At 35.4% G+C, this 70,324-nt stretch overlaps 4 protein-coding genes and 1 long non-coding RNA gene across 7 annotated transcripts; 2 read left to right on the top strand and 3 right to left on the bottom strand.

The window, feature by feature from the left end:
- Positions 1-4,159: 4,159 nt before the first annotated feature.
- On the bottom strand, positions 4,160-6,225 carry LOC114537506. The gene is made up of 2 exons (XM_028558546.1): positions 6,205-6,225; positions 4,160-4,960 (listed from the first exon to the last, which is right to left on the bottom strand). The coding sequence occupies exons 1-2, from the start codon at positions 6,223-6,225 to the stop codon at positions 4,160-4,162; spliced, it is 822 nt and encodes a 273-aa protein (XP_028414347.1).
- Positions 6,226-20,680: 14,455 nt separating this feature from the next.
- Positions 20,681-21,692, top strand: LOC114537507 (5-hydroxytryptamine receptor 7-like). The gene is made up of 2 exons (XM_028558547.1): positions 20,681-21,327; positions 21,431-21,692. Exons 1-2 carry the CDS (start codon positions 20,681-20,683, stop codon positions 21,690-21,692), a joined length of 909 nt encoding a protein of 302 aa, XP_028414348.1.
- A 2,686-nt stretch (positions 21,693-24,378) lies between these two features.
- On the bottom strand, positions 24,379-24,817 carry LOC114537484. The gene is made up of 3 exons (XR_003688596.1): positions 24,787-24,817; positions 24,510-24,617; positions 24,379-24,429 (listed from the first exon to the last, which is right to left on the bottom strand). It is a non-coding gene; the product is annotated as an uncharacterized LOC114537484 (long non-coding RNA).
- A 4,741-nt stretch (positions 24,818-29,558) lies between these two features.
- LOC114537509 (trace amine-associated receptor 6-like) lies at positions 29,559-34,491 on the top strand. The gene is made up of 2 exons (XM_028558548.1): positions 29,559-29,940; positions 33,470-34,491. The coding sequence occupies exons 1-2, from the start codon at positions 29,559-29,561 to the stop codon at positions 34,489-34,491; spliced, it is 1,404 nt and encodes a 467-aa protein (XP_028414349.1).
- Positions 34,492-38,702: 4,211 nt separating this feature from the next.
- LOC114537515 (DNA repair protein RAD51 homolog 1-like) lies at positions 38,703-47,270 on the bottom strand. Of its 3 annotated transcripts, none has more exons than XM_028558559.1 (9): positions 47,030-47,270; positions 45,067-45,322; positions 44,123-44,214; positions 43,483-43,577; positions 42,412-42,525; positions 42,097-42,226; positions 40,402-40,523; positions 39,723-39,874; positions 38,703-39,562 (listed from the first exon to the last, which is right to left on the bottom strand). In XM_028558559.1, exons 1-8 carry the CDS (start codon positions 47,117-47,119, stop codon positions 39,751-39,753), a joined length of 1,023 nt encoding a protein of 340 aa, XP_028414360.1. In that variant the 5' UTR covers positions 47,120-47,270; the 3' UTR covers positions 38,703-39,562; positions 39,723-39,750. The 3 variants fall into 3 exon arrangements, with proteins under 3 accessions (XP_028414360.1, XP_028414359.1, XP_028414358.1); XM_028558558.1 differs by having other exon boundaries at positions 38,703-39,604; XM_028558557.1 differs by lacking the exon at positions 38,703-39,562 and having other exon boundaries at positions 39,654-39,874.
- Positions 47,271-70,324: the final 23,054 nt, after the last annotated feature.

Raw genomic sequence — 70,324 nt, forward strand, 5'->3', positions numbered from 1 at the left:
AAAGTGTGTTTTGTCATGCATATGAAATAATAAATATTAATGATTGTGTGTTCGCTTAAATGAATATCCCATCGTTTTATTGGTCCATCAAAGAATGGTAGTAAGTATTTCTTTCGGCTAAATGCACTGCAAAAGTTGTACGTGTTAATTCAAAACAGGGCGTAATCAGATAAAGATAAGAGGCGTTTATATATTTAGGTGAAACGAATTTTTTTTTTACGTTTGCTGTGGACGCAGAGCTTAATAACTCTCTATATACACCTACATGCTCCGTCCTACAAAGAGAAAAGTAAGTTCACAAAGTAATTCATATATATAAGGGTCAATCCATGCATAAAATGTTTTATACAACTATCTATATATATTGCTATAGCGTATCTTGTTGAGTCGTCTTTATAGATATACAGCAGGTGATACTTTATGACCTTCCACGGGAAAACATACGCTAACGCTATTTCGTTTGTTAAAAAGTTCGTTAGTTACCCGTTCCTTTGCTTCAACCGTTCGCTGAAACGATTTTAGAGATCGCTCATAGTTCGAAATCGTCCGTTCGAAGGCTTAGCAAAAAATAGGTCCAAAAGCCGGACATGCGCACGCTGCTTTTATTAATAACAGAATGGACAACTTGGCTGGGTCAACTTAAGCAGAGGTTAAATGACATCAGTTGTTTATCACGATGTGAAAAACTGTTAAATACAAATGGAGATGCCTAACTCAACAAGCAAAAAAATTCTGTTGATGTGCCTACTATACAAAAATTTTTGTAGCGTTATACCTGAAAAAAGTAAATACATTATAAATACATCATCAGCAAATGACTGACTATATTGTAAACGGTATATTACTTCATTAAGAGAAACCAATTCACGATATTCACCTCGGCGAATACTTGTTAATCATTATTTATTTAAAAGAATTGAATTGAATTCGGTTTTCACATGATATGAAGAACTATGAAGCCGCTTCGGTTGATAACCACAAACTTGGCTTAATTTTTCATATCATGTTCAACAATTGTTAAATATTGCACGAGTATTTTTCAGGACGTATGTTTAACGTGCTGGGTAAAAGTACACTTACGATTAAGTGTAGCCTAAGCATGCATGATTTATTTAACTAGATCAGATGTAATTATAAGACGAGATGACGGAGAAGTCTCCGAGAAATTTTAGACGATAGATAGAAAGAGTCAAAGAGGCAATAAAATAATTATATTAATAATAATGCATGACAATACGCAGTTTAGCAGTTCTTCTAGAACAGACAAACATTTACAGACACAGTTCAAATTATAGACGAAGAAAGATTTATATTAAAGTGTATCAAAATGAAATGTGCTTCCCAAATCATAAGGCGTGTACCAAACACTTCCAAAGAATGTGAAGTTGTTATAAGTTATGCAATTTATTTGGAGGAGGGGCGTAACCACACGTAGATTTAGTTATAGATTTAGTTATGTTTTCTTCATAGTGGAGTCTACTTTATATGAAGCAACTGTCTCTTCAGAAGCAACAATAGTGATAATTATCACGATATTCGCAACCATGGGAAACAGTTTAGTCTTGATTGCCACCTGGAAGGAGAGAAGCCTTCATAAGCCAAGCAAATATTTTGTTGCTTGCCTAGCTGTTGCTGATCTTTTAGTCGGCTTATCGTGCTCCGATCGGTCCTATCAGAATTTATATGATGAAGAGAAGAGCGAAGGAATCAACGCTATTCAACTTTGCCGTTTTCTCATTTGGGTCGATGCATTTGCTGCGACGGCATCTATTTACACGCTGACGTTCATCATGGCTTCGACCGATATCTAAAAATCAGCAGGCCACTTCAGTACAGAACAAGAATGACAAATTCAAAGTCACGAACGATCACCGGAAGCATCTGGTTCATTGCAACGACATATGCGACATTATCTATGTTTCCCTACGAAGAATACTCCGGTATCTTTACATCATTTCACGGATGTTTGTTAATAAATAAGGGTTTTCATACATTCATCGCGGTTAGTGCGTTTTTTGTTCCAACCATAATCATATTGGTCATGCAATCCCTCATTTTTTTTGCTGCACACAATCGACGCAAGAGGGTGCGAAATGGTGAACTGGGCCAGATTTACAGCAAGGACAGAGTGAAACAAAAGGATTTTCATCAAGATCTTCGAGTCATCCGCATGTTGTTAGTTGTCGCGGTTGCATTTATAATTTGTTGGGGTCCTTTTTTTTCTATGTTGATGATATATTATTACTTCCCATCAGTTTATTATAATTGCAACGTACGTGTTTGCTTCATTATTTTGCAAACATTTTAATAACACGTACACTTCCGATATTTAACTCCCTTTTAAACCCAATCATATATGCGTGTCTTGATGTAACGTACAAAAAAGCATTCAAAAGCCTGCTTCGGAGGATATGTCGACCATGCTCAAAAAAAATCAGAACCACGAAACCTTCGAAGCGATTTATCCTCAGAAACTCAATACCCCAAAACAAAGTTGAAAGGCATGAAGAAAAGAATTGCTGTGAAACAACCGCACAATTTATGATCTCATTCCATCGACTCTGTGTGGACTTTAGCAAATTAATTCGTCTGTTTCTTTATCCCATATTGTAAAAGTTTAATTACTGTCGTTTGTCCAGTCGCAGTTTTCATTTTTAAAGGAATTTAATTAGGCAATTCCCTAGTTGTATAAAGCGGGAAGATCGAGCCTATAAAACGATAACTATAAATTATGTTTGCATATTCATAAGCCATTTATAATAATTTAAACCATTTATTTTTCGAGCCAACGATCTAACTCATATCTTACTGCATGTACTGCAATATGCACTTTAAATGTAAGGTTAAATTTAATTGTAGCATAGAATAGATAATTTTAGTGTTTAATAAATGTTCTTCGCATACACCATCTGACGAAACTCGAAGTGCTTGTGCTTTTCAGGGACGCCGGACAAGCGTTAGGGCAACGGGGGGCAACGTCAGCGTAAAGAGCAATCAAAATTCGAAAGATAATTTTTTTCGAATACATTAATTGATCAAGGGACTTCAAGGGAATATTTTCTCATCATTGTCATCTATTTTCCTATAACAAATAACAAATGTACAAACTACAAACACGTCAAACAATGCACTTTTTTTTTGTGTGCTTTAACACAGTGCTAAACTTATCGTACATGAAGTTGTAGAATACTTTATACTTGCACTTAATTGCTAATCATGCATCAGCAGTTACTAAACGTCAACAAAAACACATTTAATCTTTATGTTTCAATAAAACTTTGGAAAAAGTGTTATAAATGATGAGCTATAAACAAAACTCCTTTAATTAAGAAACTGCCAAACTGGCAAGGCGACATCGACATATGCCTGCATATTTCAACATCTATTTAAATGAATTTTCCAAAGTAGGCTCTTCTTTTATCATTCCTTTCTGTAAATTCTTGGGCAACCGATTTGATATCAACTTTGTCCATATCACTTTTCTGAATGTTTGCAAACATAATGCAGTTCAAATGATTTCTTCCGGTATTTCCTCGCAGCAATGTTTTCAGTCGGTGCATAGCACTGAATGTGCGTTCACACGACGCTGAGGTAAGAGGGATGGTGTAGTACAGCTTAATCATCTTGTGTACTTCGGAGCACCGTATCTTTGCAGCAGGCATTTCGTTGAATATATTGGCGATGGTTGAAATGCGAGAGATAGATGTGATTTTCTTTTTCCTCTCTGCGTTATAGAGACCAACAAGTGTTGGCATATCACCAAGTTGCATCCTCAGCGTGTCTTCGTCGATCAATTCGCTTGCCTAGTTAGGCTATCTAACGGACATTCTCTTTCAAACTCAGATCTTAACAGGATTTGCTCTATGCTTTTTACAAGGGAAAGGTCTTCTTGGTCGAACCTCATTTTGATACCTTCAGCAATGGCATCGATTGCTTCGTTGTAAGATCGGCGCATATTATCTGTGCCTTCGTTATCTACAGTGCCTGTTGAGTGAAGTCTTTCTGTCAGCAAAGCTTCTCCACTTTCCATCCATCTTGGGATTTTCCTTTGTCTACGAGCATCTGCATTTTTCTCAACTCCAGGTATGTTCCTTGCTTCTTTAAGGATGCGCTCAAATTCTTCCCTACTCCGCATTTCGCTCAACCTTTGCACAATACATCATAGGGAAAACAAAGCATAATCAGCAGATATTTCAACTGCCTGCAGTTCTTTCGAGAATTTTTCCAACAGAACAAGTAGCTTACGTGAGACATTCAAATTGAAGAGAACCGGGAGCGAAGACAGCTGTTTCTTTAAAACTCCCTTGATCCTCGTTTTCGTGTCAGCAGAGAGATTGACGTCGGTTTTCATCTCTTCAAGGGTTGCGCGCAGCTCACTGGTCTTCTCGAAAATAACATCAGCTGCCTTCACTCTTGTCGTCCATCGTGTTGCGGATAGGCTCTGGAGTCGAAGGACTTTGTATTCCTCTCCATTACTTTCTTGTTTAAACTCTTCTCGAATTTTTTTGAACCAACCAACGATTGCGTACAGACTTTGGCACAGATCCAACGATGTTGATAACAAGGGACATCGCGAGATTGCATCCTTAACAATTAGCTCATTGCAATGGGCGAAACAATGAACATACATGGCGTTTTTTGCAACTGAAGCTTTAAGCTTTCTTGCTAAAGATTTCATTGCCGCTGCTCCATCGAAACCCATCGCTACCATCTTGGCGCCTTCTAAGCTGGACCTGAGAAGGATATCTTCTGTGTACTTTAAAAGGGCATCAGCTGATAGACCCTCACTGCATTCAAAAATGCCAACAAAATCTTCAAAAACTTTGTAGTCATCATCACACGTTCTCACAGAGAATGAGAGTTGTTCTTTCTTGGAGACGTCAGATGATTCGTCGGCAAGAATCGAGGAGAAGTCTTTTTCTCTCACATTTTCCAACAAGTTTCGACTTGCTAATTTGAACTGCAACAGAAACAAATAAACCGTACTTGACGAACAAAAATACTAGAAATAACATACAATGAGAAAACAAATTACAACTTTCCTACCTTCTTGGTATCTATGTGACTATGTCTTATTCCAATTCTTCACTGATTCTACTCTACGAATGGCGAATGCCCGAATGGCGTGTTTATAAACAAGTTCTATTAGCTGTTAGTATACACCCGACTATTGTCTATTACAAATCCTACATTCTGATTGGCTACTCAACCATTGTCTATTCGTGATGGTGCACGTTTGGGAAAATTTCGCTCGCGCGACCGTATAAAATTGAATTATTTTTCGGTGTATCGATTATTTTCTCGAAATTAATATATCTAGGTACAGGGTGTATACTAAAACAATTAGACAACTCGCCTTCGTTGTCTATGAGCGAGTAGTCAACTCAGGCTTCACCTTCGTTGACTATTCGCTCATAGACAACTCGGACACGTTGTCTAATTGTTAATTATAGTTATTAAACATTGCTTGTAATCGGTTTCAAGTCGTTTGTCCGTTTTCAATCAATATTAAGTAAATGTGACGCTTATTTTCACTAATGGGAAAAAGTCACTACTACAATTCAGACAGTATTCTTATGGGCATCGTCGGCCTCCCTTGCTCCCCTTAAGAAAGGGCAAGGGGGGCGAATGCCCCCCCCCCTTGCCCCCCCTCTCCGGCGTCCCTGTGCTTTTGAATACGAAATTGAATCATACTTGCAAATTCTTTCTTGGAAGCTCAACGAGTACGAGTTTTGGCTGATGGCGTAAAGCAAATAACACGTGAGAATGACCTCACAGAAAAAAAATGGACAAATGTCCATCTGAGTAATAAAAATGTCCAAAGACAGCCAATTTGCTGGCAAGTGTTTTTTGCGTAATAGCCAACAAATACGTACAAATCACTACTAAAACGGTAGAAATAGTCAAAAATTCACAGGCGGCCACTAGTCCAACAAGTGTGCATGGCGTGTGCATGAAGTTTACATTTTGGGAAAATTTGAGGACACGAAAATAATCTCTAGCTATAGTTACATCATTGGGGCCTGTTGAATAAAACTCTTAACTACATTTTGCATATAACCAAAAATGTAGTTAAGGAGTTTTATACAACTGGCCCCAATGATGAATTTGAAGTGTGTATAATTCCACTCGAAAATTAGGACCCTTTCAACCTATTGAATTTACCTACTTCGAGTGAAGTGCCAAAAATCATAATTGAGTCACCTTTGCACCTATTCCCGGCATTATCATCATATAAACATAAACCACGCTTGCTCTTGTCAGCTACCTCTGTAGCTCAGTGGCAAGAGCATTGCGCCGGCATCGCAAAAACGTATAGGTTCGATTCCTGCCGGAGGACCGATAGCTTACTCATTTTCCCATCGACTGTTCCTGGTTTGAATTTGAAGTGGGTATGATTCAACTCGAAAATTAAGACCCTTTCAACCTCAAGAACTTGCAAAGTTATATCTATAGCTAACTCTAATATCTAAGGAAATACACATGCAACTCTGGTTGGCCATGCAATTCTGTGCATAGCTATACATATTCAGTTAAAAGTTAACTAATCTTTTGCATGCAACTGGTGTTCTGTGATTGTATTCGTTGCCGTACTCCTAGTCACTGCTAAACCTAATAGGGACTTTAAGCATATTGGACGGCAACACGACGACGATGCGGCTGAAATTCTCCTTTAAAAAAATGCTATGGCAAAGTGGTTGTTGTATATTACTAATTGTACCGATTTAGTGAGATATAAGGCGTTAAAAACATTGTGTTTATGTTTAAGGACAATTCTATATAGAGCCTATTAATATTGGGGTAGGGCTCGCTGGTCCTGAAATGCAACCGTTCTAGGCACGACGATCGACGGAACGAAAACGACCAACATTTAATTATTCATTTCTTTTCAATAACCCATTGTATTGATAGCCGTCGCCGTCGCATTCGCGTCCTACATGCTTATAAGGTCCCTACTGTTGAGTGCACTGCCGACGTACGTGGAGCCCACCTGTGGTTGTTTTTCTAAGTTTAAAATGATCACAAACTGATTTTTAGAGCACTTTTAAAACTGGGACAAGTTTTAGGCCATGCCGTGTGCCAATTATAATTTAGTGAAGTGTAAAAACGGGGCTTATATCTATCAAAACTAGCGCCAAAAAGAGAAAAAATAAAATCTTAAGGCCCACACAGACAGGACGCAATTTGGGAACGCGGCGCGATCTTTTAAAGTTTCTTATTTTTCAAAAGGAAACAAATTCTTTCCTATGTCATAATATTCTTGTACATTACTTAACAATGATACATTTTGACTGCTCTGGCGTCCATATGTTTCTGAAAACTGAAAATTCGCGTCGAAGAACCGTGTCCATGGATCCCCGTGGATATAGATAAATTACCGCCTACGACACATGCAAACTTAATTTAAATAAATTTTATTAAAACTACTGCATTTAATAATAATATAGACTACCGCAAAAATGCGATTGACTTAATGACAGATCATTAGAACTGACATTAATATATGAAGAAATATATTCATGCGTGCATCTTAGAGGCAAATATAGCAGCGGGATGAGAAATTAAAATCTGCTTTTGATGCATGCAGCAATGAATTTCTTGAAACTGTGGCTGCTTCTTTCCTATGTTTCAAGTGAATTTCCAAAGAAGTGTTTTCAACAAAATGCTTTCTTTCATCGGCAACAAGGAAGATATTTAACGGGTAGCATTATTCGCACAAAACATGCAACTACGGAGTTTGAGTGCGCCATATATTGTGTAAGAGATAAAGATTGCGTTTCGGTAAACTATAAGACAAAGGGAGCTGATGTTGGTCTTTGTGAACTCAACAATGAAATTCTTCCAGATGGATTCAATTGTCCTGCTGTCAAAAGCGAATTCAACTACCTTCAAATGCTTCAAACCAAAAAAGTAAGAAGATTCTAACATTCTCATCTTCTATGAAAATATCGCTATATATAGTCTGATCGTTACCAAAGGATTTTGAGATCTATGGAAATTAAAAAATAGCGAGTGCATGCATTAAAAATTTTGTTGTCTTTTGTGGTTCTAAATTGGTTTATGCAACATGCAACTTATAAGAAATTGTAAATAATTTCTGTTGCACGCGTTTGGTTCATATAATAACAACATCATGCATTTCAATCGAATAATTTATTTTTATTGGGCATAAAATGTTTGCATGAACGTCGCCTAAATATACAGATGAAGTAAATTAGCAAACGCATGCAGAATGTTCAATTTCGCACTGCATGATTCTATTTTTTTATATCAACTGTTTGTAATATCCAGTCTTGATTAGAGTTGACAGTTTCTAATCTTCCGAGAATTGTCAGTAAATCAGGTATTTGAGAGAAGAGTTTCATAGAGTTATATGGCTTGAGAGATGAGATTTACATTTTGTTATTTTTAATTATATTTCATTTTGTTATTTGTCATTATAATAACATTTATAATACGTGCGTGTTCTTGATTGGTCGAGAAGCGCGTTTCTATAACTGTATAGAAACAAGACAGGCGAAGTAATTAATTAAATCGAATTATTTTGTGTTCTCCCAACTCCCACCCGTGTTTCTATAACCTAATGTTTTTAATAAGATATTGTAGGGAAACGTTTTTGATAGTTACTGGGACTGGGAATTGTAAAAGGCAGATTTGTGTGTTCGTAATTCAGAAATACATTCTTACTGTCTAAACCCGCTGGGATTGATTTATATTTTTCAGCCTCAAAAAAAGAAGCCAAAAAGTTGCAGAGATATTTTGACAGAATTGCCAAGTTCTGAGAGTGGTGTGTATGAGATCTGGATCGACAATACTATGATAAAAGTGTACTGTGATATGGTTCGTCATGGGGGAGGTTTCACGTTCATCCCAAAGTCAGCTATAAAAGCGGGAACTCTACCAAACCTTGTGAAAGAAATTTTCACAAACCGTACGGAAGTTCTTCTTCATATTCAAATGAGAGATGGAAGTCAGGCGTACACTTACATTCAACAACTTGCAGAGGAATCAAATACTCCTTTAGTTCTTCTACAGAATACAAATTCAGGTATGTCTTTCTAAATAATATATATGTAATGCAAAAATGGTGATGCACTGTTCTGGAACGTCATAGGAAGTTTCTATAACTTCTACGATTTTACTTCTTGATGTTTGGGCCTATATTTAAGTATACCTTCATCAAAAAACTAAACTAACCCTGATTAACACTAAGCTAAAAGTCGAAAGGTGTTTTGTTTATTTTACACAGTTATTAGCTAAGTGTTTAATTATATAAAATAACCGATTCAGCTATATCATCACAGATTTGATGAGATCACCGGTTTGGTGAAACTGAGCTTCAGCAATTTTGTTACAGAATAGTCGCAACTCTTCTGGCACAACAACGCGAAAACTAATGATTACTTTATTAAAACTAATAGTCGCTTCCTTATCTCTTTTGCTTATTATAGGACCTGATCTTACCTACAATGGTCCTGTTAATCGCGCAATGCTAGATTACCTCTACCTAAGCACATCCATTAACATAAACGGATTTCTTTCCAACAATATAATGGTGACGTATAACTATCGTGGTTCTTATCCTATCAGAAGTTACTTCGCGTTCTTCCCCAACCATCGTAGGCAGACACCAAATGCGTACCATGCTGACAATCTTTCTTACGAACGTCGTGGGGTTTCGGTAGATTGGAGAAAAACAAATAAGTTGTCGCAAGAAAAAATACCAAATAATTTCTTTTTCTTAACTGAGATGCATTACGGAGGAGGCGGTTGTTATACATCCAGTGATCGTTGGACAGAGGCAAACGCAACGGCGATTGGACTGCGATGAAATACACAACACCTTTGAACATCAACCTACGTGAATAATGACTTGTGGAAGTACATGAGAGAGTTTCCATGAGAATTCGGAACGGATTAATACAAAAACTCATATAGTTCCTAGATGTGCAATCGTAGTGTTTTTTTTTAGATAAAACCATGCATTAAAGCTAGAGGCGTATAATTTCTGCTTCAGAAGGAATGCATGACAAATTTAGTAGTGCCAAACTACTGAAGTTGTAGTCGTACTCGTAGTTGTATTTGTAGTCGTACTCCTAACAATAACTTTGCCGCCATCTTTGAAGCCAAATTGAAAGTGCCACATCAAGGCCAACAGTTGAAATTACACCACCAAAAACACGCCGGATTTTATACATATAAACCCATCTCATCTATGAGCAAGAATAAAAGCTTAATCAGCAAATTTTATTCCCTGTCTTTAAGTTTTATTCTATCTATATACCGTATAGGATTGGTAATAGACGACACGGTTTCTTTCGACCATTAATTTTAAGCTTAAGGAGTTTATTTCATCCGAACATGCTTAATCGAACATTTAGTGCATGTATAAATCATGTACAGAGCTATCCTATCTATCTATAAATATACTAATATCATGTGCAGGGCTATCTGTTCATATCTATCATTTTTGGCTTTTTTAAAAGCAGAGGACCCATGCAGCTGGAACTCTTTCGCATCATCTGTACGTTCTATAATTCGTCTGCTGCATGTGAAAAGGCCGTATATATGGAATGACGAGGTAATTTATTATTGCAACAAAAATGCATGGGTAAAATGAAATGTTTGGTCATTCGCAAATATCAGTTACTTTTCCTTCCATGCAAGACAGTTTAAGTGAAGAATTATAGTGTAGTAATGGTTTTAAAATCCATAACAAATTTACTCTATACCTGTAAAAAAAACAATTGTAAATCCTACTATACCTCGTGTATTAGAGAGAAAAGAAAAACAATTAGACTATAACAGAAATAAAAAACACAAGCTAGTTAAACGATCGTCGTGCATGTAGCTCTGTGCGAATGTACCCCAGTTTTAAATCATAGTACTTGTTTGAATATATTAGCAAAATATTTCTTTTGCCGAAAGTACTGAATATTTTGGTTGTTTAAATCTGAACGTGAATCAAATGATATTATACTAGACTGTACATGTAGCGATAACAAATCGATATTTCACAGGGGGTTAAAGTATAAAACGAGTTTTATATATCTTGATAGAAAGGGATCGCTAGAAAGTTTTATTGCTCTTTATTACGTTGTTGGGGCTGCACAAATAACTAATGTTATTATGCATTACTAATGCAATCTCGATTGTGATTGCCACCTACAAGACATTGAAAATTATCCGTAGGTGACGTAATTTTTTGCCCCTATTTTGTTGTGAATAACGGCGCAGGCTTCCTCTCTAAAAAGGAAATACATAATAAAACAATTATTGAATTCGGTTTTCGCATGATATCGAGAATTATCAAGCCTCAGTTAGTTATTCGCTTGAGATTCTTGTGGCTTTGCCTAGAAACGTTTCATATATTTAAAACTCTGCACGATTATGAACAACTTGATATGTACGACACGATATGTTAGGAAATGAATAGATTAGGCGTGTACATGCAGGTACCGACATAGCCTCGTTCGATCCGAAATTGATATTAGCTAATTGAAGCACAATAAATTCTTCAGAATTTGTACATTCTACAGTATAAACGATAGGTGCATATAAACATTTACATATATTACAAATGCTGCCAGTCAGAATTCAACTTCATACGTTAGAAATTTACATAACTGAATTTACGTTCGTTTAACGCCTTCGGTGAATGTTAACTATTTATACAATACGCATGCACGCAAGTCCTAAATTTACGAATATGTATGTTAGGCCCGCTTCAGACGTCGAACTTTTAATATGCCTAACTTGATTTTAATGAGCTGAAGTTTTTATTTTAGTTTTTTTCATTCGATTCGGCACATGGAAATTTCGACGTCTGACACAAACTATTATTATTATAACAGGCCTTAATTATTAAACAGCCTTAGCAATATGATAGCACGTAGTGAAAAAATAAAAAAAGTGTGTCCTAAATGCATTTGTTGCAGGAAAATCATAGGCTACAAAGGTGATAATCTCAAGTTTTGGTAGTGTAGCAAGCCTATAGATAAAGCTGCGCTCAGACGGGACCGGAAAAATTTCGTACCGTGCTCGAAGTCCTGTTTTCTCGTGTGATAAGGAAAAACCGGTCAAATTTTTATCGATTTTTGCTATATAAAGACACCTCAACCGGACAAACAAGGTGCCAAATTCGCCTGGCACATGTAAACGTAGCCTAAAAAGGCTAGTTTAAAACTACATAAGCTGCTTCTCATGTGCCATTTAAAACAATAGTCAATTATTTAAGATGCTTTATTACTTAGTATTCGTTCAGCACATGAGAAGCACGAAGTTTGGGTGAGGCTTATATAAAGCTTCTTTTACACTACATGCATGCATTCAATTATTGGCACGGATAAAATTTCGTCCGCCTTGCTCGCGGGCTTTGTATTTGTAGCCTGATTTAGCTGTATGTCTGATTTACTGCAAGATTTATATAGGCTTGTATTTGAGTGTAGGCTTAAGATATGGTAATATTTTGGTGTTTATGACTGCGAAAAGAATAAATTTTTAAAGAAATCAACGATGATAATAACTTAAAATGTATTGTTATATAGGTGTTGTGTACTTTAAATGTGATTGGTTCATTCGTAGTCACATGACTTTAAATAAATGCAATGTTTCCCGCCAGGGAAACAAGTGAAAAATTGTTGCCTGCTTCTTGTCATAACAAAGTAAAGTGGGTTTCTTTTCGTGTTACATGTATGTTTTCGTTCCTATATAACAAAACACTTAATGTACTCTACCTAGACAAATAGTGAGTTTTGTTTTCCCTCGAGTCTCAACGTTTCAAACATTCAGACTCTTAGGAAAACAAAACTCACTATTTCCTTCGGGAGAATACATTAAGTGCATAATACTCTTGTATGTTTTCATTGTGACATCAATGAGTAATTTAGCTTGTAGGTAAACCACGTAATTTAGGTATTTGATACTGCAAAGCTTTCGGCCCGTTAACAAGTGTATTGTCACGAACGATTTTAAAACAGAGTTTCGCAAACTTCCTTGAAAACAGAACGCAACAAAACAGCGACCTTTATCGAGAACGTCACGAATGGACATTTTTTTGTGAATTAACGTATCTAATTTGGAAAACATTACGAGGTTAGTCTATATGCACGAGTGATAGCTATAAATATTGTTTTCAAAATCTTCGACCTCGTATAAAAATGAGTTACTGCAAAGCTTTCGGTCCGTTAACCCGGGCTTTAATAAAATAATTAATTTCTATATAAAATTAAATTTTCTATATCAGGACTATATATATCGTCGGGCTGGCTACACCACTAATTTAAATAAACACTTTCCAGCACACATGTTAGATAACAATCGAGAGATGAGTTCAAGAGATAACAAAACGTTTACCTAAACTCTAATCTTAATTTCTCTCCAATTTACACATGCATGCATCTGTGACCACATAAATACGAGTGTATTGTCACGAACGATTTTAAAACAGAGGTTAGCAAACTCCTTTGAGAACAGAACGCAACAAAACAGCGACCTTTATCGAGAACGTCACGCATCGACATTTTTTTGTGAATTAACGTATCCAATTTGGAAAACATTACGAGGTTAGTCTATATGCCCGAGTGATATGTTTAAAAAAATTGTTTTCAAAATCTTCGACCTTGTATAAAAATAAGTTATGTATAATTTGCTCAAAAGATCATAATTTATATTTCTTAACTTTAGTGTTATATATATAGATTTCATGTGTGTGTGTAAATTACTCGACAATTGCTTGTACTGAAGGCGTACGTATTGCACCGAATTGTTGTGAAAACACAAATAAAATTTATAGGAAAATTAAAAGACAATTTACAAATAGTTTTAACCAACAGTATAGCGAACGTAAATACTTCTAGGGATATGAAGTATTTTTATAAGCACGTATGTTTTTTTAAGAAAAGTTTTTTGCCAATCAATATTGGTAGTTATGCTAAAGCGATCGACATGCATTTAAAATTTTAGGTAATAATTCTATATTAATGCTATATTAATTTCTTATTCATGGAAACTATAGGAAAGTCAGTCAAAAAGACCACAATGAGCAACGGTACATATCCAACAGAAATCTCGCATAGTCTTTTTGCAATGGATAATGAAACACATTTTGGCCCGGGCAAAACAGGTGATATAATTACTTCCCGCCAAAAAAAAAAAAAAAAAAAAAAAATATATATATATATATATATATATATATATATATATATATATATATATATATATATATATATATATATATATCCGTTTGCAAAAACGCTGGCCGTAGATAGATATATAGATAGATACCCGAAATCTAATTAGAATTGCATATGGTGTGTAATATGATTGAAATCCCATGCAAATGTCATTATAATTATGCAATTCTAATTAGACTTCGAGTATCTATCTATGTATCCATCTGCGGCCAACGGTTTTCCCATGCATATAGCCATGCATGCAGTTATATATGGAATCAATATGTTATGAGAAATCATAATAATTTTCTTGGTAGTTTCAGCAAATACAGAATAAACATCGGTATCTACAATTACTGGGTTTAAGTTGTAGCAACCCCTTGTCGGTGTGGCAATTTTCCCCTTCGTAAACGGACGTTGCCATTTGAAACAGTCGTAAAATTTTAAAACAGTGGTTCAGAAGACATTAAATAAAACACTTTATTATATATAGTCGAAAATTTATAGTCTTAATCTGTGTCTTGTTTGAATTATATTTTGATTCTCAAGACGTCTTGTCTATTCGGAATTTGCTTTTTACTATAGGAAGATAAGCTTAAAAAGATTTTAAAACTATCGTAGTTTGATCGATGAAATTCGACTACCTTAATATATCTTTACCTTAGATAAGTTGGATAAGTCAAGTAAATGGCATAAGGCTTTTTCAATACGTATAAATTATTAACTTATTGGAGAGGGTATGATACCAGCTTGGCCAAAAACTAGATAACAGAAAAGCTTTATATAGCTTCTGGAAGTATATAATAACCTAATTATTAGCTCGTTTTCATTTATCGCAAGAGTCACAAATAACTACTACCCGCTAAAATGTCTGCGTATTGCAGATATGCAGTAATGAAGTCATTACGCTAGCTGCATGCATGGGTAGTTCCTAATTAAACTGAGTTAATTTTATAGCTATGAATATTCTATTATTAGTAGGCCTTATATGGAAAGAGCATCCCAAAACTAAAAGTGGCAAGTTTATGATTGGTTGTAAAATTGCAAAAATTATCGCCATGCGGAGTTTTTATAGCTCAGAATTTATATATAGATTATAGGGAATAACCGGTTGAATGCTACTTTTAAGTTCGTACATTTGTTTATATTTTCGTATATTCGTTAAGCATTAATCAAACTAAGGAGTGGAAACTCTTTGACGATATTATAGCCTGTCTCACCTCAAACCCCTATAGGAAGCCATGTTCTGATACGCATTATTGAAACGGGAAATGAAAAAAAAATTATTTAAGAGGCCCCACAACAATGCAAATTTTAAATTTCGGGCAGAAATACAATTGTCCGTATACACCCTGGATATCATGATGAGCCTTTTTGTTATTTTCTAAATTGAATGTGTTCATTTATACCACAGAATAAACAATAGATACAGAGCTGGAACTAGGCAGCGTATAGTAATTGAATATGGCCGCTTTTTGTAGTGCATGTGCTTGAGCGTAAAGTGACCAACAGTGCATGCTCGGCAAGTGTCTAAAACGTTCAAAATGGCTTGGATTTCTTGCTCAAACATTTTCGATTAATTGAAGCTTTACAACATCGTCAAGTATATAGCATTTTAACCACTTAAGATAAATTGCAGAGTTGTTTATACCTCAAATCTCATGCCGGGGACACTATAGTTCCAGTCCTGTATCTATTATCTACTCTGTGTATATATCTAACTACTTTAAATTTCTTCTCAATTTTGAAAGTTAGCTGCGGAGAGCTAATTCTACACCTGCAAGTTCTGTTCTATAAACACAGAGGAAAGCAAGTTCGTAAATATATATTTATAAGGTTTAATCCATGCAAGCATAAAAAGTTTTATACAACTATATATATATATATATATATATATATATATATATATATATATATATATATATATATATATATATATATATATTATAGATATATAGATAGATACTCGAAATCTAATTAGAATTGCATATGTTGTGTAATTGCATATTACAAAACATATGCAATTCTAATTAGATTTCGAGTATCTATCTATCTATCTATTTGCGGACAACGTTTTGGCAAATGGGTGCATGGGTGTATATATATATATATATATATATATATATATATATATATATATATATATACATGGGTGTATATATATATATATATATATATATATATATATATATATATACATTTATAGATATATAGATATATAAATATATATATATATATATAATATATATATATATATATATATATATATATATATATATATATATATATATATATATATATATATATATATACACCCGTTTGCAAAAACGTTGGCCGCAGATAGATATATAGATAGATAGATACCCGAAATCTAATTAGAATTGCATATGTTGTGTAATATGATTGAAATCCCATGCAAATGTAATCATATGCAATTCTAGTTAGTCTTCGAGTATATATATATATATATATATATATATATATATATATATATATATATATATATATATATATATATATATATATATATATATATATATGTGTGTAGGTTGATAACACAAGTAGCTGTATATAGCTATATAACTTGCACATTTTCTGTAAAATGGTCTTGCTTCATATAATATTATATTCCATTTGTTTTTAGAAATTATCGCTCAGCCATCGCGGAGACGCGTACAACTATTATTATTATTATTAAACTTTATTTACACACGGTATTCTCAATCACGATTTTCATACTGACAAATGGACGAAACAAGATTATGAATTACAAAATAGGACTACAAAAATATTTACAATGATAAATCAAACTAATAATTAATATACCTGCTTTTCATGAGAGCCGTGTATATAGGGAATATATACAAAAAATATAATATAATACAATTGTGCATATATAGATTAAAATAATTTGGAACAGCCCGCTTTAAAATTTGATAGGTTATTTGCTAGCTGTAGCCCAATCGGTAGGCTGTTCCATCGCACCACTATAACTAAAACTATTCTTGAGATAGTTTGACATTATGACTTACATGCATCGAATCAATCCAAAACTGAATTTATGCTAATTGGCTCACGACAAAGAAAAGCTACTTTCCAATCAGACCCATGTTTTGAAATAGACGGAATTCCTATAGACAAGGTTTCACATACAAAATCTCTAGGAGTTCACCTTGATGAAAATCTATCTTGGAATATACAGATTAAGGAATTAACAAAAAATTGCTTCTGGTATTGGCGCTTTAAAACTCGTTCGTTCATTTTTCCCAGTTGCAACATTGTATTTAATTTTTAATTCCCTTGTCCAGCCATATTTCAATTATCGCTGCACAGTTTGGGACAATTGCAATAAAACCTTGGCAGATAAACTTCAAAAACTACAAAATCGCGCAGCGAAAGTGCTGACCTTTTCAAGCTATGACACTAATGCCGACATCTTACTCGATAGACTTGGCTGGAAAAGTTATCTTCCCAAGACTTAGTTTTCTTTCTCTTCTTTTTACTCTTTTTTGTAAGACTTTCTTTGGCGTTGAGCTGTCTATAGATTACAGGCTGATCAGATTCATGATTCAGTTGAGTGACTTCATTATTATGTATGATTTCACAGGCCGGTTCAATGTTAATTTCTCCGTCTTTTGAAATCACAGTGGTAGTCATGGACGTTTGTTGAGAGTCATTTTGAAAAAGCTTAAGAGCAGTCAAAAGGCTGCTCTTTTCGTTTTTTAAATTCTTATTTGCCATTTTCATATCAGATATAGAACAGGACATGTTCATATTTTGTGCCCTAAGGTCATCATTCATTCTGATTAGCTCAAGATTGTCTTCCGTTTTCCAAAACCAGAATAGAGTAGGGTTTACTTTCTTTAATATTGTTTATCTCAACTGTAATATCCTGTAGTTTGTTTGCCACGTTTTCGGAAAATCTCTCAATTTTCGAATTCAATCTTGCTATTGACTCGGAGTCGCAGTCATAGCTGGAGTTGCTTCCCAAGTGATTAGCCAATTTGTTAAGTTTGTATGCATACCGATTGATTTCAGAAGCACTGTCCAGATCTTGATTTAAAAGCGAATGTATTCTTGCCGTTATGTCACTACCTTTCTCACCATCAAAGTTTATATTTTGGCTTTTTGTTAGCCAAGTAACCGATAACAGCTTACTTTCAAATAACCATTTACCGCCACTGGGGGAACGCCATGTTGTTGCTTCGGCAGTCTCCTCATCAATTTCGGTTAGTACAAGCGCTTTCAGGGTTTCAAGAGATCCCGTCTAAATCAATTTATATTTCTTAATGTTGAAATAACGGTAAATAACACATTTAAAACAGTTGAGGAATTCATTTAAACTCAACAGAACTTGAGAAACAACAGAGCTCCAAAATACACGTCCGCCTCGGTCAGTGTACACACCTATTGTAGGATAGATATGACTTCTATAGCCAGGATGAGCTTAGATGTTTTTAAAATTGCATGAGCATTTTTCTGGACGTATATATGTTTAATGAGCTGGGTAAAAGTACACCTATATGCTTAAGTATATAGACTAAGCATGCATGACTTATTCAACAAGATCTAATTATAAGACGAGATGACGGAGAAGTCTCTAATCTTAGCCGATAGACAGGAAGAGAAAGAGGCAATAAAATAATTATTATAATAAATGCACGACAACACGCAGTTTTAGGAATTCTCCAGAAGAGTCAAAGATTTACAGAATCAGTTTATACTAAATTATAGACGAAGAGATCTGCAGTACTACCAATATTCCCCGAGCCGGCGCCGTGTGAGGGTACTAATCCCGCCCGGAGATTAGGAATTACACCCGGGTATTCTGGCGAATCCAAAGTTGCCCCAGTGAACTCTAATAAAACTGGAACGATAACTTGGCCGCCATCTTTGAAGCCAGCACTGATGGCCGCCATGAAGGCCAAGAGTTGAAATCACACCACCAAAACAACGCCGGTTTTTATACACAAATCCATCTCATCTGATCATGAATAAAAGCTTAAAACAAGCATTGACACTTAGATTTTACTAAAAAACACGTTTTATGAACGTGAAAGATGGAAACCTATTTTTTTTTGCGAGTTAAAGGCGAAGTTTTTTTTCGGCCTGTTCAAATTCTTTAAATATTTCAAGTACAAAGCTGGTACCTCGCCGGTTTTTACAGTAAGATGATGCAGATTACTTAGGTCTATCCAAAAAGGGTAAATTCGTTGTTTAAAGTTGAGGTGGTCACATAAAAATTGCACTTTTCTGGCAATTTTTTGCAAAAAAATACGATTTTTACGGAATTCTCACTCTCTCCAGTTCTTTTGAAGGCTTGATTTGCTTGCGCGGCTCCCGCCTTAATCAGCAAATTATATTCAAATCGGCTTCATCCAATGACTAGTCTTTATTGTTGGGTTATCGTTCCAGTCTTATTAGAGTTCACTGAGTTGCCCAAATGTCATGGACGTTGAATGGTTATGGTAGTTGTGCGCATACGCGAAATTTTAAGGAAGAAAGAACGGTCGTCTACAACTTGTTGATTGGCTAAGACAAAAAGAGAGTATGCATTAGAGCGTCAGCATTTTAACCGTCATTTTGCAAACTGTTTGCAAATATTAAAACAATAATAAAAGATTTAAAGATCATCACAGCACAGAAACATTTGGTGAAATAGAAACAACTCGTAGTTTATAATCTTTGAAGTGGTAGGTGTCTATATTTTGCTTATTCAGTGTTTGCTGTAAGAATGCATTGTTATTTTATTACAAGTACTAGCTTGGTATGTCGTTTTACAAGGAACTAACCGACCGTTTAAGGCTTTACATCATCGCTTAAACTTTAAAAAGAGTTCTCAAAAGTGTATTTCAGAGTTTTGATAAAACAAATATCACTTTGCAGCTTATATAGTCGCTAAAATCATTGAATAAAATAAATAATCGAAAAACAACATTCGACGTTTAGTGCTTGTATGGTTATTATAATTATTTGTGTTGTTTTGATGTTTTGAAGGTTTAGTTATAGAAAAGTTTAAAACTCACTTAAACTGCAACGTAATGCAGCATGCAGGCAAACAGGTGATTTCTGTTCACATTTAGGACTGTCTTTGTTTCCGAAAAATTTGCACGCGTTATTTCATGATATTAGCGTAGAAAGTTAGGTCTGGGTAGTGCACGAAATATTTTGCTTCATTTAAAATTGCGAGAGGTTGCTGCCTGCATGTATTTCTAGTAATATAAATGAAATGTGTTTCCCACATCATAAGGGCGTGTACAAAACCCCTCCTCAGAGTTCGCATCTGAGTAAATGCCATGCACGAGTAAATTCAGTTATAGTGAATGCAGGAGTAAATTTAGCTATAGTGTATGCACGACTAAATTTAGCTATAGTGAATGCACGAGTAAATTTAGCTATAGTGAATGCACGAGTAAATTTAGTTATAATCTATGAAGTCCTGACACATTTTTGTTTTTTTTATAGTGGAGGCAACTGTCTACTCACAGGCAGCAATAATGCTAATTATGGCGATCTTCGCAACCATGGGAAACAGTTTAGTCTTGATTGCCACCTGGAAGGAGAGAAGCCTTCATGAGCCAAGCAAATATTTCGTTGCTTGCCTGGCTGTTGCTGATCTTTCAGTCGGTTTGTTCGTGGCTCCGATTCTGTCCTGTCAGATCTTCAATGAAAAAGAGAACAATGAAAGAATCAACTCTATCCATCTTTGCCGTTTTATCATTTGGGTCGATTCATTTGCTGCGACGGCATCTATTTACACACTGACGTTCATCAGTTTCGACCGATATCTAAAAGTCAGCAGGCCACTTCAGTACAGAACAAGAATGACAAATTCAAAGTCAAGAAATATCATCAGAACCATCTGGTTCATTGCAGCAAGCTATGCGACATTAAGTTTGTTTCCCTACGAAAATTACTCGGGTATCATATTATATCCCAGATGTGGGTTAGTAAGTAAAGGTCTTCATACATTCACCGCAGTTAGTGCGTTTTTTGTTCCAACCATAATCATATTGGTCATGCAATCTCTCATTTTTTTTGCTGCACACAATCGACGCAAGAGGATGCAAAATGGTGAATTGGGCCAGATTTACACCAAGGACAGAGTGAAACGAAAAGATTTTCATCAAGATCTTCGAGTCATCCGCATGTTGTTAGTTGTCGCGGTTGCATTTATAATTTGTTGGGGTCCCTTTTTTTCTACGTTGATGATAGATTATTACTCGATCCCCATCAGTTTTTTATAATTGCTATAGCTACGCACATTGCTTCATTATTTTGCGAATAACACATACACTTCCGATATTTAACTCCCTTTTAAACCCAATCATATATGCGTGTCTTGATGTAACGTACAAGAAAGCTTTCAAACACCTGCTTCGGAGGATATGTCAACGAAATGATTTATCCTCAGAAATGGAATACCCCAGAACAAAGTTAAAAGGCATTAAGAAAGGAATTCCTGTGAAACAGGCGGACAATTCACGGTCTCCTTCCACCGATTCTGGACTTTTGTAAAACATTTCGTCTGTTTCTTTATCCTGCAATTGTAAAAATTGAACTACGCTCGTTTGTCCAGTCTCACCGTTAATTTTTAAAGAATTTAACTAGCCAATTTCCGAAGTTGTATAATATATAGGAAGCGTCTCTAAAATAATAGCGATAAATAATGATAAATAATAATAACGATCTTATAACCACATATTTTTGCATATACTGCAATAATGCCCTTTAAATTTAAAGTATAATTTAACAGTTACAAAGAATAGCTAGAATACGACTATAATTTTAGTGTTCAATGAAATAGTATCTTTAGTGTCTTTAAAGATCAGTTTCATGGTTGATGAGAACGTTGCGGTTGCCGCCGTATTTCCCAAACTCTCTTAGCGCCAAACTCGGTGTTGTTTGTATGCGCAATCTGACGAAAATCGTAGTTCTTGGGTTTTTGAATACGTAATCGATAACACTTGCAAATTCGTACTTGAAACCTCAACGCGTACGAGTTTTTTTTATTGCGTAAGCAAAAACCACACGAGAATGATAGCTATCATAGATAAGAAATGGACATATGTTTATATCTCAGTAATAAAAATGTCCCAAGGCAGGCATCTTGTTGGCAGGTGTTTATTGCTTGATAATCGTCATTTGTCATATTACGTCATCGCTTTTATGCTCTCTGCCTTGTGACCCATTTCACTGTTTTGGCATTTTGCGGCGTGAAAATTCATTTAAAAATAAATTTATTAATTTATATAAATTACAAGCCAAAAAAAAGTTACGAGAGTAAAAAAGAAACAAAACTAAAACATTAGATAAATAGAAAAAACACATTGTATTATATAATTATCATATTAATTAAAACATGAGTTTAGTTATATATGGATCGATAAATTACGGTCTACGGCACATGAAAAAATAATCTAAATAAACTTTATTAAAACTATTGTATTTGATAATAATACAGACTACCACAAAAAAAACGATTGACTGAATGACAGATCATTAGAACTGTCATTAATATATGAAGAAATATATATTCATGCATGCATCTTAGAGGCAAATATAGCCGCGGGATGAGATTAGAAATTAAAATCTGCTTTTGATGCAGCAATGAATTTCTTGAAACTGTTGCTGATTCTTTCCTATATCTCAAGTGAATTTCCAAAAAAAATTTTCAACAAAATGCTTTCTTTCATCGGCAACCAGGAAGATATCTAATGGGTAGCATTATTCGCACAAAACTACGGAGTTTGAGTGCGCCATATATTGTGTAAGAGATAAAGATTGCGTTTCGGTGAAGACAAAGCGAGCTGATGTTGGTCTTTGTGAACTCAACAATGAAATTCTTCCAGATGGATTCAATTGTCCTGCTGTCAAAAGCGAATTCAACAACTAATATTCAACAACTTGCAGAGGAATCGAATACTCCTTTTGTTCTTCAACAGAACACAAATTTAGGTATGTCTTTCCAAAATATATATATATATCTCCAAAGAATTGACTGTAACAAGAGTTCACAGAACTTGACAATGGTTGAAGAGCGCTCAATACCATTACCCGCAGAGCGAAGATATATTTATTTATTAAAAGACTAGCTTAGCTACTCGGAGTTTCACGCTATAAAGCGATCATCAGGCTAATGACAGGTAGCAACTAGACCTGTCATTAGCCTGATGATCGCTTTATAGCGTGAAACTCCAAGTAGCTAAGCTAGTCTTTTAATAAATAAAGAAATATATATATATATATATATATATATATATATAAATATATATATATATATATATATATATATATATATATATATATATATATATATATATATATATATATATATATATATATATAACATGTGTAAAACAATGTGCCCTCCCACTATCACCAGAGCGCAATGGTGACTCCTGCACTCACTCCTGCACATATATATATATATATATATATATATATATATATATATATATATATATATATATATATATACTGTCGTTGTCAAAAAGGTTGTCCTGAGCAAGTATATGTATATATCGATCACGTGACATTATTATATGCATCAACAACCGTCTATCGTACTCTCAGCACCTTTTCGAATACGGGTGATGTGAAGCCTTGCCGTATGGGTCGCCTAACAGCGAGCGTATCTTTATTCCCACACGAAGAATATATTATCATGGACTGTTTACTGCGAACGCCGCAAATATAGTTGAATAAGATAGCAAGGTATATGTAAACCTCTTCAATAGGATTCAAATCAGGACTGTCGTACACTCGTTCTACAACCTCTTGTACATGATGTGTTGGGTGGTTATCTGTTAACAAATATGCATATATTACTAGTTTTAGCAGTTGCATCTTTGTGCATCAACAAGCTTTGTTTAAACAGATATTAATAGATCAAAACATGATCACAAATTCAGTCATCCCTTGAGACATATGTTAGAACAGCGAATTTGCATTAATTATATTCAAATCTCAACCATATAACGAGAACGGATCGCGGGTTTTCCCCATCAAATCGATTCATAGCTGGTAAAAGCTGTTCATCAAGAAAATGGATAAAGAAGCGTGTTTCAAATCTTTCTTCAGGATTCTTTAACAAACATGCAGTTCGCAAGAAGTCCATCACACGATATTGCCGAAATAATGGAAAAGTGCGGTGTCCACCGTGCATGCATATATAGATATATTATACAGTCGCTCACAACATGGGCGGTATCCCACGAGCACTATATCCATATTGCCGAGCAATTCGTTTATCCTGAAAACATAGAACCAAATAAATAAAAGATCTACTAGTTTGGGCAATCCAGTTACAGTAAGGTATTATTTAGCACATACAATGCCTGTTTCATCGAGGAAAACGAGCAGGTTTGGGTCAAAAAGGCTGATTTCGGCCATGAATTGTAGCCCAATATCGTTTCTTCGCTGAAGGGCAATTCTCTGTATCTGAATTAAAAAGAAAATCTGGCTTGAAGAGTTGATAAAGAACAACTAGAATCTTGTGATAAATTGGAAAAAGGTGGAATGGCTTGCGTCTTATTAATATAGTTATATGATTTCCAGCGTGCGGTATTAAGTATATATTCCAACTTAAATAATGTCATAATGTTCGTACCTTTTTGCGTGTTATTCCAAGCCTATAGAGAGTTGGCCCGCTTTGCCGAGTGACCCACTTCCTAGATGTTTTACTTATTGTTTTATAATTTCGTTGGAAATGCAAACGTTATATCTTATCTTAATAGTTTACATTCACCGAAGGCGTCAAACGAACGAAAAGTCTCATTACTGAACGGAACAATCGTTAAAATACAGTTTCCCATCGGCTAAGAGCGCTGAATCCGTAGAATAGCAAGCTCTTATACTGGACGAACGTTTAATAAAGTTCGGCTTAATTTATTCGCCCGAAAGTTGCCAGCTTGGAGAACTGAACGCTTGCTTGCCTACTTACGGAACGCGAACATGGAATTTGCTTGCATGAGGTGTTATAACTCCGGACCGGTGGCATGTCAAAAATTTTTATATTTCACAACCAGGGGTAACGGTATATAGCTTACTCACTAACTTTCTAAGATCGTCGTGCATGTAGCTCTGTGCGAATGTATCCCATGCAGTTTTAAATCATATATAGTACTTGCTTGAGTATATTACGAAAACATTCCTTTTCCCGAAAGTACTGAATATTTTGGCATTCTTAAATCTGATCGTGAATCAAATGATATTACTAGACTGTACATATAGCGATAACAAATCGATATTTCACAGGGGGTTAAGGTATAAAACGAGTTTTATATATCTTGAGTTTTATCTATCTTGATAGAAAGGGATCGCTAGAAAGTTTTATTGCTTTTTATTACGTTGTCGGGGCTGCACAAATAACTAATGTTATTCCCTAGTGATTCTTGTGGCTTTGCCTATAGAAACGTTTCATTTTTCAAAACTCTGCACGAGTATATGAACAACTTGACACGTACGACACAATAAGTTAGGAAATGTAATGATCAATAGATTAGGCGTGCACGGGTACCGACATAGCTACGTTCGATCCGAAATTGATATTAGCGAATTGAAGCACAATAAATTCTTCAGAATTTGCACGTTCCAGAGAATAAACGATAGGTGCATATAGAAAACTGACCGGTCAAATTTTCATCTATTTTTGCATGCTATATGTAAGGACACCTCAACCGGACAAACAAGGTCCGGCCCAAATTCGCCTGGTCCCAACTCCCATGTGAACGTAGCCTAAAAAGGCTAGTTTAAAACTATCTGGTGCTTCTCAAGTGCCATTTAAAACAATAGTCAATAATTTATGATGCTTTATTATCACTATGCGTTCGACACATGAGAAGCACGACGTTTGGATCAGGCCTAAAGCCGTGCTCGGGCTTTGTATTTGTAGCCTGATTTAGTTGTGTGTCTGATTTACTGTAAGATTTATAGGCTCGTATTTGAGTGTAGGCTTAAAATATGGTAATATTTTGGTGTTTATGACACGAACTAACGAAATGAACGATAATGAACGAAATGAACGATAATAATAACTTAAAATGTATTGTTTTATAGGTGCTGTGTACTTTAAATGTGATTGGTTCATTCGTAGTCACATACATGACTTTAAATAAATGCAATGTTTTCCGCCAGGGAAACGAGTGAAAAATTTTTGCCCGATTCTTTTCATAACAAAGTAAAGTGGGTTTCTTTTTCCAGACTCTTAGGAAAACAAAACTCACTATTTCCCTCGGGAGCATAGCTACATTATAAGTGTATAATACTCTTGTATGTTTGCATTGTGACATCAATGAGTAATTTAGCTTGTAGGTATAAACCACGTAAGTATTTAATACTGCAAAGCTTTCGGCCCGTTAACCAGTGTATTGTCACGAACGATTTTAAAACAGAGGTGTGCAAACTCCCTTGAGAACAGAACGCAACAAAACAGCGACCTTTACCAAGAACGTCACGAATCGACATTTTTTTGCGAATTAACGTATCTAATTTGGAAAACATTACGAGGTTATATGTTAGGTTTACGAGTCTATATGCATGCACGAGTGATATAAATATTGTTTTCAAAATCTTCGACCTCGTAAAAAAAATGAGTTACTGCAAAGCTTTCGGTCCGTTAACCCGGGCTTTAATAAAATAAATAATTTCCATGAACTTAAATTTTTCATATCAGGACTATATATATCGTCGGGCTGGCTACACCACTAATTTAAATAAACACTTTCCAGCACACATGCATGTTAGATAAACAATCAACTGATGAGTTCAAGAGATAACAAAACTTTTACCTAAACTCTAATCTTAATTTCTCTCCAATTTACACATACATGCATCCGTGACCACATAAATACGAGCGTATTGTCACGAACGATTTTAAAACAAAGGTTTGCAAACTTCCTTGAGAGCAGAACGCAACACAACAGCGACACTTTTTTGGGAATTAACGTATCCATTTGGAAAACATTAGGAGGTTAGTCTATATGCACGAGGGATATGCTTAAAATATTGTTTTTAAAATCTTTGACCTCGTATAAAAATGAGTTTATATATAAATTGGTCAAAAATAAGATCATAATTTATATCTCTTAATTTTAACGTTATATATAGATTTTATGTATGTGTGTGTGTTTTTGTAAATTACGCGACAATTGCTTGTAAGGCGTACGAATTGCACCGAATTGTTGTGAAAACACAAATAAAAATTTATAGGAAAATTAAAAGACAATTTACAATTAGTTTTAACCAACATTATAGCGAACGTGAAAACTTCTAGGGATTTGAAGTATTTTTATAAGCACGCATGTTCTTTATAAGAAAAGTCTTTGCCAGTCAATATTGGTATAGTTATGCTAAAGCGATCGACATGCATTTCAAATTTTGGGAAATAATTATATTACTATATAAATTTCTTATTGATGCAAACTATAGGAAAGTCAGTGTTTGACGAACAAAACGATCTCCAATAACACCACAGCGAGCAACGGTACATATATCCAACAGAAATCTGGCATAATCTTTTTGCAATGGATAATGAAACACATTTCGGCCCTGGCAAAACAGGTGATATAATTACTTCCCGCCAAGATATATATATATATATATATATATATATATATATATATATATATATATATATATATATATATATATATTATCAAATAAAGTTTGTTGAACGCGGTAATGTCTAACTTAAATTTTGATATATGTCTGGAACAATTCTGTACAATATTAGTCGAGATCGAGCCGTTTAAAATAAAGGTGCATTTTTTGACGAAGCGAATAACATGACTAAATATCGCGACTCAACTAACGGTTATTTTCAACTTCCACGAGTTTGGATTTGTTTGGAATATGCAAGGACTAATAATGCAAGAGAAGTTTTAGCATAAAAACAGTGAGGATTTGCCAGACGAAGCTATCAATATTTGTTCTTACTGTTACGTGCTGTTTTCATTCTATTTTAGAACATCTTTTGCTTCTCCCAGAAACGCTACCTTGAGTTTGAACGCCTATATCTTGGCTAATATTATATAGAAATGAACAAGGCTTACATTAAAATTTAAGTTTAAATACCACTCCACTCAATTGACTTTACTTTAAAATGATATCTTTTTTAGTTTTTAAATTAAATTAAGTCAAAGAGGAGGAACATTTTTTTGCGCCACCCGGTATATATATATATATATATATTTATATATATATATATATATATATATATATATATATATATACATATATATATATATATATATATATATATATATATATATATATATATATATATATATATATATATATATATATATTTATTTATTGAAAGACTAGCTTAGCTACTCTGAGTTTCACGCTATAAAGCGATCGTCAGGCGATATATATATATATATATATATATATATATATATATATATATATATATATGCATATATATACATATTATATTATATTTAATATATATATATATATATATATATATATTTATATATGTAGTTATATATATGGAATTCAATATGTTATAAGAAATCCTAATAATTTCTTTGGTAGTTTCAGCAAATACAGAATACGACAAAAATTTGACCTTGTATCTACAATTACTGGGTTTAAGTTGCAGCATCCCTTGTCGGAGAGGCAATTTTTTCCTTCGTAAACGGACGTTGCCATTTGAAACAGTCGTTGTAAAATTTCAAAACAGTGGTCAGTCAGAAGCACATTAAATAAAACACTGTATTAAGTTTAACCTAGGGTTAGCGCTAACCTAGCTTTGAACAACTGGTCCCTGGTGCTAAGCATGGCGATTATTTGAAACGATCGACGAACGAATGGTATACGTGCGAGACATTTAGCTGCCAATTGATAACGGTATAGAAAACATTGACAAATTTTTAAATTTAATCGACCATAGCAAGATAAGCTTAAACACTTTAGTTTGATCGATGAAACTCGACTACATCATATCTTTACCTTGGATAAGTTGGATAGGTCAAGTAAATTACATAAGGCTTCTTCAATACGTATAAATTATTAACTTATCGAAGAGGGTATTCTACCAGCTTGGCGAAAACCTTGATATCATGCAGAAAAGCTTTATAGCTTCTGCATGGAAGTATAATTACCTAATTATTAGCTCGTTTTCAGTTATCGCAAGAGCCACGAATTATTACTTCCCGCCAAAATGTCTGGTTATTGCAGATATAATATTTAAGACATAAGATACAATATTTGGTATGTTCCATAAGAAGATATAATATTTAAGATCATTATCGTCAAAATGTTTAGAAACAGAACTAAACAAATGCTGCACTTCGTACTACAGCAATAGAAGTGCTTTAAGTTTACTTTAGGGTTTGTTATTTGTCACACAAGTGGTGGTGGTTGCACTGGAAAATGAAAATTGATTTGACATTCAAACTTCGCGTTTTGTTCGCAAAGTCGTCAAATAAGACGGGCCATGATGGAGTAAGGAAAGCGATACATCAATCTTTCTTCAAATTATATCATATGAGCAAAGAAACAAAGCAGAATTTTGGTGAGGTATTTGGTCACTTCGCAACTGAACGCCTCAGCGAGCTCAATTTGGGAGAGAAGGAATACAATTTGCATACCAATATTCGAAATCATTCGAAACCACCGAAACATGCCGGAAAAAGGCCAAAATCCAAACTTACGAAAGTTCGTATCACCTATTATTCGAATGCTACCGCTACTAGACAAATTCGACTAATTCGTGCGGGGGATGTAGAACAAAACCCAGGGCCAAGCTTGCAAGGTACAGCCATACAAGATTCAGACTATCTGCAAGATTTTGCTAGTGAGATTCAAAGCGGCTCATATAAACTCAGCGTTGCTCACATTAATATCAGAAGTCTTCGAAACAAGGCTGATGAATTAAAGGTTCTCGTTCAAATGCATGTGTCGTTTTGATATACTGGCAATAACAGAAACCCACCTTGACCGAAAAATATCAAGTAAAATAATTAACATAGAAAATTACAAAATATTTAGCAAAGACAGGAACTCTGGAGCTGCAGGTGGTGGCTGCTTAATGTATGTAAATGACAACATTTGTTGCTCACGTCTTATATCCTTATATCCTCCTCTCTTATATCCCGAGGTCGAGTAAATTCAAGTGCTTTTGTTGTTGGAAATTTCTATAGACCACCTTCGGACCTTAAGTTTTTCGACCGATTTAGTGAAATATTGGAAAGAGTCTGGATAAAGCATCGAAACATTCTGCTAGTAGGAGATTTCAACGTGTGATATGACTCGGAAAAGGAGAAATCTAACAACAAATGGGATAAGACTGCAGAGTATTTTAGATCAATTTGAATATACAGTGATTAATAAGCAACCCACTACTGTAGAACAACAAACGAGACTTCAACTCAATCGACCTAATTATTGTTAGCAAATCTGAACTGGTTGAGCAAACAAAAACGCCTTAGTAGGCCTTATATGGAAAGAGCATACCAAACTAAAATTGGAGAGTTTATAATTGGTTGTAAAATTGCAAAAATTATCGCCATGCGGAGTTTTTATAGCTCAGAATTTATATATAGATAATAGGGAATAACCGGTTGATTGCTGCTTTTAAGTGCGACACTGACGTCATCATCGCTTCGCGACGGACATCCATGATGATGATTATTTCGTATATTCGTTAAGCATTATTCTAAGTAAGGAGTGGAAACACTTTGACGATATTATAGCTTGTCGCACCTCCAACCCCTATACAAAGCCATGTTGTGATATGTACTATTCAAACCGGGAGTGAAAAAATATTTTATTTTAGAATAGCCCCACAAAAGTGCAAATTTTAAATTTCGGACAGAGATACAGTTGTTCGTATACACCCTGAATATCATGATGAGCCTTTTTGATAATTCTAAAATTGAATGTGTTCATCCATACCACAGAGTAAACAATAGATACAGAGCTGGAACTAGGCGGCCTATAGTAATTAAATATGGCCGCTTTTTTTAGTGCGCGTGAGCGTAAAGTGACCAACAGGGCATGCTCGGCAAGTGTTTGAAACGTTTAAAATGGCTTGGATTTCTCGCTCAAACATTTTCGATTAATTGTAGCTTTACAAAATCGTCATCTACGGCATATAACCACTTAAGATAAATAGCATTTTAACCACTTAAGATAAATTACTTTAAATTTCTTAAAGTAATTACTACTTTAAATACTACTTTAAATTTCTTACCGATTTTGAAAGTTATAGCTAGCTACTGTTATTACATGTTAATTCAATAGTATAAAGAACAGGCCCTAATGACATATAGATAAGAGGTGTTTACATGTATTTTTTGTGTTTGCTGTGGAGAGCTAATTCTACGAAGACCTGCAAGTTCTGTCCTATAAACACAGAGGAAAGAAAGTTTGTGAATATATGTTAATAAGGTTTAATCCAAGCATAAAAGTTTTATACAACTATTTATTATATATGGCACGCGATCTTGTGACTAAATGGCGTGCGCTGATTGGTTCTTTGCCGGTCTGGAATCCCCCAGTGTTAGACCGTTGCCATAGTAACGGTCCAACTCTCATATTCTTGAACAAAAACAAGCTTGCACTTTTATTTTTGACACGAAAAATATCGACGGAGAATAGGACGAAGAAGAGCATTATTTGGTACATGTAAATATTATATTTATTCATCTTTGATATTTGTATATATTACTGTATCATTCTTATTTAACGAATAAAAAATAAAGTTTTTGAAGCCACTTCAGTGCTTGCTTGGCGACTGGCTGGCGAAAGAGCCGGCAAGAATGCTGCAGCGCATTGCATAAATAAATAAACTAAATACTGTATGCCGTATAATAAATCTCTTATTAACCGAATACGTTCGGTCTGTACTGGAAAAATATCAGACCTCGGTCTTCTATGTACGGACCTCGCTATCGCTCGGTCCGTACTGTCAAGACCTCGGTCTGATATTTTTTTAGTACGGGCCTCAAATTCGGTTAATAAGTGGTATACATATATTGCTATAGCGTATATTGATGAGTTGTCTTCTTTATAGATATGCAGCGGGTATTACTTTATATATATTATTAATTATATATATTTTATATTTTAGATATAACTATACTTACATGTTTTATAAGTATACTTCAAGCAAAAACAATTAGTTTATAAGTATACGAGTAGCCTTATGTATATGGAGTAACATAAAGGGAGTTAAGGTTTAAAACCCATTATTCGACTTCTTGCGATAACATTTTTAAATATCTTAAGCACTATTCAATATCTTGCCAATCTTTTATACATTTTCTACATAATGGTCTTCCTTGATATAATATAATATTCCATTTGTCTTAAGAAACTATCGCACAATGAGCCATCGCAGAGACGCGCACAACTATTGTAGGATAGATATGACGTCTCATAGCAAGGATGAATTTAGATGTTTTTAAATTGTTATATTGCATGAGCATTATTCAGGACGTATGTTTAATGAGCTGGGTAAAAGTACACGTAACGCTCATCACCAAACACAGCAATGTAATATAAGTTCTAAAAAACATTAAAATAACTTGTAACTCTCCGAAATAATATCATAAAAGCAATTTGATACTTTAAAAAAAAATATTGAAAATGGCACAAACTAGAGGGGCAATTTTTTAAAAGTATATATATTGACACAATTTTCGCCAACTTGAATTTGACAACAGTCAATTCAACGCCCAATATCTCGGAAAATGCCCGGGGATCACCGAGATCATTCCAGCAGATTTGAAGCTTATAAGATTGTCTTTCGAATTACCAAGAATGAAGAAAATCGATATTTCATTTCAAACCTTGTAAACAGATTTACACCTAAGTCGGCCATTCCCGGTTCAAGCCTCAATATAAGATACAATATAATATTTACAGAAACCACTAGATCTTTACTTCTTCTGTAAGTGCACTTGAAAATATACCCGAAAATTTAAATATTTATATTTTTTCTCTATTTATTTCGCGACGAATGCAAAAATTTTAGCCAAAATTTTTCTCAAACGCGATGAGAAAATAGAGCGATCTTATTGGTCGAGAGCTCAAGTGACAACTTGCTAATTGCTTGTCCAACCTCCTCTGGTTTATACTAATTTACAGACAAAGAAAGATCTGTATATCAAAGTGTATTATTGTATTAATGATAGTAATAATATAAATGAAATGTGTTTCCCACATCATAAGGGCGTGTACAAAACCCTTCCTCAGAGTTCCCCAAGATGGAGGGGCGAACCCATGCACGAGTAAATTTAGTTATATGAAGTCCTGACACATTTTTGTTTTTTTCATAGTGGGGTCCCCCTTTCAGGAAGCAACTGTCTACTCACAGGCAGCAATAATGCTAATTATCACGATCTTCGCAACCTTGGGAAACAGTTTAGTCTTGATTGCCACCTGGAAGGAGAAAAGCCTTCATGAGCCACGCAAATATTTCGTTGCTTGCCTGGCTGTTGCTGATCTTTCACTCGGTTTGTTCGTGGCTCCGATTCTGTCGTGTCAGATTTTTAATGAAATAGAGAAGAATCCAGCAATGAACTCTATTCATCTTTGCCGTTTTCTCATTTGGGTCGATGCATTTTCGGCGACGGCATCTATTTACATACTAACGTTCATCAGTTTCGACCAATATCTAAAAGTCAGCAGGCCACTTCAGTACCGAATAAGAATGACAAATTCAAAGTCAAGAAACATCATCAGAACCATCTGGTTCATTGCAGCAACTTATGCGACATTACATATGTTTCCCTACGAAGATGACTTGGGTATCATATTAGAACCCGAATGTGGGTTTAGAAATAAGGGTTTTCATACATTCATCGCGGTTAGTGCGTTTTTTGTTCCAACCATAATCATATTGGTCATGCAATCTCTCATTTTTTTGGTTGCACACAATCGACGCAAGAGGATGCGAAATGGTGAACTGGGCCAGATTTACAGCAAAGATAGAGGGGAGCGAAAAGATTTTTATAAAGATCTTCAAGTCATCCGCATGTTGTTAGTTGTTGTGGTTGCATTTATAATTTGTTGGGGTCCCCTTTTTTCAACGTTGATGATATCTTATTATTCCCCGTCAGTTTATAATAATTATTGCAATGTACATGTTTGCTTCATTATTTTTCGAATAACACGTACACTTCCGATATTTAACTCCTTTTTAAACCCAATCATATATGCGTGTCTTGATATAACGTACAAGAAAGCTTTCAAAAGCCTGCTTCGGAGGATATGTCAACCATGCTCAAAAAAAAATCAGAACCACGAAACCTTCGAAATGATTTATCCTCGGAAATTGAATACCCCGGAAGACAGTTGAAAGGCATGAAGAAAGGAATCCCGGTAAAACAAGCGGACAATTTATGGTCTCATTCCATCTACTCTGGACTTTTGGAAAACATTTGGTTTTTTATCCGATTGTAAAAATTGAGCTATTCTCGTTTGCCCAGTCTCACCGTTAATTTTTAAAGAATTTAATTAGCCAATTCCCGAAGTTGTATAATATATAGGAAGTCTCCCAAATAGTAACGATAAATTATGTGAGCATATTCATAAGTAATTTATTATAATTTAAACCATATTTATATTTTAAGCCAACGATCTTTATAACCACATCTTTTTGTATATACTGCATGATAATGCAATGTAAAGTGTAATTTAATATACACAAATATAAAGAAAGAATAGCTAGAATACGAATATAATTTTAGTGTTCAATGAAATAGTATAATGTCTTTAAGGATCAGTTTCATTGTTGAAGAGCACGTTGCAGTTGCCGCCGTATTTCTCAAACTCTCTTTGCGCCAAACTTGTTTGTACTGTATGCGCAATCTGACGAAACTCGTAGTTCTTGGGCTTTTGAATACGTAATTGCTCACACTCACTGATGACGTAATAAGCAAACAATACGCGAGAATAGCATCATAGATTAAAGATGAACATATGTCCGTCTCAGTAATAAAAAACAACTAGCAAGTGTTTATTGCGTGATATTGCGTGATAATCCTCATTTGTCATTACGTCATCGCCTTTGAAGCCCGTTTTACACAGCGAACTCCACATATATCTGGAGTAAGAACTTTGGGTGTAAAAAGTGAAGCCAAAGATAGCGGAAATTGAAGCGCTATAGTACGTCAGTTTTAGTCCTCCTAACTCGCGCGGCCAAATATTTTTCATTGTTTTTGACCGGGAGTGACGTTCCCGAAACCCTCAGATTTTCGTGTTTTTCATCATTTTGAGAGCACAAGAATGGAATTTTTTCATTTTACAGATAACCTGTTTCGCTGCATCTACCAGATGTGGGTGCCAAATTTTCCGACTGTACGTGTGAGTAAATATGCATTTTTCGCCATAAATTCAACTACGCATTTTAGATTTGTTTAATTTTTTTAATTTTGAGTTTTTTTCCTATATTTCCACCTCATGTTTTGAGCGTCTTGTTTCGTTTTTGGTTTGGAAAGGCTTTAACGCTAGTTTTCCTTTATTTTTTAGCCAGCTTTCCTAGCATAGGGCTCTTTTTGAGGTTTCTTTTATATACGTGCATTATGATTGACTCTTGTTTATAAATTTCATAATCATATAATTATTAGTATTACTTCAAACTCGTACGTTTTTCAGCATAAAAAAATAAAGTTAAAAAATACGAATTTAGTTGACCGCGCACATGGGAGGACTGAAACTGACGTACTATAGCGCCTCTATATTCGCCATTTTTTACTTCACTTGTTTGCCTCACGGAAGTCTTAAGTTCTTACTCCAGATATATGTGGAGCTCACTGGTTTTACACAAGGCGAATTTATTCGCGCGACGCGATGCGGCAACGCGACGCGAATTTTGAGTTTTCAGAAGCATATAAATTAAATTCTGAAAGCAAAATTTGGAAACTATGGACGACTTTGGAAACTAGAGCAGCCAAAATGTTTTATGGTTATGTAATCTATAAGAATATTATGATAGTTTAAAGTTTATTTGATTTTGACAATAATTTACCAATTTATATGAATTAAAAAAAGTAAAGTTACGAGAATAAAAAACAAAAACAAAACTATAACATTAAATAAATAGAAAACCGCTCGTTGCATGCATGCCCTGCGATGATTTCAGCGTGCGAAACACATTGTATTATATTTCATACTAGAAATACATGCATGCAGCAACTCGTCGCCTCGGTTGAACGAAATTAATTAAGCATAGGGTTGGGGTATTTGTGGTATTGTTGGTATGTGAGAAGAAAAGTATGGAAATATATTTCTGGAAGCGGGTTTCTGGATGTATTGGAATCTAAGCTTAACCAAAATTTGGAAAACGTCAATAATTGGTTAATATCAAATAAACTTACTCTCAATATGACTAAAACCGAATATATGTTAATTGGCTCAAGGCAAAGATTGAGAACACTTTCTGAAAATCCTAATTTCGAAATTAATAGCGTTCCAATCAAAAGAGTCTTTAAAGCAAAATCTCTTGGCGTCTTAATTGACGAGAACTTAACCTGGAGTTACCATATCGACAAAATAACTAAAAAAGCAGCTTCTGGTGTCGGCGATATAAAGCGTTTGAGGTCTGTTGTTTCATCAGAAACATTATACCTTGTCTATCGAGCTCTAATACAACCTTACTTTGATTATTGTAACGTCGTATGGGGAACCTGTGGAAAGACCTTAGCCAATCAACTCCAGAAACTACAAAACCGAGCAGCTCGAGTATTTACCTTTTCAAATTTTGACGCGGATGCAGGACTTATAATGGAAATTTTAGGGTGGGACAATCTAAATACGCAACGTCAAATTCAGAAAACGTTGATGGTTTATAAGTCTACACACCGTCTCACTCCTGAATATCTATACATTTCAAATTTATAAATCGTAACGATGTAACTAACTATTCACTCAGAGACTCTGTGAACAAGCTTGCTGTTCCATTACCCCGCACCAATTATCTTAAAAACAGCTTTAGTTATAGTGGCGCGGTCTTGTGGAACTGCCTACCTACTAATATCAGACAAGCAGAATCCCTAAATGAATTTCAAAGATTGTTGAAACGTTATATTCGATAAACACGGCATTTATGGAAAACAGGTTCATATATATATATATATATATATATATATATATATATATATATATATATATATATATATATATATATATATATATATATATATATATATATATATACCACCGTGGATAAATAAAGTTCAGTTCAGAAGCACTGTAGTCATAGCAACTCGCAACAACACGCAACGGCCGTATATTTTTTAACAATCAAAGTTCACCCTCAAATTTTTGTGAAAAAAATGGTAAAAATACGACAAGATTCCAACCATTATCTGGAAGTGAAGTTACTTATCTATAGTCACTGTTATGGTAAATTATTTTAATCATTAATCCCTGAGCGGGCGCTCCGCGAGGGTACTAATTCCGCTCGGAGATTAGGAATTACACCCGGAACCCTGGAAAACATAGCTGAGTCCAAAGCAGTGAACTCAAATAAGACTGGAACGCTCACTCTGCATGTTGGAAGTTTGAAGCCAAGATGGCGGACACTGAAGCCTTTCTTGTAGGTATGATCCAGGCTTCCACGCGGAAATTTCGTAGATAAAATGGCGGCAATTTTTATTTTTTTTCCTTTGAAATTTCCGCGCCAGAGGCCTGGATCGTACCTACAAGAGAGGCTTCATGATCCGCCATCTTCGCTTCACTCATTGAATGAGGGAAAGTCAGAGGGAAAGCCAGAGAGTGAGCGTTCCAGTCTTATTCGAGTTCACTGGTCCAAAGTTGTCCAAATTCTATGTCATGGACGGTCGACGTTGGATGGTTTTGTAAGTTATGCGCATGCGCGAGTAACGACTGATAATCAACAAACGTTCCGATTGGCTAAGACAGACTGAAGTTTGTATTGTACAGTATTATACACAACACTGTATGTATTTAATAAAGCTACCGGAGTTCTACTGACAATCTATAATTAAAAACAAAAGAACACCTGGTGTGTCAATTGATGGCAGCGTATATAGTGGCATTGCACATGTGATATTGATGATATTGATGTTAAATAATAGATAAGTTCTCGCAGCGTGTGCTAATAAAATTGTCATATTTCTATGTCGGCAACATTATTATCATCATTAGACAAACAGCATGGGCTAACTGCTATGAGGTTGTAAGATTATCATAAACTATTAAAGAAGAATGAAAAAACACGAGACACATGCAATTTTCGTGTTCACTTCTCTTGCCGTGAAATGACTGGCAACAAGGCGAAAACCGCAAAATATTATTGGGGCATCAATAATATTTTCCATGTCAATGCGTATATTGGAATTGTAGCAAGAACTGTGGGATTTTTTCTATAGCATTTGATGTCGATTGTCAAAATTAAGTCATCGCTGCGTGCTGTTAAAAATATTATAGCTAATAGACAAACAGCATGCGACTAACTGCTATAAGAAACTACTTATTACTATATATATCAAAGAAGAATAACAAATGCGAGGCATATTTTTCATGTTCACTTCACTTTCCACGAAATGAAGTTCATGAAAAACAGCAAAATACAACACGACAAACAACAACCAAAGTTCCTTTGAAGTTTAAAAATTTATTCGAAATTTAGACAAAAACGCGCTCGTGCCGCTCCGCATCACACATTAATTGCACGCAAAATTTTGACCTTATTTACAAGGCACTATACAAGAACTTTGTTCAACTCCCTTGATGTACGCGAACAAAACTTTTCGGCAAAATCTCTTCCTTTATGAAAACCAAACATTCTTCAAACGCAATTGCAACAACAAACTTCTTAGTAAGCCCAGCAGATATTTTTGCGGAAACAACATTTGTTTCCGAGTAACAAAAATGTTTCGTAACAAATTCAGAAACATTTCCTGTTATTCAAGCTTTACCACGAAAACATTCTTTTCGTATTTGCCCATTGTGGAATACATGGTAAAATCATTGTCAAGAAACAACATTGTCTTCACAACAATATTTTCAGGCCACCCAGCTTCCTTCAAAGTGGAAGTAAAATCCCCGTATGTAAACAATCGGTTTGTTGACATTTTAAACTTTTATACTTTTTGAAATACGTTATGTTGTCTGAATATCTAACAACATTTAAGCTCGTTATACCTATGAATATAAACTAGTGTTTTTGATGAGAAAAATTCGAAACATGCGAAATTTGGGGAAAATTTCTATCGGAGGACTTCACATTGTTTTGAGCAGAACTGATGCGTAGACTTGACTTCCACTTGGACTTCCACTTTAACCGTTAGTCAATCAAACTTCAGTTAATCTTCAGAATCCTTAATCGTGGTTGGTTAACTTTCGCACCAGCCACATGCATCCACTTAATTTGAACTACATTTTGTGTAACTGTCCCGTTCATCCTGAACATATATATCGAGTGCATGTGCATCAAGGCGACATTTCTTGTCAATAATTCGGAGTTTATAGAAAACGATCAAATTAATTATCAGGTCTCTGTCCTGGGAAGTATAATATCAAATTTCGCTGAAATCTCTATTTACATTACAACTATACACTTACTGTACGTGTACACAGCAATCCAATTCATTCATTCTTTAGCATCCCCCACACCGTCAGGGTTAATTGCGAACATTGCTTCAGCTTCGGGTAGACAAGGAGAGTCGTATATTTTACAAATTCTTGTTTCGCCACGACCTTTTCGTAGGTATAACCTTTTGAAAATAATTGTAATAAGGTTACTTTGTATTTATTAAAAGCAGGTTTGGATATTTTTATCGCGACGCCGAGACCTCTCGTTTTTACCCTGAAAAAACTGTTGGATATATTATATATCAGCAAATGGTAAATGCATCGTTGTAAATTTGATCCATGTATGTTTTGTATAGATCCATTAAAGGAACGAATAGCATCGGATGGTGTTTTGAGATGGCTTATAATACATACAAGTTAATAATACAAGTTAATACAAGTGGAACACTTATATCCACCTGGGACCGGTTGTTCAAAAAGCCGCCGGGTTAGCTAACCCTGGGTTAACTCAAATTTTCACAATATGTTTTTTCATAAATATTTTGTGGATCAATAGAAGTCTTATTAGAAGCATATAAACCAAAAAAGCGGAGTAAAATTTAACTCAGGATTAGCGCTAACCTAGTATTGAACAACCGGCCCCTGGCCCTGAATTTGCACTGCTTGTGCATTATACGGAATGCTTGTGTTTTTCCTTTCTATAACTTGCCTTGTAGTGGAAGCATGGGCCATAATATGTCCTCCTATTGGTTTCTTTGGGTCAGTCTGAAATACGGAAGCTCCGTCCACTTGAGCCACGACTTGATTTGTTATAACTACAGCAACGCCGAACTATACAAGACCGCGTAAAGTAGAAATCAAATTAAAATACTAAACATATTATACATGTGCTACTCAGCTATAAATGTATTTATTAGTATAATAAAAGAAGTTAATATCGAAGAGTTGGCCCGCGCGTGGATTCCTAGCCAGATGTTTGGCACGGGTATTTTCCCCGGGCTTTAGTATTTATATGGCTTGCCTTGTTGTTTATCTGCTTATTATCGCTTCGTTCGCCCCGCCTTCCTTCCCTGACATTCCACCCGTCGGGGGATGGTTTCCATTTATTGTTTTTTAGTTTAGCTTCTCTAGGTTCAGTTGGTTTGCAAAGACTCCTACGGTATGTATCTAATTATTTGCTATGTGTGCATCGTGTGTGTTCATGTTTTCCATATACGGCTTTCACTTCTGTGATTCCGTGTGACAGTGTGATCACGGGATGGAGAGGGTACCGTTTAGGTTCCATATCTGATGGACGTACGCATGATTGAAAATGACAGTAAAGACTACGCATCGCTAGTCTACGCATAGACGGAATATGGCGGAAATACCGTCTATGTAACAGCGCCAAATTCCGTGTTCTATAATTATTTATCCCCAGAATCTGGGGGACGCTGTGTGATTGGCTACATATTTAATTACGATGCCTGATTGGCTACTCACGATCAGCAAAGCTTTGATTGGTTTAGAGTGGAATAATAAAAATATTTTTCGTGGGAGTCAAGTGTCAACAACAAATGGCAAGCTGTTAAGCTCAAACACAAAGTCTTCTTTGCTCCGTCCTTGAACTAGGTATTTGTCCTTCGCTCTCCCGATAATCTCTTTACAAAGGATACACTCGTGAGTACTCGCGCCGACATTGGCATTTTCATTGCAAATTGTTAATGAAGATCAAAAAGACGATAAGGTTTTTGTTGCAGACTCAAAGGAAGATCGACGAACATGTGAATTGTGAAATTTGATCATAAATGTTTCGTGCATAAAATGCGAAAATTAATTACTAATTTCAATTTACGTCACATTTTGCATAAATTACAGTACACGAAATTTGGCTCTGATACGCAGACCCTCTTTTTCCCCGCCTTTCTATTTCGGGCATGGGTCTGCGGCGCAGGCTAACGCATCGCCAACCTCGTTCGTTTCGCCGAGCTCGTTCGCTTCGCCGTGCTGCCGTCTCTATCCCTACCGATCCGCAGCGGGCATAATTAGTTAGGTTACTATAGTTATAATATTCGCTAAGCCTCGCCTAGCCTCGTTTGGCCTTATCTGAGTATATTAAAACATCATACAAAGGGTAAGTGTCGCAGCTCCTCGCAAGAATGATTTTCATTGGGTGAACTTTACAACACATTTCTGTTTCGACCAATAGCATAGCTTTGTTCTTTTGAAAGCATATAGAAAAGCATTATCCAATTGGACGAAAGCTTCTGAGAGCTGCGACATGTCCCCATATAAATACAATAGTGACCTATCAGGCTATCATAGCAACATAGTGCAATCACTCGTCCGTATTAGCAAGTATTTAAAACAATGCAGCGCTATCTGCAAAACACAATACAATTTACAAGCACAGTAGTTCACAAACCTCATCTGCCAACCGCAGTAATGTCCTCAAAAATCTTCCCAAATGCATTTGACGGTCAGCAAGTTCACCGCGCCCTTGATAATCAGTCCGGTACAGCGCGGTAGCACTGTCTACAATGACTAGGGAGTACCTTAAACAAAAAACCAGCAAAAATGAACAGTGGAAAACGGAAACTGGCTAAGATTAATAACACTCGTTTAGTAATGTGGTATCCGGCTCTGATAGTACACCGAGGCGAATCAAAGGAATACGTCTTCACTTCTAGATATGTTAGTTACGTAGGTTCTTATTATTAAAATCAGTTGCTATTCAAACCTTGATTCGGAAAGCATCGCTGACGTGTTGAGCAATAGTTGGGATTGATGCTCTGTATTATACGCTTTAGCATACGCCACGTTGTCCATTACTTGCGAGCCACTAAGACCATATCTAAAGCGAAAACCAGTCAAATACTTCAATTTCCACAAAGAGGTATATATTTCCGTACATCAAAATCAAACTATTGACAAAGCTAAATTTCTGCTACGCGATGGATTTTTGTTATATTCACCGGTAAACATCACTCATATTCACTGGTGAATAGGACACGCGAACATCACGCGAACCCACACGCAAGGGCAAAACTGATGGCGGAAACAGTGTTGTTGTTTGCTTGAAATTAAGAAATAACAGAAAACACAAAGACGCTAAAATACGTTTGACGGTAAATGCCTTGTATACTTTTACTGATTTATAGAAATACTTTGGCGAAGCTTAACCTTTGGCTTTGTAATGTATTACTAAAATGTATGCGACATGTGCGGTGGCTATTCTACAAGCTCAGAATATTTTTTTCAGTATAATCATCACTTCTGGAAATATTTCGGCGAATCCTCACAGCGGAGGGTCTATAAATGATACTGAATTATGCCATCCAAGATTGCGGGCCACTTTTGTGATGCGCTATCGTTGCGATGGTTCAATAGATAAGATTTTCAAAATACTGCAAGTATGTATTATAACAGTTCTCAAACTATAGAAAATGGTCGATCAATATAGAGACCATATATTATGTAGTTGTGAATTGTAGAGTATTAGTCATTAAGGCATTATGTAATAAACAGCGAGGAATTTAGTTTCGTTTCGAACGAATCGGCACATTTGTTTACATTTTTCATGCAGGCAAAGCAAATCAGAATGCTAAAAATTTTTAATACGTCATGTAAAATGGTGAATAATGTACCCTTTTTACTGAAAGTACTGTAGCTAATATTTATGCATTCTGATTGGGTTACTGAGAATGTGATCAAAAATTCTGATTGATCTAAAACGAACTCCTACTTGATCTTGCTTAGGCATTAATCTGCCCTTATAATATTAGTTACGGCAGGTACAGTAGCTACCAACCTGTCTGCCACGGCAATAAGTCTTTCTGGTCGGAATGTATTCTCTGTATCAATATAGATTGCTTTACCTTCTCCTCCTCCCATGTCAATAGGAAGCTGTTAAAAAAATGTTCACTATTTTCGTACCAATAACCAGAAGTCCAAAAATTCATGCGTCTCCACAGCGCATGCGCAAAATGTCACGATAGCTACGCGTGTTTACACTATATAATATTGAGATTATGACGTGATATTGACGTGATATTGATATTGATAATATTGACGTAAAAATGGCGAGTAAATGGCGTGGCATGTCCATATTTGGATGCATCACGCCATTTATTCGCCATTTTCACGTCGTGTTTGACGTTCACATCCTCATGCTAAATCTCCCTAATATGTCGTAAACGATTCCTCTTCTTGCGTATGAAATTTCTACCGACACAACGTTATCGTTGACTGCGTTAACTGTGAAATTTAAAATCTCCGTTATGTTAGGCGGGTTCACTTGATTACATAATATAAATTGTAAATGTAACATTAATATAGACGCTGTATCCTTTAAATCGCAATTCTAGAGTCACCTTGACCATTTGAAGTTGAGGAGGTAATGTCACTTACCCAGCATCACTAATCGATATGTACACACGCAGTAAACGTACCTGACAAGTGACTGCTAAAGTATGGCAAAGTTGAGTTTTCCCCGTACGAAATTCGCCAAATATTTCTGTTATTGAACCAGTTTCAATTCCCCCTGCAATTACATGATTACGGTACTAAATAAGTTATGATTTATTGAGTTGATGCATAGATTTTCATGCAAACATGGTATCTGTGATAAGACTCATAAGAGGGGTCTTCAAAAAGGTTATACCTACATCTTGAGTTAAAACGTCAAAATATAGCTAGGTACTATACTGATTGGTGGACTCGGACTACGCACTAAACGAAATGGAACCCCCAAAATAAAGCTACCCACGACTTTGCGAGGCCAGGCAGCTTTGTACCCAGGAAAAAAATCAGCTACCGTACTATATCGGTTGGCAAGAAAAGATGGCGTGCGGGGGGGGGGGTGGCGGTGCCTGTGTACGAAGCTTGGGCAACGCTTTGACCTCTAAGATACGGAAGCAGCTGAAAATAGCTAACCCAGTGAATGTGTATGTATATTAAGGCGGTAATCTATTAATGACTGCGAATAGGCGAGCTAAAAACAAATAGCTAGCTACGATTCACAGGCAGTTTAGTTATACTGATTTTCGAGTTCCTTGTTTAATTGGCAGGCAAAAACCAACGTTGGAGTGAGTTTTTTCCTGATACAATTTGGTCCCCATATTCCCAGTTAGAACTGTCGAAACGACCTCGGCTCAAATTTTGGAACCTTTCAAAACAGGGCTCCGAGCATGTGCAGAAGCAATTAAGTATAATGATGGATTCTATTTTGTCTCCAACAACAGCGAATTCTTTATTACTTCTACTGAGCTTGTGGCCGCATGTTTAAATAGTTGCAAGTAGGAACCATATACAGCCTATTGAGTTAGTATATTTGAAGAACTAATGTCCTCTTTCAGATGCATCATTAAGATTGATGATCACCACCAACACAAACCTTGAAGTAATTTGTCCAATTCTTTAGATCCCGTTGTGATTGTAATCAGTTCTGATCTTTTTGCATGAAATTCAGTGGCAGTTGTGAAGCCCATAGGTATTATTTTATATGCCTCTTGTTGAATCTTGTCAGCCTTTGCATCACTTATTCCCTTTATTCTTGTCAAATGTCTCTTGGATGAGTAAGCAACAGCCTCAATTGTGTACAAACCAGCAGCCTCAAGCTTCTCAACGTCACTTTTACTTATACCACAATCCTTGAAAGAGACATTGTCATTAAGCATCTATATACCAATTTGTATAGTAAAATTTGAGTAAAATTTCAAGTCTAAAATTTAAAAAAAAACTGTCAGACATAATTTAACACAGACATAATTTTCCATATTTCAATTGATACCATAAGTTTCACTCCTGCCCCTATCTGGAAAATATGCAGGAAGGCAGGTACCGTTACAGTAAACCTGACGGTAACCTCTTCTGCAGTAAAATTTTAGGTATGTAGAATTTGATGACACAATACAAATCGGGGTAATGCCACCATGGTTGAAAATAACAAGTGCATCATAGCAAGTAAATTAGGAAGGGGATCAAGAGGGAATAAAGTACTTTGGAAAAACCCTCAAAGTGCAGACAAGAATCAACTGATATCAGTGACTATATAAAATCAATAAGAATCAATAGGCTGATTTAGCCTGCATGTATGTGCCCATGTATGGACAATGATGCCACATGCACCATTTTTTTTCATATTCCAATCCTCTTAACTGACACAAAAGTGCTAACTAAATGTGTTAAGTTATAGAACCCAACATCCCTTACTGGGCTAAAATTTGGCAATTTATTGAAATCAACATACTGTTTACCAGTTGTTTACAGTTTTACCACAGGTGATTTGCTATGATGGTTATATAAACATGTGAAGAACATTTTACATTTTAAACCTCAAATTATGCAGGTCCATAAATTAAAAAATATCTGGTTGCATTTGAAATTCCTTAAAGATGGCAAATCAAAGATGGATTTTTCTGTACTATAACAGATTATACATGTCAAACAACATAAAGCCCTGCTAACATAAATTACAGTCTGGAAAATCTAATCTATACTTGTGTATGAGGGGCCAGTTGTTCGAAGGCAGGATAGATCTACCAGGGGCCGGTTGTATGAAAGCCGGATAGCGCTATCCACCGGATAGAGATTTTTTGAACCGTTCTAAAAATGCTAGAAGAACAATAAAATTTCAGCTTTGGAACCAACAATTATTAAAGAGGTTTCTCAATTTAGGAATTCTAAGACTTAATCAAAGTTTCAGCCAACAACGGAAGATTTTTTAAAGTGGTTGAAAAAACCACTATCCGGTGGATAGCGCTATCCGGCTTTCATACAACCCCAGAAGAAGAATAAAAATAAAAAATGGATCTGGTGAATGAATAAAAGAGGCTTTTATTTAAGAATACTGAATTATACCAAGCACATTCGAGTAATCCTAGAACAATGAAAAAGAACATATAACTGGCCCCAGATAGAAAACTAGTCGCACTATGCCAAAACATTTTATAATTTTATACAAAATTAACATGCAGTAAGGTGCTGTTGACCTTTGAACGTTGTGATGGTTTGGATCTGAAACAATAAATTGTAAATTAATGGATGAAACCAATAAATTGTAAATTAAGGCATGTTCATTGATTTCCATTACCCAGCAGGGTAGCCTAAGACAGATGAATAACGAATTTTCCGTTATTCGTCTGTCTTAGGCTACAAGCAGGGTATCCGCATATAAAATATATTAATTTCTAAGAAGTATAAATATACATATTAAAGTTTATTATATTTTGTAAACAAAGTTTAATGAAATATATTTTTTGCTGGTTATTACTCTGAAGTTGTACAACGATTGTTTTAAGGTTTGAAAATCGTTATTTGTTAATACAGTTAGTTAAGCTAACAGTATTTAAATATACCTGAAGTTTTTTCACAAGAAGCGGTGCGCCATAGGCATCTTCCTCGACATCCTCTTCAACTTGCTGCTCTTGCCGATGCTCTTGCGCCATCAAATCCAATTCGATGTGTCTTTTATACCCTTTATACTCAACTCAAATAAATGAACAGACTTTCAGTAATTTCAGTTCGCTTATTTAATAGTAGAAACCGCAACAAAATCTACGTATTTTAAATGTTGTTACACCATCGATATTTGTTGACAATCAGTTCAAATTTGAGCGCGAAACCGGCCCGCGCCAGCCTTCAGCCTGCATGGCTGCATCGCCCGACAATTTTACTGAGCTCTAAGAATGTGAAACTGGATAGCGCACGGTGTAGCTTATAGCAGTGAACTCTATGTACACGCGTAAAAATCATCATGTTGATACGAGTTGTTAAAAAAAGGAGTGAACAATGTTGTGCTGCACCCTGTGAACAGTATTGTTAACAATGTTGTTGAAGCTTGTTGAATCATAAATCTTGTTGCAACTTGTTACAACAACATTGCATTAACATTGATGATTCAACAAGCTTCAACAACATTATTAACAATACTGTTCCAAGGGTGCAGCACAACATTGTTCACTCCTGATGCGACAACCTGATCAATTTTTGGCCGTGTAATATATAGAGAATAATACATGGATGCTTGGAAATATTAAATTTATTTCTGGTGTTGAGAAAGATATTTCACTCGTTCGCGCATCTGTTTATTATATAGTAAAAAGTTGTTTTTTTTGAAAAGTTTTTTATCCCTCTTTGTCGCGTTCCCGACGTGACTGTCTCCGGGAAACAGCCAAATCGGAGTTCGTATTGGAGCAAAGAATCCAACCACGCAGAAAACAACTTCAGACGAATCATTTATTGTATATCAATGCGCGGTGAAACTACATTAACCGAAAAGTTATAAATAATTAGTATGAGAAACTTATACTAAGTTCAGATCTACAGAAAATAGGTAAACTTACATCTATTGCCTCCGAAAATCTACAGCAAAATACGATAAATCGTAGAAAAAAACGAGGCGAAAACCAAAAACAATCGAAATCTCAAAACTGTCTAAAATGTTCCTTCGAGTAACGTTCCGTTGTCATAGCAACGGCTGAGTAGCGCCCTGGGCGCTAATAACCAGGGATATATCCAAACTGTCCAAACGACCCTTATTACATCACACTCTTCCTGATTCCAGATCGGTGGATCAAACACGATAATCGCACATGTGTTATTTCTCCGACGTGAGCGACGAAGTTGAAAATTCGCCTAGGTTTTGTTTTGCTATTGTTTTTTTGTGTGGGCATAACCTATAACACGAGAACGAAGCTAAGGGGCCAAGACCGCGAGCCTCGTTCCCATGTTATGGCTTTTTTGCATACCATAGACAATCCAGAAGACATTGTCTTCTGGATTGTCAATGTCCATACTTATTAGTCAAAATGAAAAATGCATTCTTTTCAATTTTTGAAAAATTTTTGTAATGTCACCCGTTTATTTCAGATCAACTGTTTATTTCAGTTGCATGCCTTTAATTCGCCCAGTAAACAGAGCTCACCAGTCTCGGAAACCGTTGGTATCCCCTATAAACCTCATAGTTGAAACGGAAGCGTTTGAGCCATGCCCCTGAAAATTTTCCTTTAGGCCATAGATTATATTGCCGTATCTATTTAAGGTATTATTGCCTATTTTAACTATATTTCTCCAGTGGTGAAAACAGTTGTTGTGAAATGTAGCTCAGTTTTTTGCATGCATGTGCGTATCGTCAGTGGAACAAATATTTTCCTTTTTCGCTCAATAAGTATTTGTATAACTATAAAAAAATTAATAAATATACTCCCAGCCATGTTATCCATGCGAATGTATTGTAAACGTTGATTACCTTTACATTACTTTGTTGAAATAAATATAAAAATGAATTATTTTATACTTGTACAACTCTGCAGCCTATTAACACCATACATTTATGAATACTTATTTATACTAATTATATATAGTCCTTCTACATTTTATGTCTAATTATTATAATTTTAGAATACACGAATACTGACAGTACATTATAAATTAGAATAATGCAATAAAAATGATTAAATAAATATATTATAATTTAAACCTTAGAAAGGGGTATGTTGCTTTTTGTATTAAGTTAAATGTAACTAAAAATGCCTGGGCCCAGTTGTATAAAAGACTAGTTAACTCTTGCCTTTTTACAAAATTTGTTTATCTTCCTTACTTCGCAAGATATTGGCGATCAAAAAGATCGACTATCGAAATATATCCGGCATCTTGTTTTATAATGAGATCTATTTACGTGACGTCAAAAGCAGGGTTAACGCTTAAAAGATAACAACCACTAGTTTACGCTTTACTTTAGACCTTTCACAATTGAAACGTTATAATTTGAGATATACGTGCGATTGTAATACTATGCAACTATCACTTCGCTAGATCGTTAATGTGAAGTTACAGAACGAATTTTCACCCAGCTTATGACGTAACGCATAACAAAGCAAGAATATGCATATCCAAAATGGCGGATGGGAGATAATTTCATTCAAAAATATCGTGAGAAGTAGCTAATAAAGTTAACAAAAATCCGTAAACGAATTTTGCACATAATCATGTCGTTCTTTTAAAATAGACAAAGATATCCCTTTAAGGACAGGCTTGGCCAGTCAGAGTTGTGTATTTCTGACTTAGCTAACTAGGATTTATCTATGTAGTCAAAGTGTAATGTAGTTAAATAGTTTTATACAACCAGGCCTTGTATGTAAAGTGCTAAATGAGTGTTTTTGTTGTCAAGTCTAGCTTGAATGCATTTCTACAAATCCGCGTATCTACAATTATAAAAAAGTTAAATAATTGCTCACCTACATAATTATATCAAAAGATTTCTAATGCCTTTAAACTAACTTTAGCGTTTCTGATCGTATCTCTGGCATTCTACATCATTTTTCATCATCACTGCAATTTTGTCTTCGCTTCCAAATTCCGTTGTTGTATTAATATATTTACTGTTTTTCACGACGCAGCCAGGCAGGCATTGTTTGTACTTCAAATATTTAAATTTTGAAATGGCATATTGATGTTGAGGATGAAGTTTGTACCGTATTTGCGGCTCCTGACAGAAATCGCTTTGAGCATACAGATTCTCTGGATTATTCTTATATCCGTTTTCGAAATCTTTTTCCAAAACTGAAAAAAAGAATTTATATCGGGTCAACCGAATCCAAATTCGGACCTAATTGTTCACGAAATATCATCACAAACTCGCTGTTAACATCCTGTACACGGTTCAATTTTTCACGCCATTTGTTTCGCAACACAATGTCAAGACACATTACGAGTCTTAAGTTAGCTAGTTAGCTAGTAAGTTTGGTTAGTTGGTTAGTTGGTTAGTTGGTTAGTTAGCTAGTTAGTTAGTTAGTTAGTTAGTTAGCTACTTACTTTGTTAGTTAGTTAGTAAGTTTGGTTAGTTGGTTAGTTGTTTAGTTAGTTAGTTAGTTAGTTAGTTAGTTAGTTAGTTAGTTAGTTAGTTAGTTAGTTAGTTAGTTAGTTAGTTAGTTAGTTAGTTAGTCAGTTAGTAAGTCAGTGAGTGAGTCAGTTAGTTAGTTAGTTAGTTAGTTAGTTAGCTAGTTGGTTGGTTGGTTGATTGGTTGGTTGGTTAGTTAGTTAGTTAGTTAGTTAGTTAGTTAGTTAGTTAGTTAGTTAGTTAGTTAGTTAGTAAGTTAGTTAGTTAGTTAGTTAGTTAGTTAGTTAGTTAGTTGGTTGGTTGGTTGGTTAGTTAGTTAGTTAGTTAGTTAGCTAGTTGGTTGGTTGGTTGGTTAGTTAGTTAGTTAGTTAGTTAGTTAGTTAGTTATTTAGTTAGTTAGTTAGTTAATTAGTTAGTTAGTTAGTTAGCTAGCTAGTTAGTTAGTTAGTTAGTTAGTTAGTTAGTTAGCTAGTTAGTTAGCTAGTTAGTAAGTTTAGTTAGTTAGTTAGTTTGTTAGTTAGTTAGTTAGTTAGTTAGTTAGTTAGTTAGTTAGTTAGTTAGTTAGTTAGTTAGTTAGTTAGTTAGTTAGTTAGTTAGTTAGTTAGTTAGTTAGTTAGTTAGTTAGTTAGTTAGTTAGTTAGTTAGTTAGTTAGTTAGTTAGTTAGTTAGTTAGTTAGTTAGTTATTAGTTACGACCGGGCGAACCGTGCTTTTCTGAATTTTTATATTAATTTATTATACCCACCACTGTTGTTAGCTGGCGTATTGGAAAAACTTCTTTCCTCGGAATACCCATATTTGCAAGACGTATGATTAAATACTATATATTTATAAAACTTTTTGCTCCTAGGGTATCGTTCGTCGTTGGTAAGATCCGGAACCAATATCTCGATTTCGGTCCGAGTATTGCTTACAGGATATTTATTATCGTCAAGATTATAGGGACCAATCATAGCGTCAATGCAGCGGTAAACTTCGATGAAATATGGATATCTAGATTTAGGAGTCGTAAAGTTGTCATTGTAGATGGACACAACTTCCTTTTGTGGCCCTAAAATGAGGAATGAGGAAATATACTTCACAACGCATATAATGAACAATTATTATGCTTTTCAAAAATTCCGAGATGAAGTTATGAGGTTTTTTGTCACAAAATTATGGTTATTAGTTTAGAACCACCTCAAAGATGCAAAGCATCCTCGACGATCCTTTCACACGCGCATTAAGGATTTTTTTCATTTTGACAAATAAATGTGGAAATTAGCCATAACTTAAAAACGAAGCTCCTAGTCGTGGCCTGGTAGCCTCGACTTGTGGTTACTTGGTCGGTCGTGACAGTGAAACTAAAAATCTATCTCATTTAAGGTGGTTCTAAATTTAAGACGAGTTGTGACATAGTTATCAAAAGGTTTATTAAGAGGTGAGTTCATTGTGTTCTTAATTCAAAGCCATATTTCGACGCACATGAATAAACTTGTGCATTCTAAAACTATAAGAATACAAATAGCTAGAACGTTCAAGAGGTTGCGTGTAACAAGAATGTGAACTAAGTGTTTCACTTCGGACAATTCATTAATAATATTCTAAAGTCAACCCCACCATGCAAAGAAAAAAGGTTCACGAATTACGTTATATACCTGGTGCATTATCTTGATTGACTGGTTTCCCATTTATCAATGCCATAAAAAGCACCAAAAGCGTCAATCCAGCACAGTTTATTCTTTGTACTTTACCACCTAATTAAGAATTAATGTACTATAAATGTACGAAAATATATAGCACTGACCATGAAAACATATTTATCAAATGTCAAGACTTTCGCAGCTAAAAAATCTAACTTCTACTAAACAAAATTAAGACACAAAAGAAATTTTGATGCATAAGATATCGACTTTTGTAATGGTACTCCTTGTACCTTTGTATTTAAAAAGTGTGTATTTGTCAAATTGATACACTCCATAAAAAACAAACCAATCACTTATAGTTGACTTGTCTGTACGATTTGTGATCCTTAACAACTCGCGTGCATGTAAAAATCGCACACACTCGTCAGTCTCTGTGAACAGTATATAACCTTAATGTTGTCCATGCAACACTCGTCCTGAAACCCGACGAGACGACGTCGTCAACAAAACAACGCCAAATTTTCGCGCCATATTACGCGATCTTATGTACTCTTGACGTTCCCGTCCTCAATCTAAATCTGTTTAATCTGCTCTCTAAACCGCAATGGCACTATATATAATACATAATAATACATGAAACAAATAATATACATGAAACATATAAAACATATGATACATGAGACACTGCAGTCTCTGCAGGCGTTTCGTTTGAGACCGAGGAAAAATATTTTTCTATCCGGACAGACCAAAACGGTCGGCCCGACCAAAATAACGTATTTATTTTTTAAAGAAAGCAGCGTTCGGTCGCATTATCATGCATTGCGTAATTACTAAAATTCACTTCAATTTATCGTGTTAATCATTTGCATGGTCTATATGTACTTAAAAGTTGCATGACTTAGGGGCTGATTACATGAGTCTTTTCAGCCCGGCTTACAGTGCTGAAAATATTGTTATAAAATGCTAATAACCTCGCGATTATATGATAATAATTTAAGCCCCGGCTGAGTGAAGTTTCAGCTCGGTTTAAGCAACCCGGGAATTGAAACTTATATAATGTGGTTGTCATGTAATCGTATACAAACTTATTATGGTTTGTTTATTTCATTTTTATGTGCAATCATAGTCCCTTATTGTCATTCGGGATTTTAAAGTGCTCGAAGAATCGAAATAGGTCTACTATCAGCCTTTACAAACTCTGTCCGGGCTGAAATTTGGGACACGTCGCAGTGCTCGGAAGCTTTCGTCCAATTGGATAATGCTATTCTATGCTTTCTAAAGAACGAATCTATTCTATTGGTTGAAACAGAAATGTATTGTAAAGTTCAGCCAATGAAAAATATTCTTGCGAGGAGCTGCGTCACTACCCTGAAATTTCAGCCTGCATGGTCTTAAAATAATTCTGTCGTGTCATAAACACAGCCCGGATTGAAACTTGCCATGTAATTAGAAATAAGGTGAGTTCATTGTGCTCTTAATGTCTTAATTCAAGACCATATTTCGAGCACATGAATAAACTTGTGACCCGATTTAAGATCGGGTTTTATTTTCATCTTTTATTGCAATTAGTTCCGTAGGGCAACCAAATGATGTGACCTGCTTACTGGTAGAGTAATTTTTCTGCCCCTATTTCTCCTGCTCCCAGTTGCTCCATTCCCCAACTCCGCATTGCCCAGTTCCGTCCCACTCCGCAGCTCCTCCGTTCCTCTGTTCCCATCGCTCCCACTCCCCAGTTCCTCCATTACCTTGCTCCCCAGTTCTCCCCCTCCCGAGTTCTTCCATCACCAGATTCCTAGTTCCCACTTTTAAAGATAGCCACAGGTAAATAAGCTGTGGCATCTGTCTCGTTTCACATGCACGCAAGATTCCCCTTTCTAGTTTAAGATAGCTCCTCTCCATTGAGTATACCCACTGAGTAAGTATACCAAATAAATTGCCCAAATATTACAGCTATTTGCAAGCCACTGTTAATCGTGAAGTTTTTTTTATCATGTTGTTTCTTTTACGTTTCAAACTTTTGGCTTTAGCCAGAAACGTCGAATGTTAAACTATAAACACGTGCTCATAGCTGTTCATAGCTGCTTACAGCTGCTCATATAGGTGCTCATAGGTGCTCACAGCTGCTCATAGGTGCTCATAGCTGCTCATAGCTGCTCATAGTCGCTCATCGCTGCTCACAGCTGCTCGTAGCTGCTCGTGAGTTAATCGGCATCTGTGCTCATAAAATTGAGTTACTGCTAAAAAAAATTTTTACATTTTTACACAATCAGTCCTAAGAGAATGAGCTGCCAGTTTTGCATGAAACAATTTAGACGCGGTTACAATCTATCGCAATGCACGATAATGCCACCGAACGCCGCTTTCTTTAAAAAATAAATACGTTATTTTGGTCGGGCCGACCGTTTTGGTCTGTCCGGATAGAAAAATATTTTTCCTCGGTCAAGGATTATTCATTTGTGTGGAAGACGTGTTAAACACATCACTTGCACATTCTGTTCATGGGATCTCGGATTCCTCTTTAGCATACCCTGACGTGTGTCTAATTTCGCACGGCCCTCATTTACATCCACAACGTGCTCTCTCCATGCATATCATTTTGCTAGCGCCTAATATACATCCCCAAAGTAGCCTCACAGTCCCGATTCGCAAGGTCACGACAGCAAAATTAATCATGTCAACGGGAATTTCACCTCCCAACGTTTGGTAACATGATTACTTTAGCATGATCTGACAAATAAAAAAGTTCTGGGGGACAGATATACCGTAAAACAACTTAAACTGATTTCGTGACCATGCAAATCGGGTACAGTGTAAACAGGATCTGAGTTGATGTGCTCAACCGTGCGAAATCCCCTCATTTACATTTTTTAAGTACCAATTTCCTCATGCTAAAATGACTCATTCATTTAAATGAGTGTACGGTGCTGATTTAACAACAGCGAAAACTTTAGCCAGAGATGAGATTATGGCAAACAGTATAATAAAGCTCATACAGTGAAAATTTGAAAAACTGAAAAAAATCAGCAGAAGGAACCCAGATCGCTTGGTTGGTGCATGGATCTGCGTAAATGAGGCAAAAGCAGAGGAGAACAAAACTAAAGGCCGACACAGACCGGACGCGATGCGGCAACGTGACGCGAATTTAGAGTTTTCAGAAACATGTAAATTAAATTCTGAAAGCAAAATTTGGAAACTATGGACGCTAGAATAGTCAAAATGTTTTATTGTTATGTAATCCACAAGAATATTATGATAGTTTAAAGTTTATTTGATTTTGAAAAATTAAAAACGTCGAAAATTCGCGCCGCGTTGCCAATTCGCGTCCGGTCTGTGTGGGCCTTAAGGTTTAGCAAGCAGTTGGCGAAGCATATGATGTGCTAAAGTACCGCAAACCCACAAAACAGAATTTGAACAAATTTTCGCCGGCGATGCCATGCTTGCAATTGATGGCCGTATACTCTAGGACTAGGCATTAAGGAACTAATTTAGCAAAATGTGTAGAGTATTTCTTCGACTATATTTTTTGTGTCTGTAAACTCAAATATTCTATGTAGGAATAATCGGTTTTTTTAAAAAAAAAATTATACAATATTAAAATTATAAAACACTTGTTGGCTGGTAGATCTCCGTGAACGACGCAAAAGCATGCAGAAGAAGTACTACAACAATGTTTGCTTCTTTTTTCAGTCAACCCTGAGCGTTTAATCTCGCAACCCTAAGCGTTTAACTGAGATGGATTTTGCCATAGTCAAGGTAGTACAACGTTTTTGTGCAATGATTGACAGTAATTAGCGTATCAGGCGGCAAACAGATCAAGCTCTCTTCTAACGTTTAAGCATATAACCAAATACCATACGTGAAAATATCGTGGCTCCAGGCTGAGTTCATTCAGAAATTGAAACATTTCAGTAGAGTTTGAGCAACTCAGGAAGATGAAAGTTTCAGCGTTCGCGCCGAAATAACTTCCTAATAATTATCAATAGTATCATCACCACCGGTTATAACTCATATAAGTTAACTAAATGTTATACCGCCCACGTTCGATAAATCTAGAAACATTCATGTGAGTAGGCAGTATCATCACTAGTCTGCCTTACAGTCTACTTCCCGTAGTGATTTCGTAGCGTTACTACGGGGAGTGGATTGTGACGGAGGCTATACATCATTTGCACGAACCATTTCTTTTACCTTCCGATATACTCTCGAAAAAGTGTATAATGCCTGAAGTGTTTGAAGTGCGTTAAATAGAGTAATTATATAAGCAACATGATTAGCCAATTATTTATAATTAAGTATAATAGACAATTGTTTATCAGAATAGGGTTGGACAATCATCATTGTTGTATAGGCACGCAACACTGAGACATTCACATGCCCCAAACGAATAAAAAGCCGGTCCTTTTCGAAGATTTGCTCTTAAATAAAATTCATTCTTCATCTTTGAGAGTTTACTGCTTCTAAATTAGGAACCCTTAAACATTGATATTGTAAATAAGAAATCTTTTATGATTTAATTTATTATTTAAGATGGTGCATAGACTTAGCTAGATAGTACACGTGATCAATATTAGTGCTTGGTCTTTGCTAATGACTAGGTATTTGAATGAGAGTTGTGCAGTTGAAGAATATACGGTAGAAGCAGTGGCGTAGCCAGCCTAACAATTTAACCATGCTGTGTTAAAATTTTGGTGTCCATTGACTGTGAAATCAATGAATTTCTAAACAAATGAATAATGATAATAACATAAAATTTGCATAGCATGACTAAATCGTCAGGCTGGCTACGCCACTGTCTAGAAGAAGTCTCTACTGTTGGTGTATGTGTGTGGATGTTATCTCAATTCTAAAGCGTAATGTTGAATATCAAAAGCTTGTAAGCATACTTAGAGCCATTTAAGTGGCAAAAATGGTCAAACCGGTCACATTTTAATTGAAATAGAGTATTTCGCTATATAACAATATAGCGGTGAAACTGCACTTGACTTCAGAATCTTTAAATACAACATGCAGGGGGGACTGTCTTGCCATTTTTACCGTGTACAAAGCGCCCTGTTTTCACCCGAGAATCCACGCTAACGTTGTATCAATCGTATAATCTTTCAAAGCTAAACGAGTTTAAATGATGTGCGATTAGGCGACGACAAGAAGATTGTGTAATTATGGAAAACAGTAAATATGTGCCCATATACTCCTCATAAACAGTGTAGGGATGGAATATACACCCATTGTTTTATTTTTCAAAACCACGGCGGGGGGGGGGGGGGGGGGGCAGGTGTAAGCGATGAACGCAGCAGACCGATCTCATAGTTTAAGATAAAGGCACTTATTATTCCTCGCAAAAATGTTGTATCCTTTTCAAGGTACTATATTTATCATTTATAGACCTTTGCTCGGGGAATTCGATGAAATATTATCCCCAAACAACTGTATATTATTTCTTTCCCTCCGTTTTGAAATTGTTGTAGATCTAGTCGATAGCATTCACGCGTGGTGGAAAATTCGATGGAACTCCATGATTAATATGGTACAAATCGAGCTTTCTTATTGGATGATTTACAGTTGAGATATGATATTCTAACCTATTTTTTTTTTATAATTGGGTTATTATGATGTTAATATTATTAATGGTAGAGCTCGTGTGATTGCCATGGAAGCAAAATAATAGTAATAACATCTTATTGAAAAAGTATTAACATTTATTTAGCGGCAATTTTTTTGGTATATGCTATATACCAAAACTACGAATAGGCGAATTCCTCTAAACCAAGCTAGTAAATGATGAATGATCTAATTTCGCTATATAAATAAATCTGGTTATTGCGAGTGTTGGTAAAGCTATACTACAGCCTACGTTATACGTCACATTTTGGAATAGCATAATCTATTATGTGAATTGCATTTGACGCGACCAAAACGCAACGTATGACCTTAGGGTTATATGTCCCGGTGCAATAAAAAACATGAATTGGGCGAAACTGTACTGAACTATTCCGACTTCGTTATCGCGCGTTCATTTGAGTTGGCAGATTCTAAACTGAAGTGTAAGGGTATACGTCATATAACCATGTGAAGTTCATGGACCTAATTGATTTGGTAGTCTGTGGTCATAGTATGTTACAAGTTCGTTCACATCAAAGTTTTTATTGTTTGAATAATGTGATTTACATTCGCTTTTTTCGCTATTGTAAATAAGCATAAATAAGCATAAATAATTTAGTCTTTGACTCTCCAAGTAAGCCGGTCAAGAATTAATCATCCGTGTTAATAATGCATATGTGACCTAGCTTATTTGGTTATGCACGTCGTCATAATATTTTTTACACTCATCAGTTCATCACAAAGTAGCTACTTACTGGAGCAGTTTGATATAACACTATCAATCAAGAGTGAGCCATTCAAAACTGAGCTAGCCATCTTTGTGGTTTTCCTGTGTTATATAAACAAAAAAAGATAAATATATTGCATCGATATATCAACATCCTATATAGCTGGCAAAATATAAGCCGTTTTCAAACACTTGAGACGCTTATGAGTTTTCAATATTTTTGTCTGGGTATTTGTTTTCAGTATAAAGACGGACAACAGACCCAATTTCCGTCACACTAGACGAACTACCGTTGGTCATGCCTCTCTAAGACGAAAAACTGAACATTAATCGTCTGGGACCGGTTGTTCAAAGCTAGGTTAGCGCTAACCCTAGGTTAAATTTTAATGCAATCAGTTTAGTTTTTATACTTCTAAACCACTGTTAATCAGTTTAAAACTTTAGAAAATATGACTTCTATCGGTCCAGAATATATTTATGAAAAATATATTCAAACTTTGTAATCAAGCGATTAAACTGAAAATTAATGCAACCTATAAAATGCGTACTTATAGAATGTTAAAATCTCCTAAAGAGAGGGGACATGTTGAAGGCATGGTGCTTGGGTTGTAAATATTGTTATCCATATTTGTAAATTGTACTCAATATAATAAAATCATTTACGATTACAAACAAAATTTAGTGACATCCTGTATACTGCATTACGTCACGCCGCCCACGCGTTCCCTATATACCCCTATATATCCCTGCATGTATCTCTCATTTACGCGATACTATTAAATTCAATATGGCATAAAATTGAATTCAGCTGCTTTTAAGTTATTAAAATTAGACTATATAGACTATCAGCATTTTCATCCTAAACCATTAGCTACCAATCGTACGTTAACCATGCATGCATGGTTGGAGTTAATCTTTTCAGTTAACTTGGAGAAAATTTTTTGGCAAATAACTCCATATCACTATTAAAACGAATATATATATATATATATATATATATATATATATATATATATATATTATTATTATTATATATACACACATACATTAAAAGCATGCTGCTAGAAATACTAAACTGTATGCTTGGAAATCTGGCATTGTGTGTCAATACATGCCATAAAATACCAACCTTGAGATGAACTGCAGCAATACTCCTGAATCTGAAGAGAGTGATTCCGACTGTGATGCTGAACCAAAGCAGTGGCTGACAGACAAACGCCTTGTTGAAAAGAGGCTTATATAAGGAGAGAGGGAACCACTGCATTTTATTTACGTAATAATATGTAATTTGAAAAATACTTCTAGAAATTTTTGGTTGGTGGAGGCGGTTATTAATTAAGGCGCTGTTTACATGAGTCTAGTTACCCGAGATTCAACGAAGCGTGAGATGATTTTGAGGTATTGAAACGAGCAGATAACATGATCCTGGCAGTCGTATAATCACCACAACAATAGCATGTGTTTGTTTGGTGTCATAAAGGCTTATTTCAATACCTCAAAGTCCTCTCATGCTTCCTTGAATCTCAGGGGACCGGGCTCATGTAAACAGCCCCTTACGCTTGTATGCAAAAAGCTCACTCACACTAACACTCCTTGAGTGTGACATATAAATTTTGGTAATGCTGATCAATGAGAAAGTTTTTTTTCAAAAGATGGAAAGATATAACGTAAATCGCTGAAAATCAAGCCCCTATTCAGCTCGAAATACCGCCATTGAAACGTTATGAGAAGATTAAGATCTCCCACTCAATGAGTTTGAGTGTGAGTGAGCTTTTAGAATACAGGCGTAAGTCTTCGCAGTTTTTTAGAATTGTTTCAAAATTCACTGAATATGTTATAAAGAAATGTTACCCCATGTTGTGACTACAAGTTAAGTGACCTACTTATCTTCATATAGCTAATTGTTTATATGTACGTTAATTGGTTTATATAATTATTAATCACATACTCGTGCCTTTATATTGTCCCTCGCGCGATAAAACTGATATCACCTCACCCATCATGTGATACAACCATGCATTTGCAAGCTTTCTTTATCCGCGTCGGCGCACCATGCAGAGACAAGCTTTCTTTATACGCGCACCCGTTTCCTTCATAGTGACTTTCAATTTTCTGAGATGGGTTGAGAGATTATGATTTAAGTTGAGAGGCAATTTTTTTAGAGTAAACAGACTATTTGAAGAATAAATTCAGCCTAAAAAGGTCTTACGCTAACGGTCAGTTTTGAAAAAAAGTACCCAAAAAATGGCGGCATGCATATTCGTCATTGTGAGAAAGGCTAATTATTTGTAGCTTTGTTATGGAGTTTAAGATAAACAACAGTTTGAGTGTCAAAACAAATGTGTTTTTCTTTTCAAAACCTTGGGGTTCAAAGGGTCTTAATTTCAAGTGGAAAAAATTCAGTGTTCTAAATGCACCTTGTTACGACTGGAAACCAAATTTTTTACAGCACAACATTGAAAGCACAACATTGTTCACTCCTATTTTTAACAACTTGCATCAACATGATAATTTTTACGGATGTAGATTTGTTACGTCTATAATAACAACTGCTACTGTACTTTACATTTTTGTAATGTGTTGCGGCGCAATTGATAGTACAGAAATGTCATAAATATTTCCATATCTTCCCATAACTTTGAGAGGTTTTGCATTTTTGCCTTTTGCTTATGTTGATATTAGACAAATAACGAAATAATTCTATAATCCAGTATTCACGCATAATCAACTGATCGTTAAGTCTCCGGTCTGTGTCATTGTTAACGGCGGATTGCAATGTATATAGCGCTGATAACAATTTGGTAGCGTAAACAATTTGTTTGCGTATTTTACTTTTAGTAAGAAAATAGCAAAAAACGAAATTGTGCCAGATGCGATTCTGTATCAAAGTTCATATGCCCGGCAATATTTTGCGCATTTTGGTCGATATATCTGCTGATTCACACTTCGTTGAGTCATACTGCATGTGTGGGACAGAACTGAAATATTGTTTAAAGTCATCTTGTATATCGTAGCTAGAGATTTGCTAGGCGGAAAACGGATTCTTATTATAAATATGAGAGCCCAACATATAACGTTTAAGAAAGCCATCAAAACAATTTAAAGTTTAAAAGTAAATATATTTGTAACGTTTCGTCTTTAACCCAAGACATCTTCAGACAAGTGATATAAAATTACATGAGATTTGAATATATATAATCTATTTACATATGTAAATTAATGCCGGATAGGAAGGTATAAGATAGTACATGACAAAACCGCACAGACGAAGGGACATAAACATCATACAAAAACTATGAAAACACGTTACAGAAGATTAAGTGGGATTGAACTGCCCTGGATGTTAAGTGAGGGTTTGAGTTTGGAGATGAGGAGGCTTTCATGAATCATGAGTTCATGTTTGTCAGAACATGAAGAAAGAATTCTAAAATCATCAAAGTCGGCACAGTGCTCTGCAGCATGGTTATGTGGGAGAAGATGCTGCACAAAACTGGACTAGATTACGGTTTTCCAGTTATAGGTGAATTCCCCCTATAACTGGAAAACCGTCATCTAGTCCAGTTTTGTCCAGCATCTTCTCGAAATTCCCAAGTGTTCCCATACTCTGGTGTGTAGATGGCGTGTGGTTTGACCCACGTACGATGCGGAACAGCATCGACACTTGAAAAGGTATACAGTGTCGATGCTGTTCCGCATTGTACGTGGGCCAAACCACACGCCATCTACACACCAGAGTATCGGAACACTTGGAAATTTCCCCCTATAACTGGAAAACCGTCATCTAGTCCAGTTTTGTCCAGCATCTTCTTCCACATAACCACTGCAGGGCACTGTGCCGACTTTGATGATTTTAAAATTCTTTCCTCATGTTCTGACAAACATGCACTCATGATTCATGAAACGGCCTCCTCATCTCCAAACTCAAACCCTCACTTAACATCCAGGGCAGTTCAATCCCACTTAATCTTCTGTAACGTGTTTTCATAGTTTTTGTATTGTGTTTATGTCCCTTCGTCTGTGCGGTTTTGTCATGTACTATCTTATACCTTCCTATCCGTCATTAATTTACATATGTAAATAGATTATATATATGTATTCAAATCTCATGTAATTTTATATCACTTGCCTGAAGATGTCCTAGGTTAAAGACAAAACGTTACAAATATATTTACTTTTAAACTTTAAATTGTTTTGATGGCTTTCTTAAACGTTATATGTTGGGCTCTCATCTTGTATTGAGAGAAGGAATATTTCTCAAATTGTGTTGTCAGAACGCTGGAAATGCCATTTCAGAGCCGCCAATTAAATTAACTCAACACCTTTTGAACCTCGATCTGGAATTGACCTGCATCGAGTGAAGTGCTAAAAATCATAACTGATTTTGAAAAGATTTTCAAAACCTTGTTTCGAGTGCGTGGTTAATGGAAGCTTGCAAATGGTTGTAACAAATAATTATTGTAAACGGCAAAATTTTAACGTCACGGCGGTCACGCTGCGGTTTGCGGTTGAAGAAAATACGTCAAACTAAATGTTTGACGTATTTTCTTCAACCGCAAACCGCAGCGTGACCGCCGTGACGTTAAAATTTTGTATTGAAATTCAGTTTTTACATTTATCTTTTATCACAAACAGCTTGGTAATGTAAACCACAAAATTTTGATAAAGGCATAGTTATATAGGACTGACTTTTAACACGACGCGCGGTTTTTCGCTCGCACACATTAATCGCATTTAAAAGAGATGCCATTCCTTAATGTACAGCAACCGAATAAATGGTCTTATAGAATTTGACGCCGTAAAAAGCTGCTTGTGTGTCAACGTACGTATAAAAGCCCTCACCCACTCATCGCAAAAACTTACTCGCAAGCTCGCTGCGATTAGTTTCGTCCAATCACAATGCTTGTCAGTCTATTTTAATTAGATGCAAGAACTCGCAGCGATCTTGCGAGTTGATTTTACGATGAGTGGAAAAGAGGCCTAAGTATAGGTTACAACCATTTGCAAGCTTCCGTTAACCACGCACTCGAAACAAGGTTTTGAAAAGGTGAGGGTAAATCGGTTATGATTTTTGGTACTACACTCGATGCAGGTAAATTCTAGAGTTTCAAAGGGTGTTAATTCCCCAGAGTTAATTGAATTGGGGGCTCTGAAATGGCATTTCCAGTATTCTGAGAACACAATAGAGAACTTTAGTTTGACGTTTACGGCAAACACCAAGCCGCTAACAAAGTTTGTATTTGAACTCCACTATCTTTAACTGTGCGGCAATTTCGCTAAATTACAAACGTTCTGCATAAAACTTGTGATGTTGAGCAGTAATGTAAGAAAGCAATAGGCCATTTCTGATGTATTTAGAAAAGCAGCAAATTCAGCTTTGCCGTATGTGTTTCACGTTCACCGTATAAATTTTAATGCTTGAATGGCTGATTGTGTATGCAGACGTTCAAGCATTAAATTTTACACGGCGAACGTGAAACACAAACGGCAAAGCTGAATTTGCTGCTGCTCTCAATACAAGATGACTTTAAACAATATGTAGCTAGTTACTCAGCACATTCTGTCCCACCCAGTATGACTCACCGAAGTGTGAGACAGCGATATATCAACCAAAGTACGCAAAATATTGCCGGCAATAGAGACCTTTAGCTTGACGTTTACGGCAAACGCCAAATCGCTAACAAAGTTTGTGTTTTAATTCCACTATCTTTAAGTGGGCGTCAATTTCGCTAAATTACAAACGTTCTGCATAAAACTTGTGATGTTCAGCAGTAATGTAAGAAAGCAATAGGCTATTTCTGATATGTTTAGAAAAGCAGCAAATTCAGCTTTGCCGTATGTGTTTCCCGTTCGCCGTATAAAATTTAATGTTTGCCGTCTGCATACACCATCAGCTATCAAAATTAAACAAATCTGAAATGCGTAGTTAAATTTTTGGCAAAAAAGCATATTTACTCACACGTAAAGTCGGAAAATTCGGCACCCACATCTGGTAGATGCAGAGAAACAAAATCTAAGTAAAATGAATCAATTTTTTCTATTCTTGTGCTCTCAAAATGATATAAAACACGAAAATCTGAGGGTTTCGGGAACGTCACTCCCGGTCAAAAACAATGAGAAATGTTTTTTTTGAAAAGTTTTTTACCCCCTTCCTAATTCCAGATCGGTGGATCAAACACGATAATCGTTTATCGTGTTTGACATGTGTCATTATCGCTTTTCAAAATGGCGGATTCGTCAATAAAACACTGCATATTATGTAATAAAGCACAATTACCGCAATAATCCAAGGTATAGATATCCGAGGCTGCTCGGCTAAGCAGATGCCAAAGTTTTCAATAATTACCTTTGCAATCGCACATATAGGATATTACACGGTTGGAAGTAAATATGTAGCATCTCAGGAATACGATTCATTGCTATGACGTAATACATAATCAGTTGTCAATATACTATAATAGTATATATAGATTTTCCTAAGGTACTAAAGTCTAGCTCACTATTTGAGACCAACACATCTTTAGACGTCTCAAAATATCATAGATAGCCCGGTCAATGCGGGCACTGTATAGCTATAAAAATATCAAAACCTCGTTTACATAAGCCGTAAAACTATATGAATACAAATCAACATTGGCTATTGAATTAACATTATAAATATGTACCAATAGGCAGCTGGCATTGTATTTGAATCACAGCATGAGCTATATAATAATTTCTGACTTGCTCTTAACCAGCTGTGAACTCCAGAATGCTCTTAACCAGAAAGTGAAGCAAAAATCATAGCGGATTTTCAGCTTTGTGACGTTACCTGGTCCCTTTGCCCATGGTAATTACCAGCCGACATATACCGCGATCCGAATTCGAAAAACTGTGTGTCTCCCTCCTGGTTTTTACAAAAATATTTTTGATTCTTGGTATATATTTTTTCGTATTTCTTCTGAAAAAGATAAAATTGTTTCTCCTTTCCCTGTTCAGGTTTAAATGTTCGTGTTGTTTTTAAAAGCGATATCAAAATCCTCGTTATGGAAGTGCGATCTGATTAGCCTTGTCGACTGCCATATTTATACCCGGGTTGTCAAATTGTGTTTGCCAAAGTGAAACGTTGTCAGAGCGGCTTTTTTATTGTTTGTCAACTAGTGGAAAAAGCGTTTGCATATTTGTAGAATAACAATATAGGACGAATTTCAAAGAATACTTCTAAATTCCCATTTTAATTTGAAAATCTTGACAAAATACATTGCAAGACTTTTCGAGTTTTTGGCATTATATAGCGGCTTTAATTCTCAGAGGATATCAGTTGTCTCGATAGTAGTACCATTTTGATGATACAAACATTCACTGAAAACATTCATAATTATGTATCTTTACTTCTCAAGCTGATTTGTTGTTCGATTAGTACATACTTTTTCAGTCCTTTTTCAAACCCTTTTATATCAAATGTTTACCAAACATATTATCCCTGGGCTTTCTAAAGAAATATACTTTAGCACTTACCTTACACTAGAAAAAAACGTATGAAACATTTCAGCCAAAGCGGTAAATTTTTTTAAATTGCATTTTAACTGGCAAAAATTCTTTATTTCTTATTAAAAATGTGCTTGGAGCTTACCAGAATGGAATTGGGTATTCGGGTGTAAACGCTTACTAGCGCATGCGTAGTAAAAAAGTGAGGACGTGTGGAGCCGCGAGTCGAGCTTCTACGAATCTCTCCTCTGTGTCTGAACATTGTCAGACGCGTATATTAGCATATAAATTACAGACAAGTACATAAGCATATAAATAAATGATGTAATGTTTCTATTTCATCAAAGTGTGCATTTCTTTAATAAAAAATGAAAAATAAAACCATGCGTCATTGGGCTGCCTATGTTCGGACTATAGCATGCATAAACGGCACACGACTTAATTACGATGGGATTCAAAGGTAAAATTTTTTTGTGTCAATTAAGCGAAAGTTATCAATAGCTAATCCTTTGAGTTTTGAGGTGCTGACTGCTGATACTGTAATACAAAATATTTCACTGTAGGATTTCAACCTCTGGTAGTGGCTGTTAAAGGTCTAATATGTTATCTTGTTTGCCTTGTCAAATCCAAATGACTCCGTGGCTTATTTCCATACTTATTATTCAAAATAAAAAATGCATTGTTTTCAAATTTTGAAAATTTTTTGAAACTTTTTATGCCACCCGCTTATTTCAGTTCAACTGTTCATTTCAGTGGCATGCCTTTAATTTGCCTAGAAAACATACTCCCGCATTTATTCAAGGTATTACTGCGTATTTTAACCATGGAGTTAATATAGTTTCCAGTGGTGAAAGCAGTTGTTAAATCCAGTTCTGTTTTTTGCATGTATGTATCGTCAGTAGAACAAATATTTTCGCTTTTTCGCTCAATAAGTATTTGTGAGACATACAGAAAATAAATAAATATACTCTCAGCCATATTATCCATCTGAATGTATTGTAAACGTTGATTACCGTTGAAATAAATATAGAAATAAATTATTTTATACTCTTATTTTGTGCACCACCACGCATTTATGAATATAGTTATTTATATTCATTACATATCGTCTCTCTACATTTTATGTCTAATTATTATAATTTTAGAATACACGAATGCTGACATTACATTATTAAACAAATATATTATAATCTAAACGTAAGAAAGGGGTATATATTCCTTTTTGCATTAAGTTAAATGTAAATAAAAATGCCTTGGCCTAGTTGTATAACTTTTGCCTTTTTGCAAAATTTGTTTATATTTCTTGCTTCGCAAAATATTGGCGATCAAAACATCGACTATCGAGATATATCCGCCATCTTGTTTCATAATGAGATCTAATCAGTGACGTCAGAGCAGGGTTAATGCCTAAAAGATAACGACTTCTTCTTTACGCTTTATTTTAGAACTCTCACAATTCAAACGTTATAATTTGAGATACGTGGGATTGTAATACTATGCAACTATCACTTCGCTGGATCGTTATATGAAGTTATAGAACGAATTTTCACACAGCTTATGACTTAACGCATATCAAAGCAAGAATATGCATATCCAAAATGGCGGATGGGAGATAATTTCATTCAAAAATATCTTGAGAAGTAATCATGACGTTCTTCTGAATAGACAAAGATAACTTTTATTGCCGTATCCCTTTAAGGACAGGTTGGCCAATCAGAGTTGTGTATTTCTGGGTTAACTATATAGGATTTAATTAACTATGTGACTTATGTAACTTAAAGTGTAGTTAAATAGTTTTATACAACCGGGCCCTATTGTAAAGTGCTAAATGAGTATTTTTGTTGTCAAGTCTAGCATTTCTACAATTATAAAAAAGTTAAAAAATTGCTAACCTATATATATATATAAAATTTCCAATGCCTTAAACCAGCTTTAGCGTTTTTGATCGTATCTCTGGCATTCTACATCATTTTTCACCATCACTTCACTTATTTCTTCGCTTCCAAATTTCGTCTTTGTAACAATATATTTACTGTTTTTCACGACGCAGCCCGGCAGGCATTGTTTGTACATCAAATATTTAAATTCTGAAATGGCATATTGATGTTGACGATGAAGTTTGTACCGTATTTGCGGCTCCTGACAGAAATCGCTTTGAGCATACAGATTCTCTGGATTATTCTTATATCCGTTTTCGAATTCATTTTCCGAAACTGAAAAAAATAATTTGCGGGTCAAAGAAATAAAAATACAAAAATATTCGGGTCAACCGAATTCAAATTTGGACCTAATTGTTCACGAAATATCATCACAAACTCGCTGTTAACATCCTGTACACGGTTCGATTTTTCACGCCATTTGTTTCGCAACACAATGTCAAGACACGTTAAAGTTACGAGTCTTTGCACCGTTGAACACGCCTCTTATAGTTAGTTATTTAGTTAGCTAATTAGTTGGTTAGCTAGTTAGTTAGTTAGTTAGTTAATTAGTTAGTTAGTTAGTTAGTTAGTTAGTTAGTTAGTTAGCTAGTTAATTAGTTAGTTAGTTAGCTAGTAAGTTAGTTAGTTAGCTTGTTAGTTAGTTAATCAGTTAATTACTTATTCATTTATTTATTTTTTTATCTATCATCACTTTTTGACTGCATGGTGACCGCAACAACCTATAGCATAATCGTTGTTATACAAATTGTATCAAGGTTGCACAATGTAGAACTGACTTCTAATTTGTACAATACTTCCATGATGAAACTTCTCCTTGTTCTGCAAAAGCCTTGCGAGACGATTAGCATGAAAAGATGCGACTTGTAACAGGCCTTTACGCTTCGTATAATAGGAGTGAGGAGAGGCTCAGCGGATTTGCAAAATCAAAGAAACTGCGCAACATGCATGCATAAGTCACGACCGGGCGAACCGTGCTTTTCTTAATTTTCATATTGATTTATTATACTCACCCCCGTTGTTAGCCGGTGTATGAGAAAAACTTCTTTCCTCGGAATCCCCATATTTGCAGGACGTATGATTAAATACTATATATTTATAAAACTTTTTACTGCTAGGGTCTCGTTCGTCGTTGGTAAGATCCGGAACCAATATCTCGATTTCGATCCGAGTATTGCTTACAGGATATTTGTCATCGTTGAGATTATAGGGACCAATCATAGCGTCAATGCAGCGGTAAACTTCGATGAAATATGGATATCTAGATTTAGGAGTCGTAAAGTCGTCATTGTAGATTGATACAACTTCCTTTTGTGGCCCTAAAACGAGGAAATATACTTTAGAGCGCATATTATTATGCCTTTCAAAAATTCCGATATGAAGTTGTGATCAAATTTCCCTTTCGAAAATTTCGTCACAAAATTATCGTTTTAAGTTTAGAACCACCTTAAAGATGCAAAACATCCTCCTTCTTTACACGCATAAAATTTTTTCATTTTGACAAATAAATCTGGAAATAAGCTATAACTTAAAAACCAAGCTCCTAGTCGTGGCCTGGTAGCCTCGACTTGTGGTTACTTGGTAGGTCGTTACAGTAAAACTAAAAATCCATCTCATTTTAAGGTGGTTTTAAAATTTAAGACGAGTTAATTGTGACGTAATTATCAAAAGGTTTTTTAAGAGGTGAGTTCATTGTGTTCTTAATTCAAAGCCATATTTCGACGCACATGAATAAACTTGTGCATTCTAAAACTATAAGAATACAAATAGCTAGAACGTTCAAGAGGTTGCGTGTAACAAGAAGGTGAACCAAATGTTTTACTTTAGAAAGTTCATTAGCAATATTCTAAAGTCAACCCCACCAAAGAAAAAAGGTTCACGAATTACGTTATACCTGGTGCATTATCTTGATTGACTGGTTTCCCATTTACCAATGCCATAAAAAGTATCAAAAGCGTCAATCCAGCACAGTTTATTCTTTGTACTTTACCACCTAATTGAGAATGTACTATAAATATACGAAAATATATAGCACTGACAATGAAAACATGTTTATCAAATGTCAAGACTTTCGCGGCTAGAAAATCTAACTTCTACTTAACAAAATTAAGACGCAAAAGAAATTTGATGCAGAAGATATCGACTTTTGTAATGGTACTCCCTTTTCTTGGTATGGTAATGATGGTACTGTCTTTTCAGCCCGGGCTGAGCACATGAATAAACTCGTGACCTGATCTTAGACTTGTTTTATTTATCTTTATTTTACACTTAGTTCCAGAGGGAAACCATATGATTTGACCGGCTTACTGGTAGAGTAATTTTTCCTGTTCCCAGTTCCTCCATTTCCCTGCTCCCCATCCCCCAGTTCTCCCACTTCCCAGTTCCTTCATCACCCTGCTCTCCAGTTCTCCCACTCCCGACTCCCCGATTCCCCATTTTAAAGATAGCCACAAGTAAGAAGCT

The sequence above is a fragment of the Dendronephthya gigantea genome, unplaced genomic scaffold (genome assembly GCF_004324835.1).
Source record: "Dendronephthya gigantea isolate DGI-Jeju-01 unplaced genomic scaffold, DenGig_1.0 000158F, whole genome shotgun sequence".
NCBI classification, from domain to species: domain Eukaryota; kingdom Metazoa; phylum Cnidaria; class Anthozoa; order Malacalcyonacea; family Nephtheidae; genus Dendronephthya; species Dendronephthya gigantea.

Coding starts and splice junctions, on each gene's coding strand:
- LOC114537507 (XM_028558547.1), top strand. CDS start 20,681: ATGGCGATCTTCGCAACCATGGGAAACAGTTTAGTCTTGATTGCCACC. Junction 21,328..21,430: donor CTTCGAGTCATCCGCATGTT/GTTAGTTGTCGC, acceptor TAATTGCTATAG/CTACGCACATTGCTTCATTA.
- LOC114537509 (XM_028558548.1), top strand. CDS start 29,559: ATGAAAATTGATTTGACATTCAAACTTCGCGTTTTGTTCGCAAAGTCG. Junction 29,941..33,469: donor CCCAGGGCCAAGCTTGCAAG/GTACAGCCATAC, acceptor TTTTTTTCATAG/TGGGGTCCCCCTTTCAGGAA.
- LOC114537506 (XM_028558546.1), bottom strand. CDS start 6,225: ATGCCGGGAATAGGTGCAAAG. Junction 4,961..6,204: donor TGCCGGGAATAGGTGCAAAG/GTGACTCAATTA, acceptor TTTCTGTTGCAG/TTCAAATTAGCAAGTCGAAA.
- LOC114537515 (XM_028558559.1), bottom strand. CDS start 47,119: ATGGCGCAAGAGCATCGGCAAGAGCAGCAAGTTGAAGAGGATGTCGAG. Junction 43,578..44,122: donor CTTTAGCAGTCACTTGTCAG/GTACGTTTACTG, acceptor TTTTTTTAACAG/CTTCCTATTGACATGGGAGG. Junction 42,227..42,411: donor GCGATGCTTTCCGAATCAAG/GTTTGAATAGCA, acceptor TTTTTGTTTAAG/GTACTCCCTAGTCATTGTAG.